Source organism: Polyodon spathula, chromosome 3 (genome assembly GCF_017654505.1).
Source record: "Polyodon spathula isolate WHYD16114869_AA chromosome 3, ASM1765450v1, whole genome shotgun sequence".
Classification (NCBI taxonomy): Eukaryota; Metazoa; Chordata; class Actinopteri; order Acipenseriformes; family Polyodontidae; genus Polyodon; species Polyodon spathula.
The window spans coordinates 21,077,816-21,149,904 of record NC_054536.1 but is presented as its reverse complement, the minus strand read 5'-3'; the positions used below and the strand labels follow the sequence as shown (position 1 = coordinate 21,149,904).

Genomic DNA, 72,089 nt, shown 5'->3' with positions numbered 1-72,089 from the left:
GGGAAGGAACAACGTTCTGAAATGAACTTTCCATTGTGTGACTGGAAATACAGTTTCAAACAATGTATGAGTAATTTCAGGTTACATTATATACTTAATTAGAGCTTAAAGTGAGACATGTATCACATTTCTTAGATCTTATTAGCACTAGCAATATCGCTGGTCACCTTTTGTCCTATTGAAGATCGTTAATGGTTCTTAATGGTTCTTTGTTTTATAGTTCAATGTGGAATATGCAAATATTTCAGAGAGAACGCTACCACCAACCATTACTCCTATAACAAAGGTGCCAGGGTACAGAAGTTTATCTATAGCATTGTATTTAGCATTTTGCATATCCTGAGTCAGTGTTAAGAAAAGGAAGACCAAAAGATTCTCATCAAAAAGGGGACAATAAATGGTTGTGATAAAGCTAATAAGATGCATTGGTTAGCACTTCTTTGATAGTGTTCATTGTAAAGCTGGGAATAGCTTGTAATGAACTCTCTCCAGTAGCTGACTGTGTTGAATAATATGAAGTTATGTAGCAATAGATACAATGACACTACAAGGATAAGAAATGATTTCATGCATGTCTTCCACAAAATGTGTGTACTTGATACAGGTCTTGCACATTTTTTGTGTTATCCTGGCATCATCTAAGCATAACCCTGACATTTTACTAGTATAGGAATTCTTCTCCTGAGGGTTGTCACATTCAGCAAGGGAACTTCAGCCATTCTGCAGCCAGGTGAGATTTGGATGTAACTTCTGAGAGTTTGGGAACCATTATCTGTTGGAAGAACTAATTTCCCATTTCTGTTAATACAAAATTGGTCTACAATCAACTGCATGATAGTATTCCAGCTAATTTCATTCAGAGTTGTATACATGTTTAATATTAGTACTATGCAGCTAACATGTAGTGATAATGATGATGAACTAGGAAAGCCTTTCTTTCAACAGGGGTCTGGGTTATGTGCAAACCTCTCTTTTCTATAGCTGTGAAGATGCCAAGGTGCTTAAAAACCCACAGAGCCCAGATCTCACCTGAAAGCTGAGAAACATGCAAATTCTAAGGAAAGAAAATGCATAGATCCCAAAACTACTTGTCCATTGTGTTCACTTTTTCTAACCGGATAGGTGAAAGTCTGCTGCCATTTCTCGTTAGCAAGTCGAATAATCATATTAGGTGCGACAGATACGATAAGGCCGGGGCAGACAATAAGCCAACTGTGAGTTTTGGTCCTCCGAAATTAAATTCTGGCGCCCCACGAGGGAAGGTTTCATAAACTGTCTGAACAGCTCCCCCACCTATAGACTGCCACAGTGACAATGCTGCTTTTCAGTGGACATGTCATGGGTTCATAATTGGCCTATTGTATGGGTCAGTTTTGGAAACAAAAATCCGCACTGGGGGAAGGGTCTGTACAGGGTAGAGGCAGTTGGTAATTATATAGTATAAACCAAGTCAGAAAAATTAGATTATGATCATCAAATTTAAGTTTACATAAGCCTGTCAAAAAAATGATCACCAATTTTAACGAAGTTCCCAGGAGTTCAATAGCTTTCTTTCTTTCTTTCTTTCTTTCTTTCTTTCTTTCTTTCTTTCTTTCTTTCTTTCTTTCTTTCTTTCTCACCCAAAACTTTACATGTGCAGCAGTTGTTTCACTGGGTTTGTGTTGATTCCATCACTTGGATGAAGTCATATTCTTTTAAACAGCTGATCTAAGACCCACCACACTGCTACATTTCATTCACAGGTGCCTGTAGCTGATAGCAGCAACAATAACAAATTAAAATGACAACATTCAAAATAGGCACTTCACGAAAATCAGCAAAACTGTAAACAGAGAAATTCAATAAGCAGTGATTCATTCTGAAACCATGTAATAGGAGCAGACTTATTAAATAATAATACAGTTGGTACTTCATGAACAATGGTAAAGATCTTGCTGTTTGTTTCAAGAATACATGGATAAATAATTGAAACTACATCTGCCAAGTTTTTTTAATGGCTGTGCATGCAATTAGATGGCAGGTTACAAAGAGAAAGAGAGAAGCTAACAGTGACTCTCCATTTTAATTGTTTAGTTGTACTGACACCAAAAAAATGTGTCTTTGTTGGGAGAATAAGTGGACTATTTGATTGATCTAAATAAATACATAATTTTAGGGTCTTTTGTCTACAAAAATCAGACATCATTGCAATCAGATATCTTATTCGTATTTTTGATAAAATGTGTCCAATTCTTAACATTTAAGTGATGGCAGAATGAGCTAAATGTATATTTTGATGTTGGTGACCTGGGGTCAGACTTTGCTGCACATGCATGTTGTTTAAATGTTGCAGCATTTCCTTTTGTATGGTCTTCTTTTGATGTCTTTTGAAATGTTCACTCCAGCTTAGCTCAGTAGTTCATATAAAGAGCCAGGAGAGTCTAGATTTGAATCCAAGCCCTCATATTGATGTAGGATTATCGGGTCCTTAGTGGATCATGAAAAGGTAAAAACAACAACAATCCCTGCTGGCAGACCTGTAATAAAACAGACAAAATGAGCTCTTCCCTAAACTGCAGACAGCACAGTGCAATCATAGCAGGCACACAGTGCTGAGCACAGGGTCAGCAGGGCAGTATGGGGAGCACCAGACTAATCCTGTCAACTGTGTAACTGCAGCGAACACCTCATTTATGTAATGTAAGCTAAAATTTAACTGTATTATATTTAATTTATTAAGATATTTAACTAAAGGCTCATGCTCATGCAGTTTATGATTACATTATCCACCAATCAAATCACTCTGTCTCTGTAGGATATGTCATGATACACTATTGCTTTTGATTTCTTCCATGAAACAGAACTAGTTTGGGGCAAATATTCCAGCAATAAGTTGTTGTTAGTTGCAGCAGTCAGGGGTAAACATCAAACATGCTGAAATAAATATTTTTTACACTCCACTTAAAAACAAGTTATCACTAAGTATATTGTAGTAGAATATACAATGTGAGGTACAATGTTTTTATTCAAAATGTTGTTTTTGTTATAATGATAAAATCATATAAAAATGATATGTTCTAAATTGTGTTAACAAAACTACCATCTGTAACTATCAAATACTCAATTGTGCTATATTTAAATAACTTAAAATAATAACTTGATACATTCAATGTCTTTCTCAATGTCAACACAACTACTACTACGACGACTACAACTACTAATAAGAACGATAATAATAATACCCAAGTTATTTAACCAGTATAAACTGAGGAAACCTCACTATTGTTTTTGTGTGCAAAGGGGTAGTGAGGAAAAAGACACAAACATGAAACAATTTCAAAATGACATGTACATTCGGGAATAAAATTCATGTCTTCAAATAGAATGAATTAACCATAACAGCTGACTAGTTTTTACATTTTATTACTGTCTGAAATATCTTAACAAAATCATATTTTCTTGACATTTAAAGTTTGAATATCAAAACATAAATCACATGTTAATAGGTATTTTAAGCAATGTTGTCATTAAGATGTTGTTGGCAGCAATACGTGTATTTCATACATATACTAAATGAACAAGCAACATTTGTATACTCCTTTACACCAATATAAAACTATCATGAAGGGCTATTGATTGCTAAGCAAGAAGAGACATTAGGTATCACACTATTGTAGATATGCCAGTCTACTGGAGATCATATTTCTCAACAAGTACAATATTTCGCAAGTAATTCAGTGGGAGGATGGGGGTGTGTGAGTCAGTGCTATCTCACACCAATGTTGAGGTGGCAGGTAGTGGTGGGAAGAATGTCACTGTAGTTTGAATAGGAATCTGATTTTATGACGTATATGATGTGTCTTAGCAATTAACATGAATTATATGAAATTGTCACTTTCTGTGGTCTGAGTATTGCTTTTTTACTGTAAAAAAATCAATAAATACTTAAAACACCTTGGAGGAATGGAGGAGAACGGGCAGGGCTGGAGCAATAAAAAGCAGTAAAATGCAATTACAGCCCTGTGAAGAAAGGGCCATCTTAGTAATTAGACTAGTAAAGCTGTGGAGGTTGCAGGATGGAGGAAGCCTGGAATTCCAAGCCTGTGGTGCGCTGTGGGAAAAGTAGTAGGAATGCTAAACCCATCCTTTGTGTTGTAATTACTGGAACAACCAGAGGCCAGCTTCATCCCTTGCTAATGATAGCACCCCCCCCCACACACACGCACCCATTAGTCACCTTGTCACTGATACCCAACACCCCCATCATATACACATAAACCCTTCTCTTTTCGCACCATCCTCTTCTCAACGTGTCATCTTATTAACCTATTCCCCCACCCAGCCACAGCCGTTCCCTTTACTACCAGCCACGTACACCTGCTGTTCCATTGACAAGCCTTTCAAACTTGGGTATTAACAAAAACCTTAAAGGGCTTTACTGAGCCAGTGTGGGGAAAATCTGACAAAGCGACTTTATATGTTTGTGTGTGCGTATGTGTATATCCATAGTGTTGCTTGTGTTTGTTTGGAATTATCAGTACTATGCTGACACCATGGTAAACAGAATGCTTGTGAACCACAATTAGAAAAGAAAGTGTAATGTGCTGCATGCTATCAACTGAATACTACAGCATGTAGGAACAAAATGAATGGGATTTGAGTAGTGGAGGAAGACTTTGATAAGGAGTTATAGAGCTCTCTACAGCAACAGTATCTCAGCAATGTGGAGAAGCAATTAAAAAGCTAACCAGAATGTTAGGTTACATCACTAAAAGTACTTCAGGAGAGTGCATTTTATACCATATTACTTCAATTTGGCGCTGCAGCCTTTATTTCAAACTGGTCAAAATGACTGCGGCCCTTAAACGAGGGTGGCGATTATACGAGGGCAGCCTCTATTAATAATACTATGCTTTACAAACACTGCAATATTTTATTACATGATTTAAGGCATTTTAGAAGCGGCACCGTGAGAGGCTCCAATCTGCAGCAATATACTGTTGTGTGTTTTTAGGGTCTGAATACAGTACACTTACTGAGTTAATGAGAGCCTATTAGGTGGGAGTTGGGAGGTCAGGGAGTACTGTACCAGCGAGTCACGACTGTGTATTGGTTGCTATGTGGCGGGACAAGAAGAGGAGAGAGAACACAAGTTGAGTGTGATGCAGAATAAAAAACAAAACAACTAAACCCATTTCGGATAGTTCCTCTGAGTTAAATTTTTCACCATCCATGTTTATTTACTGAGAGCAGTATTTATTTGAGGGAGGCGTCTATTAAAAAGCTGATATCTGAGTGAGGCGTTAATTCGATGGTGGCGTTAATTTGAATACAGTATTACAAGGAAATAAGGGCAGCTAGGCTAATCCCAGTGCACTCACTTCAAGTTTGAAAAAAGTTACCCACATGAACTATTTGAGATGAAAAGAGAGCCCAGGTGTTCATTGAATAAAAGTCAATTCACAACAGAAATAAGGAGGCACTTTCTTTTCAGGGACCTCATTCTAAATGTTGACCATTATATATTAATTGAGTCTGTCACATGGTTAAAACCATATCTGCCTTGAATTTTCATCATAGACTTCAAATCTCTTACATACCTTTCAGATTGCATTTGGGTAAAAGTTTGTGGAAAATGTAACTTAATGGTTACTAGCAGATTTTTCCTTAACTTACTGTTTCCTTTGAAAACAAAACTATTCCAGTTTCTTTCTTCATTGCAACCAACCATTATGAACTCTAGATTTCATATAGTTATGGTTGTCCCAACAGCCATCTGATGCTGCATTTGTTAGTTTTCATATGCTAATATTTTGTAGGCCTATATGAAGTATTACAAGAAAAGTGACTTACAGTGACAGGGTGAACTATGTATCAACAACTGATGCTGCAGAGTCAGTAAACCTCAGTTTTATGTCTCATCATAAAGGGCTTTGCTCACTGGATCCGTTCCATCATGCGTTTTTAACATGCGTAATTGTGATGCGTCCTTTAATGTAACAAGCATGTACATTCCCTCTTGCACCTTGCAGACTGAGTCCATAATTGTACGCACAATGGTGATGCCTCAAATGTTTTCATTGAAACAAGTTAACATGTGTTAAAAATGACTTTGACCAATGATAATCAGTTGGGAAGACGTATGGTTTCTTGCAGTTCCCTGAACATAATGGAAAGAATAATTGTGTGCATCGACAAACAAAAATTACTTTGTGATAAATCCAACAAAGATTACCAAGACTGATAAAAAAGAAAACATATGGAAAGACATTGCGGTGGACTTGGGCATGAATGATATGTATTATAAAACATGAAATTATGAACTGATAGCATACATAAACATGTGGATTTTGTGCAGTATAGGTTATTACAAACATATACTTTTTTATTTCAATTGTAGTCCTGGAAGTAAAGAATCTATGGCCTAACCTGGAGTCACATATCAGATAAAGAAACGTGACAGTGCTGGCAGGATGCAGACTGCTTATTTCTCTCCCTGTCTGCTCCATAGTTCTTGCAAACAAGATGACCTCAGGTACTCTTGATTTTCCTTCCATGCTGCTGACATTCTTCTCTCTGCCTATGTTGTCACGTGTTCCTCTCACAAATAAAGAGGCAGGGCTTGTACGCATCAGAAGGAGGGCTGCAGTTATTGAAAACGAAACTGATTGCGTAATTTATTTTACCATAAAGACTATGACTCAAGTTGAGTGGACACTTTTGAGCCTGGACTTGAGTTGAGTCGTCATTTGATGACAATGACTCGAGTCGTGTCACCGAAAATTACGACTTGAGTCTGATACGAGTCGAGTCACTGACACAAGTCATGACAGTATCATTTAGAACAAGTCTGTTGAGGTGCCAGAAGTTTGAAAACTACACTAGCTGTCCAGAAAAATCTGTTTTACCCACAATAGTGGGTGCTAACAAAGCCAAGTACCTGACTAATTATAACAAAAAATCCAGTAAAAGGACTAAATTAAATATTGATATTCAGAAAACAACCAAAAAAGAACCGTGCAGAACATGCCATTTATAGCCCACTGATCGGCAAAGGCTGGCAGGTCGCTAGTAGACTCTGTTCTAAAAGAACCCAAGAATGGACAAGGGCACTGAACATGGCTCCGCAGTCAATGAGACCCTCCCCGGCAATCTTTCACTTCCTGATCTTGTAAATGACTAAAGACAGTAATTTGAAAAAATGTGGAAATTCTAAGATGTGATTGCTATGAGAAATGGAGAAACAAGCTGAAATCCGTTTTTGTATGTGTATTCTATAAGTCCAAAAGAAACAAAACATAATGTAATTACAAATTTCATTTTAAGCCACTACAGTGAGCAAGCTTCTTTCTTTTTTAATATGTAAACAGTTTAGCTTCTCTGAAAGTGTTGTAAACACTAATTTGCGGTGCCTTATAGAAAACAAATTATTATTTATAATGTGAGACCCCGGGTGTCTGCTTGAAAGAACACAAATAGCAATTAATGTGTGCAATCTCACAGTTGCATCTTGTCTCTTGTAATCCCACAGTAAGTGTTGGATTTTTTATTAAATTTTTAAAAAAATACTGTACTGTAAAAAAGAACAACTCCAATGCCGATCAGTTTTCCAATGTTTTGAAGCCATCTCTCTGGCTGTTATACATGTCTGCAGTGACGGCAGCCAATGTGCACCGTGTTTATTGTTTCTCATTGGAGGGAATAACTGTCACGTTCTGCAATCTTTCACTTCCAGTCACTTTTGCACTGTTTTAGCTACACTCTATCCTGCCAGTCTGACACCCACTGTAACACCCGCCTTAAACGCATGTGCCTTTCCAAAGCTGATATTCCAGTGAAAGGGCTGATACTAGCAGCACAGTAACTTTCTTTTTTACTCTTTGTATTTAATGTACTATGGTCTGTATTTCACTGTATTTAATGTATTATGCATTGTTCCTCATTATCTTGTAAAGCGCTTTGTGATGGTGGTCCACCATGAAAGGCGCTATATAAAATAAATACTGATTGATATTGATTGATTAATAAAAGCCAGTCATCATCTGTACTGTGCAGTTGTCAGTGGTACTAGTGTGAGGTTTCTTGATATAACGTGTTTTGTATCCTATGGCTTATATTGCATGGTCTTTTTCACATGGGGATTACATCACAAAACTGATTGAAACAGAATTTGTTTCTTAAGCCACAATTCATGAGGGTAGAGCCGCTCTGGCTTCTCATAGGTGATACACTCTAACATACAAGTACGTTAACTACATGTAGTTACACCAGTTACAATTGACCATTTCTTAATGATTTTGTTGTTGTAAGTTAACGTATTAAATAACATAAATGTAATGATACGATTAGTATGGGACCTTTATGATACCTAACTGTTGCGAGAGTTATTTATATGAGAATGCACTGGGCTCAACATAAGAAAAGTGTATCAACATTGCAGTTAATGTACCTGTATTGTGAAGTGCTTCCACAGAGGAGTGTTTTACTTATATATTGTACATTTCCTTTCGAAACCTTATTTGATACCTAGGTGAATATTTCTAATACGGTACCGGAAGTCGCCTTTGGGTACCAAATTTAGTTTAGAGATGTATCCATGGGCCACTAACAGCATGGGATCCAACATATATAAGTACCATTCCTTTATATATTATTTACACTCATAAATATGACAATCATCAAAACTTAACAGACGTCACAATAGGTTTATTCATTTATGGTCACATTTATGAATGAGTCATTGTTTCAGCTTATTGTGTCACAGTAGCACGTCAGTCCTGAACGCACCCTGTCATGGGAACACACGTCAGTCCTGAATGCACACTGGGACTTTCTGAAGCAGACTATCGTTTGTGTTCAATTGTGTGCTGGTTTTGGGATTAATGTCAACCTTGGACTGAAATGAATGCACTTGTGACAGGAGCCAAATTCAAACACAGGCATGGAAAGGGGAGCAAAAACTATAAACCTTCTATAAATAACCTACTATACATTTTTTACTATACAAATAACATATACTTGTATCTGAACCGCTTTCAATGCATTCAACATAATACTGCTGTCAAGTTTTACAAAACCAAACAACTAAGAAATATAACCTAATCTCTGTTAAGCTGTTTGTTTCTGAATTTTGTAACATTATAATTTATTTACTATTGTGCATGTCGAAAGAAAATATGATATCACTTACATATATTTTTAAAACATGGCATCCGACAGAACACTAGATAAAATACATTTCTCAGTTTGCTGGCCTTAGCTTCCAGGAAATCTGTTACACTTCCCAGGTCATTTTACCACAGAAGTTTTAACTTCTGGAAGACTTAACTTTGGAAAACACTACAGTCATTAGAGGAAGCAGTTGGTTGGCTACTAACAGAGAATAAGTTCCTGAAAGGATGGGAATAATTTCATCAAGTGAACCGACCATGAAAGTGCAAGATTTTCCAAAGTAAGGCCTGCAAACTGCAGTTTCTTTAACCTAGTGTAGTACCAAATATCATGTTTTAAATGAAAACACGTGTCTCATAAAACATAGATTACTTTCAAAACTACACATCTGAGATCTAGTCAATGAATAGATGTGCACGGAGTAGAAGATGAATGGAATTATTTTGTTACTTTAAAGACTTTAAAGATCAGTGTGATCTGTGTAAAACGTTTCCAAGCACTAGCCAGGTTTCTCAGCTAAGAATACAATCGCTGTACTGCTGAAAATGTACACCTGTCACCTCTTGCTTTCGCATGCAGCAAAATAAAAAATAAAAAACCCTCCACTGCCAACTCCCACCCCCGAACAAATACAGCTTTTGTGTCTACGCTTGGTCAGTCACAAATAAAAACAAGAAGTCTCTAAACCTTAAATAACACAGACCTCAGCTTGGGAATGCAGGTGCCCTGCTCTGAACTCATAATCACGCAAGTATTGGTACCTCAAAGCGCTCCCACTGACTGCTTCAGCTGAAGAGATAAAAGATTTACAAGGACAATTTTCCTAAGTGTCCTTAAAAGGGGTTATATATGTGCTTTGTTTTTAAAGTTTTTGAAGGATATCTTTATGGGGGGTGGGGGGGGCCTCATTAGAATCAAATTAAGGCTCATTTAAAGAGCTATAACTTACGGGTGATTAGCACAAGCAACTGCACTCAACAAATCAATCTGAAGCTAGTTATTATAAGTAATAAGTGAACTGAGAGGTATAGTACTGTGACAGTCATAGAAATATACACATAGTTTGAATGTCTTCAATGCTTGCCTGTATTCTATAGTGTGTAACCCAGTTTACAGATTAACAGTTTTTCAAGAATGCCTGAATTTAAATCCATAATCTTGCCATTGTTTTGAGTGAAGCTCAATTGAGACTCAATGCTGAAATGATATTTGTTTTGAACATGCTGCTCTGCAAAGTTACACGGGGCATCAAGCTCACATATTTTAAAATACGTTTCGCATCTCGTAAACAGTACTTTAGTGTGAGTGAAATTTACTACTAGGCAGAGACAAATTTCCAATTGAAAGCTGTAAAAAAAAAAAAAAAAAAAATCTTACCTCCATTACAGTTGAGCTGTTTTTCTTTTAATTTTTTTTTGTCTTAATTTTCACTCATTTATCCTCCCACACTATAATGTACTTCCTGTGAACATAGACATGCACAAGTATGGGGGCCTGGAAGAAAAGAAGGAAGGAAGCTAGTTTCAGTCTCTAACCCCAATGTAGGGTCAAAGAAGGAAGAACAGAATCATATGGGATTTTGAAAGATACTGAAGTGAATAATTGTAATCGGTATAGTGCACTGGGATCGTTACTATGCTACAAACAGAAATTATTCCCAATGACTAACTAGTCCAACCACTGTACCTTCTGTACTTAGGTCATATTCTGCCTTTTGTCTAGTTTTGTCTCGATTTCCACAATTGCATGTACTGCTTCATGGGATCTTCTTTGTGCTCATTTTTAAGTGAAGGGAACATGTCTATTTGTCACTTGGGCTCACTTGTGATTAGGACACAAACTAACAATTACTCACATCTGGATGGGCCTTTGTTGTACTTTGAAGTCTCTCTGTGAAAATCATTTAATTTTGTTGTCCATTAGCTTCGGGAGTGTCAGTAGTTCTAAAATGAAAACAGAGAGAGAGAGGTCCTGGAAATTCCTGCCTAATAGGACAAGGTAAGGCTGCAGGGCAAAGGGGAGGTCCTTCTGGTGGTATAAGAAGAGCTGTTAAAATAAGTGTACATAATCCCCCCACAACACCCCACCTCCACCCCACATACAGGCACACACGCAACCATCACCTTCCCACACTATAATTGTCAGTGAATTACGTTTTCTGTTGTTGTTGTTGTTGCTGCTCCTGCTGTTGTCGTGTGTGATCTCTTAAGCTAAAAGACGGATGACAGAGATAATTTGCAAATGGGAAACCACAAGACAGACCTGAGCTGCAGATACTTCACTTAGGCCTTGCCCTGTCTACGCACACACACACATACACACACACACACACACACACACACACACACATACAAACACACACACACACACACACACACACACACACACACACACAAACACACACACACACACACACATACTCAAAACCAAACTTTCCTCCTCCCCACTGTTACAAATCTCCTTTTTACTTCAGAAGGCAAAAAGGCAACAAGCATCTTACACATACTTAAGTCTGGTTAACTGAGGTATCCTCTAAATGAAACAGGTTAAGAACAGTGATTAGGGAGGAAAGGCTCTCCCCTCCCCTTGCTTGCTCTGAAGAGATTAATGTGTGAGACTAAACTAAAACACAAGGATATAGTCTTTCAGAATTGCCTTTGAGCTATGAGACGGCAGCAACAGATATAATTGGTTTGGTTACAAATGATCTTATGTGTGCGGGTAGTCGGCAGGGGCAAGTCATTCTCTTTTTTTTTCTCTCTTGTTCAGAGCCTATGGTCACCGCCTGCTTGCTGTTTTATTGATGATGGACAGGTACAAATAGCTGACCTCAGGGATAAATGGTGTTGTAATGCAAACTTTCCAGGTTTCTAGTAGGGACAAGAAAGACCAAATCTGAGCCATTACTGGCTTAACATTTTACAAATAGAATCGTTCCTTACTACTTTAATCATTATCACATCTAACTTGGGAAGCTCAATCGCTCTAGGCTTCCACACTGTAAAAAAAAAAAAATTGCAGAATCTTGTTTTAACAAGATCTTCACTTACATGAATGACAAATTCACTACTTTAAAAAAATACAATGCACATAAGGAGGTATGGGCAAATATATCCAATTTAGTTCAGAAGTGAAATTAATTTAGTGGTCTCAGCTTAACACAACAAACCATACAGAGCTGGCAACATTTGCAAGCAGTTCTCAAGTGAATAGGCATTAGGACCCTCCCTTTTCTCCTATAAGGGTGGTCCCTCCAAGGGTAGGCTTGAGATAAGCTAGAAATGAAGCACATATTGGAGACACTGTCTGTGCTATCCTTGCTCTGTAGATAACGAGAGAGGTCCTCTCTGTTATGGGCAAAATGTGGCAGTACCTTTTTTTAAAAGTGTTACCAGGATCCGTTCAGAGATTATAGGAGACTTGACCACAATGGTTTTTTTTGTTTTAAATGTGTGCAGCAAAAGTGTCTCAGTGAAGTTTGATGCCATTGTTGGCAAGTAAAACACAGCCATTTAAGTGCCACATGATTTAACCTTATCCGTGATACTGACCACACCCGCTTTGAGATAGTATCTCCACATTTGGTAAGCTTACAGCTTGTTCAAAATACTGCAGCTAGAATTGTGACTAAAATCAGGAAAAGTGAACACATTGTCCGTGTTTTGGCTTACTTGCACTGGCTCCCTGTGAAGGATAGAATTACTGAATAGACCCAATTATTTGCAGAAGTTACTGACCCTGTATCTTCCAAACCGCACTCTGAGATCACAGAATGCGGTGCTACTGGTTTTTGTTAGGGTCAACAGAATCACTATGGGACAGAGGGCTTTTTCTTGTTATTTAAATGGTATGATTGTGGTAGATGAGTAGTATGTTTTACAAATATATTGTGGTTTGATTTTTTTTTTTTTACTATGTACTGTACAATGATTTGAGATATTTCTGTATAAAAAGCATTATATGTGTTACACTATATTTGTTAAATTTAAAAAATAGCTGAAAATGTGGCAGTGGACCTCCTTGACCTTGACTTCTGACCTAATATGACTTCCAAAACTGCAGTTACAGTATGCGATTATTTCCAGATGATAAACACCACATACTTTTAAATATTGCTTTCAGATTCACAGCTGGAGTCTATGATTCTCTCCGTAAAGCTGTAATTTGAAAATCATCCAGTATAATTGTTTATTTTGCAGAAAAATTAATTTGAATCTCTTCAATCATATACCTGTTTTATTTTACATTTTCAAACCATTCCATCAAAGATACATTGTGCCCTCAGATGTTTATGTTTTGTATATTTTAATTATATTAGAAGTATTGATATTTATTAGAAACCACAACCCATATTTGATTTGCCTGTATTTTCTATAAATATACACACAGAATTAGTTTGAGGACTTTTGTAACAAGGATCTCAGTAACATACATCTCCTGCCAAGGTTGCAAATTCAAATATAGAGATATCAGTATGCTGAGAAAGTTATTGACCATGACATATATCAACAATGGGTACAGAATAGTGTAGAATAAGAATAATCAATTAAATTCTTAATCACAATTTGATTAATGATACTCCAGATATATTTTATGCAAAAATTTCAGTAAAACTAAAACTAAGATGGCCCGAACTTGTTAGACAATTGTGGGTGTGTGTGGTGGGTGGTGTGTCGTGTACATTATTTTAGATACACACCACACATATTTTTTTTATATATAACCACACACACACATATATATATATATATATATATATATATTATATATAATATACCTATGCCCAGAATCATATTCCCAGAGTCAAAAACACATGATATAAAATGTTCATTCTGATAGGCAGTTCTTGAGATGTATGCAGAAATATATGTGTGACATACAGATGTATGGATATACAGACAGACTGACACCTACAGATTCTTATATTCTCAGTAACATATGCCAAGTAATGTTAATACCAAGTTTCATGACAATTGGATAAGCAGTAATCCAGCTACATGCAAATATGTAAGTGTGATATGCTGATGAACAGATGTACAAACAGATAGACACTCCCATATATCACCAGGATCTAATATTCTCAATAGCATATGCTAAATAATGTTATGAAAGGTTTCATGACAACTGGATAAGCAGTTCTCCATATATATATGGAGCAATTTGTGGAGTGATTTCATGCCAGTGGAGAGATAATAATGCATTGCCTAGGCACTGCTCGTATAGTCAGCTGAGAGTGGAGCACTCTCTAAACTAAATCTGTATTCAGTAGTATCTACATTTGAACTTTTCCAATCAAAGACACTTTCAGTAAGTCAACATCCCCGAACACTCAATGCTGGTAGAGTGTAACTAGGTTTAGCCCCTAGCTAGATTTGAACCTATGACCTGGCTGCTGAACAACCAGCATGAAGTAATAAATCCCCACCTTGATTGTACAAAACAATACAACTTTAATCTATGCAGTCCTTTTCACAACAAATACCCCAAAGTGCTTTATGCAATTTCTATTACTGACCAGTACCAAAAGAGTCAACTCCATTATCAATGCTAGTGCAGGGATGTATCATCAGGTGGGCTCAAATTATGACTATTGTCACAAAAACCACTGAGCAATTTACAGAAATATTTTTTTGCTGCTCTTATATTTCAGATCTCTTATCACACGTAAATTTTGGTCAGGGCTTTTTGGTTCCATCCAACCCTGGCCAAAAATGCTTAACACTATAGATTCCTGATTCTACCACTAATCCACATGGCAGCATTCATGGACGACACTGAGGGTCACCTTTAGGCTGACCTGGCCTATCAGGCGGGAAGCATTCCATTAATGTAAATGGATTTGTATGAGATTAAGGTAAGGTCAAAAGGTGTCTGATCTCTCGACCATGCCCCCCCCCCCCCCCCCCCCACTCACACATGTCCTGCTCACCTGGAAATGTCGACTGACGACCCACCCCCTACAGTTGTTTAAATAACGTACCTGTCATTTTTTGTTTCATTGTTAACAACCTGACAACTTTTTACACTTTAAAGTCTGTTTCAAAGCTCTGTTCAAAATGTGTAGCGCTATATTTTTCTGAACCCTGCTACTTACTCTTTAAAGATATGCTCCATATTTCTTCTAACTGCTCTATATTTGTCTAACATCCTATACATTGTGTTTTATATGATTTGCTTAGTTTGTTATTTCCTGAGTTGCTTCTGAAATTACTCCTCAAGGCTGATTGAGGGAAGGTGTGGTGGGGAAGCATAGTTTCAGAGCAAACCACCAACGCTAACACGTTTCCCCACAAATAGCATTGCGGACTATATAATAGCAGGAACATTTAGATATGAAATATTGTTTGAACCACGACAAACCCTTCTCATACAAACAAGGTAAGAGGCCAGGGAAGGAAAAAGAACAAAGGAAAATGAAAGAACTTCTCAGGAGATCAGAAAGCAGAGTCATTGCCTTCATTCCTGTAACTTTCCGGGGGCAACATTCTACAATGGCTGCTGCCTTTTACTTGTGTGGAGCTTGGTGTCAAAACTGCCCCTCGGACAATAAGGAGAGCTTTGTGCTCCTATTTAGGGCTGAGTTTGAATCCAGTTTTAACACACAGCAGCTTAGCACCGATGTGGGTGGGGATACAAGATCTCTGAACCCCTACAACTCTTTGACCTCTCACCTTATTACAGGGATTATAAGAGTTTCATTTACCAGCACTGGTATAATACAAGGCTAAACCAGAGTGGCATGCCTGTATGTAACAGCCTGGCTGAAGGGTCCTTTCAAAGTGAACTATGCATTTCTGTTATTTCTCGATCTTACGTATTGTCTTCTATTTCAAGTGCTCATACTGTATACATATGTAGTACCATGTAAGTGTTCTTATGCAGTAAAGGAGTGGCCAATACATTCCAGGTAAGCATGATAGATTTTGGAATCTAAAGCTGGTACTGCTAACAAGTCCTGTTTATTAAGACTAGTGAGCATATCCATGAAAATGTCATAAACATTAATAACTGAAAAAACACTAACATGCACTCATGTTTACCAAGTAGGTACTGTAATGAGATAAAAAAGAAAAAAAATAAAAAAACACCAACTTAAAGGGCAGCTTGATATGGGTATGAAATATTAACTGTTGTTTACTTTACATTGTTAGTGTTTTGTTTTTTTTGTTGTTTTATCAGTCCATCACAAACCCATCACATATCCATCACAAACTCTAAAAAACTCATGTGGCCTCAAAAGAGCACTCAGACATTTCTTCGCTCCAAGTTCAGTTTGTACAGCAGAGTGTAAACATCAGTAAGAAACAACATACAGAACAAATGTGGTATTTTACAGCCACTTGTGGTACAGTGTTACAGGGGTCAGGTTAACGGTTACACTGTAGTGTACCAGCTGTACAGAGAGAAGACATGTACTACTAAGACCAGTTAGAAAATGTTATTATTATTTTTATAATTAATTTAGTCAAGGGAAACCATTGAGCTGGCCTGTGTAAGATCACCAGCGAACTCAGTCAAAGCATGTTATGACTGACCTGAACAAAATACTGGTGCCAGTCAGACTTGGGCAGGGACTGCAAAGTGCCATACTTTAAATTAGCAATGTGTGCTAATATCTATTGTATATTTTCACTATTAAATTATTTTAACTTGTGATCAAGTCTGTAAACAAATCCAGCCTTTGAACGTAGAAAGGGTGACGCAATAACACACTTCTCAACCTAGACTTATTTTTTAAATTTTAATAGCAAAAATGTTGGCAGTGAATTGACAGAACTGTGGCACTAGACAGATTACAATGGCAATTAGAAATGAACGAGGAAACAAAAGACATAATTCTATTTTTAAACATATAATAACAGTATTATATGCAATACATTTTTTTTTTTTTTTTTTTTTTTTTTGATGTTGCCTGAGCAGCTTTCATGTCGGCAAGATAAAAAGAATATCTCTGTGCTGCTGTCATGGCCTCCTCACTTGCTCTATTACTCAAGTCATTGGCACTAGTGTGTTAGCTGTTGCCCCCAGGGGAAAGTACTGCCCCCTCACCCCCCTCCCACTCTTCCTGACTAATACACTCCAAAAGAAGTAAGATGTCAAAATTCCATTGTTCACCTGAACAATACAAACACAGACTTCAAAAAAGATCCCACTAAAACCCCTTTTTGTTTCATCCCCATCTTTCATAACTGGGATGCCTAGGTTTTTATTATCATCTAACCACTGTAGCGTGGCCTGGGGTTAACTTTTGTCACCTGAGTTTTACAACTTTCACTAAGCAGAAAGAAAGGAAAAAAGAAATATAGAAGTGTAGAACTTCAAATCAAAACACCTTGGACACATCAACATTTGCTGTCTCGTATCAGTTTATAAGGGTGACCTGAGCCCAGTCATTATAGGAAGAGTAACATGTAACATAAACATAGTAGGACTGGCAAGTTAATGCACTTGTCTTTTATGATTTTTTTAAAAAAATTATTGTTATAACTAGGGCTTCTAATTTTTGCTTTAATAGATAAAGAAAATGATAAAACACCCCTGATACCAAAAAATATCATAATCGGTGTATAGTCAATAAACACTGGAAAAATACTGAAAATGTTTACTCAATACATATCGACCTCACCCCTTTCCCATTTAAAAAAAAAAAAAAAAAAAAAAAACCTACTACGACAAAAAAAACAGGAACAAGTTTTCCAGTACAGCTGGGCAATGTCCCTCCTTCCAGACTTGTATCTATCATGAATTTGTTCTGAATTCAGCAAATTCTACATTTATACTGAAGAATCCGCTTGGGAGATTTAAAACAAGATTTCAGTTAGAAACTGAGGCTTGTTCGTGGGACTTAAAGCTATACTGTATTAAAGTTAGATAGGGAGGATTTGAAAAAGAACTGCAATAGCATTAAAACAAATTTAGACAAACAACTGGGTTTTTATTATGCTAAGTATAGGTGGTTAAAGAATTTATGGTGTGAGGTGTTCTGTGTGAAATATTTTCACAATTTCTTTTTAAGTGTATCAGTCAACAGCCCTTTCTTATCTGAAGATAACGGAAATTATTTATTTTGTAACATGCATTATTCTGCTAAACTCTTAGCCTTTCAAGATACATTTCTTTCTGCAATATTAAGCAAATTAAGCTGAGTTTATTGATTTTGAACTGCAGCATGTACGTACAAGTATGCAATGGTTTTAAAACTCGGATTTTGTCTCAATTTCATTACTTGAACTGCTTCCCTTTGTAGCTGCTATGTTTTAAGGCCTAGAAGCAAGATATCTATATCAAATATCAAATTAAATGCTGCAAAATGTCCTGTCATATGGCTGAAAAAAAACTATCAGAGAGTTTCACTGTTGAGAAAAAGTGAAAAACACTCAATAAATAAATGGTTAAAAGCATTATTTTGTTTTGTGGTATCCATTACTGTACATCAACTCAATTGTGCATAGGTAAAAGGGCCTCTGTATAGTCAATAACAAAATCTGCTCTTAAATAGGCTTAGGAATCGTGAATTCACTGAAATGGAGAGACAAAACACAAGGCAGAAACCCGTGGACCTTTAATGGTGAACATCAGCGGGGTAAGTAGTATGGCAACATTATTGTGCATCTCAATTTTGTATTTTTAATTTAAATTTTCTTTTCTTTTTACTTGTAGGCTGCTAATCTCCTGTAAAATGAATGTGATTAAATCAAACTGTCTCCAACTGTCAGAACTAATGACTCGAATTTACTCGAGCCAGATAGGTGACTCGACTCGACTGAAGCAAACTCTGTGAGCAAACTCTTGGGTCATTACCCCCCCCCCCCCCCCCCCACTCCGTGACTCAACTCGATTAATGTCACAATTTTTGTGACTCGAGTACAACACTGCTGTAAACCAAACAACTTATATTGTATAATTCAAGGGCCTATATTTTCCTCTGTGGCCAAATGACAGTGAAATTGTACCATCCACACTAAATGTATTAAATTATCAAACAATTTTAGAACAGTGGAAAATGAGGCCCAAGGTCCTGAATTATTACATTAGCATCTAACGTGGACACAACAACAAACCTTATGATTCAAAGACAAAAGTCCATCCAACTACAGAACAAGCTCCATTGTCGAGCATGTTTTATGCTGCTGTCAGTGTCAGAGATCCATTACAGTTTATTAAAAATAAAATAAAACTAAGCTTCTCGATACCGCATCTTCTTACGTTAACAGTCCACTTTAATGACTGGATTATTGATAATCATACATTTTCTATATATGGAACAACATTATTTGAAAGCTTTGATATCAAAGATATCAGCAATCAAAAAAGAAACATCAAAGTACAAGAACAAAGACTTGAGTTTCCCAATGACATGTACTTGTGTACTTCAATCACACAAAACTAGCTGGGCTGAGAGATCAAGCATAAGTTGAACTACAGGAATATTGCATCACACCACGTTTTTCTAATTACCCTCCCAAAGCAAAGGATGTTATTAGGTTTAAACCGAAAACTTCGATTTTTGTTTTATTGTGGTTCAAAAAGTTAAACATACTGCAAATGATAACATAGACAAATGGAGCCGCGAGGGATTTGCGGGTGATATTCTTGCTGAGAACATAGCTACTAAAGAAGATAAGCTTTCTGACCACATTTTCACACAGTTTGCACATCTAAATATAGATAATTAATGTTATCCTATGTTAGTAAGCCTTTGTAACATCAAAGAATATGTAACTATCTTTTCTAAATGTGAATGCATACACTGGCCAGGCTAACCATTTACAGATACCTATAACAAACTAACTACAAATCTTTACCAAAAGAATTTAGTCCCTGCAGTTTGAAGATGCATTTTTAATCATAGCCGCTGTGGTTAGTTTTGGACAAGGAAATGACAGTACATGAATGATAACCAAAGCTTTTAAATCAATTTTCTTACTTATTTTTAGCACAGGCAACATTGCTGCTCCTCCTGTTCACGATTACTTCCTGTGTCAAATTTATGTGATGCACTCAAAATTGACCTTTAATAAAGGCAGTGATATGCTACTGGGAATAAAGTAGTGTTCTGAAGTGGGGTTCTTGTAAAACTTGCATATCCCCAATCAATGTAATAAACAAGAGAAGAGAAGAGGATAAGATATTTAACACACAGCTTCAAATTATTATAATTTTTTTCCATAAAGGCATAATGCAGTCTTTATACTTTCACATAAAGCACATTTAAATGTATTGCACATGCCACAACACAACAGAAAGAATGACAGAACTCTGTGTGACTGCTGTAATGCCAAATGTATTTGTTAAAATAAGTAACATGGATTTTTTTTCTATGAAGTACCAGATTCTGCCGAGTCAACACCCCTGTTTGAACAACCACCCCTCCAATTTTTAGCTGAAAGTAAAATTGTCACTATTAATTTTTGTTTTTTAATAACTATGCACAAATAATACCTGAGAACAATGCCCTGGAAACACCGCGGCTCACGTCAATAGAAAAAACTGCCTAGAAGTAGTTGCTCTGTGCATTAATGCATCAGACAACTGCTTACATCATCAGTGATGAAGGTTCAGATGACAAAGATGTGGAGTTCGTGGTTCCAGATCAGATGATACAGACTCCGTAGTCTGATTGATTACATTTTCCTGTTGTTACATTGCAATCCATATATATATATATATATATATATATATATATATATATATATATATAGTACCTATAGAGAGTCTACACCCCCTTTCAAAATTTTCACCTTTTGTTGCCTTAAAGCCTGGAATTAAAATGCATTAAAAAAATTTTTTTTCATTTATCTACACATCCTAACCCACAACTTCCAAGTGAAAAAAATATTCCAGATAAATTTGTAGAAAATTAATTAAAAATAAAAACTGAAATAGCTTGGTTGGATAAGTGTCCACCTCCTTTGTAATAACAATCCTAAATTAACTCATGTGTAAACAATCGCCTTCAAAATCACACACCAAGTTAAGTGGCCTCCACCTGTGTTAAACTGTAGTGATTCACATGATTTCAGGATAAATTCAGCAGTTCCTGTAGGTTCCTTCTGCTGGGTGCTGCATTTCAAAGCAAAGACTCAACCATGAGCACCAAGGCGCTTTCAAAAGAACTCTGGGACAAAGTTGTTGAAAGGTACAGATCAGGGGATGGGTATAAAAAAATATCAAAGGCCTTGAATATCACTTGGAGCACAGTTAAGATGATTATTAAGAAGTGGAAGGTGTATAGCACCACCAAGACCCTGCCTAGATCAGGCCGTCCCTCCAAACTGGATGATCGAGCAAGAAGGAGATTGATCAGAGAGGATACCAAGAGGCCAAGACTGGTCAAAGTGTGCATGTGACAACAATATCCCAAGCACTCCACAAATCTGGCCTGTATGGTATGGTGGCAAGAAAGAAGCCATTACTCAAGAAAACCCAACACAGCACATGACCCAAAGAACACCATCCCTACTGTGAAGTATGTTGGTGGCAGCACCATGTTATGGGGATGTTTCTCATTGGCAGGGACTAGGGCACTTATCAGGATAGAAGGGAAAATTAATGGAGCAAAGTACAGACAAGTCCTTGAGGAAAACCTGCTGCCCTCTGCAAGGAAGCTGAAACTGGGATGGAAGTTCACCTTTCAGCATGACAATGACCCAAAGAACACAGCCAAAGCTACACTGGAGTGACTAAGGAAAAAAATGGTAAATATCCTTGAGTGGCCCAGTCAGAGCCCCAACCTAAATCCAATCAAAAAATTGTGGCATGACTTGAAGATTGCTGTCCATCAACGATCCCTAAGCAACTTGACAGAGCTTGGACAGTTTTGTAAAGAAGAATGGTCAAATATTGTCAAATCTAGGTGTACAAAGTTGGTAGAGACCTATCCCAACAGACTCACAACTGTAATTGCTGCCAAAGGTGCTTCCACCAAGTATAAAACCCCAAGGGGGTGGACACTTATCCAGTTATGATCTTTCAGTTTTATATTTTTAATATATAATATTTTTTTCAATAAAAAAAACTTTTTTCCCCTTAACAGTGTGGAGTATGGTGTGTAGATAAGTGGAAAAATGCAGGCATTAAATGCAGGCACTGACAAATGTGAAAAAAGTTCAAGGGGGTGTAGACTTTCTATAGGCACTGTATATATATATATCCATGGCTCACCACGCATCAGCGACCCTTGCGGCCAATAGGGTGCCTGTGGTTCTGCAGCAGAGCTGCCAGATCTGTGTTGTCCTCCGGTGCTTTAGGTCTGGTGGCCTCACTGTGGATCCTCAGTGTGTAAAATGATAGATTGGCAGGAGCACGTTTCAGAGGACCATGCTCCAGCCTTCATTCCCTGAGAAAGCAGGGGGGGTTGCGAGCAGTGAGCCAAGGGTACAGATAATAATTGGGCACACTAAATTGGGGAGAAAACTGGGGTAAAAAATTGGAGACGACTAAATTAATAAAAAATAAATAAATACGACTCTGTTTTTTTTTTTTATTCAACTCTTCCCTGGGCGTTGACTTGGCAGAATCCGATATTTACAATAATATTCTAGTGTATATGTTTTCAATATAAAATACAAAAAAAGCAAACAAGGCAACAACACAAAATTATAGTAGCCTCTACAGAACAATTCCACATTTTAAAAGCACTAAAGCATAAACCATATAAACCGTTTTAAAAAGGTACGTGAACATCAAAGGCAGCTGAAAAAGTGAAATGGCAGCCGTGTTTGTACTAAATAATTACTTTTTTAAACTATTTGTTCCTCTTGTTAACTAAGCTGTTGGCTGAGGAGACTAGAGACCTTACCATTCAAAAGCATCTAGGTTCTCTTCATAAGACACTTAGGCCACTTTCTTTTTTTTCCAAACGAAGGGCCTCAGCAGAGAATGCAAGGGACAAAGAAGGCAATAGGGATTGACTACAATTAGCCTATTGTTTCTCTTTTATATGGTTATTGGGTGTTGCCGAATGAGCTTCACAGTGTTAAAGTTCTCACACTTAAGACACCAGCTCCCCTTTTTCAAGCCCTCCAAGCCTCCTCTCTCAACAACCTGATAACAAGGTAGGTTTCACGCTGGTGACAGTAGTTAAATGCTCAAGTTTCAAATCAGATACAATTTCCTCGAGTTATAGACATGTCAATGGAGGGGTTCAGTTTCTCTCCATCCTGTGATTTTTTTTTTGGCAGTTAGAGGTGGGTGCAGGTGCTGCATTGGATCTGATTATACGGATAACCCAGCCCCATCCTCAATACACAAAACAGCATATGCACAAATTGTTATGTCTTAAGTTGGATCCTAAAGAAGAGGCATCACAGGGTTCATGTGTAGGGCATCCTGACCTAGCATTTTTTATTATTTAATTTTTTTTGGGAGGGGGAACAGTACAGTAGTCTTAATAGATTCACAGAAATGTTCCATAACTTAAGAAAAAGTAAAAGAAACTTTATAAGCCCTCTATGAAAAAAAAAAAAAAAAACATTTTACATTTTATTTAAATATAACTGAAGCTATTTGAAAGGGTTTTATTTGCTAGGGTAAATTATTAACACAGTCCCGGCTACCAGCATTCAGCTCTATTAACTAGGCTGTGTAAGAATAAAATGAAATATTTGCTGTAGAAGGAAGCACAATGGATAAAACAAGGAACCCCCTTTAAATGCAAGCAAAACAAAAAAGGTGAAGCTAATGAAATCCATCAAAATAGATGTTCTATTGCTCAGCATCTGCAGGGGGAAAATAGATAGTCTTGTTAAGCTCTGTTGAGGTCTTGCTAAACCACCCAGGAATCTGGACGAAATTATGTACGCACTTGTTGGCAATTTGTGTGTGGCTCAGTTAAGAGACGATATTTCCTAATATGAATGCTGACCGTAATAATAATAATAAAAAAGAAATAACATGAATGGAGACAGTATCAAAACATTTGTTTAGAAATTCCACACATAAGGGGGTGTATATCAATCTATTTTTGATAATAGTGTAATTTAGTGTTGAGGCCTGGCCTCTGGTGATATTGTGCTGGAATGAATGAGAAATGGGGACTGCAGGCTGAGCCATCGCACTAGGCCCTGCCCGGTTCTATTCAGTACAGACCTAATCGGCTTCAACTCAGCTCCATGCCAAGCTTCTCTCTCAGTAGAATTTTTTTTTTTCCTCTCAGTATTTTTTTTTTTTTGTTACTGTTTCTTAAAGAGCTCAGCTGGCCACTGGGGCTGAAAAGAATCAAATTATTAAAGATTTTGTGGAAAACCCAGTAAGAATGGAGCCAGGGTTAATAATGATAGCATTGTGCCTTTGGTGGACCATTCCCAGCTTCCAATAAGGGTGAAATTGTCAACTCTTTCTTTGTTTTCTTAACCCTTTCAATGGAAACAACATAATATTTAGCTTACCACAAAATACCACTTTTTTTAAATGATTTTAATCTCTGCCTCTTTTTAAAAACTTTTTCTCTCTCTTTTTTTTGCAAGTGTTCCTCCCTCTGGAGGGTTTGTATGCTCTTCGTAAATTTCTACAACCAGCAGGGGTGAACAATTTGGAATGGCATAATAATGACCTCCGTGCAAAAATAATATTATATCTTTTCAGGGGCACTCCATTTTTCCTGGCCTGTTTTGAGAGCTAATACAGATTACACCCTAATATTGTGCAGGCTTCTCCTAGGCTTCACTTCCCTTGTTATTTTTATTTATAACAGGTCTACAGGTGCATCTGCATTTAACCCTTACATAGGCAGACTTTCAAGTTACAGTTGCGCTAAAGCCATTTGAACCAAAAGAACAAATAAAGAAATAAATGTAAATAATAATAATAATAATAATAATAATAATAATAATAATAATAATAATAATAATAATAATAATAATAATAATTATTATTATTATTACTATTATTATTATTATTAAAGATCCCAAAAATATCTAAGTCTAAATCATGTATTATGTATCATGATCAGCACCATTTATTTACTTGTACTGGGTAATATACTTTCGGTCTTTCCCATTTACATTCAAATATGTATCTTTCAAACAAAACATGCAGAGATACCTTTACAAATGTTTCCATAGTAAAATCAAAGTGCAAAGTGTAATACAATATAGCGAGAGCATAGTAAAGTATAGATTACAACTGTAAATACCTGAGGGAGGTAGGGTAAAGTATATTATAAAACATGGCAAACCTTGGTGAACTATAGTAAGTTTATAATAACGTTATAACCATGGGTAAAGCATTGATGGAAAGCTCAACATAACATCAATAGGATTGTGAGACACAATATTAGTTTGCCCACTGAAGTTGCAGCAGGCATTCAGGCTGTTAGGAACAGACCTATTGAGTTTCCTTGTGGTTCATGCTTTCAAAATTGTATAACTATTATAGCCAAGAGAAGACCCAAGGGGGATCCAGAGCAAACCCTGAATCTCTTATTAAAAAATACCAGAAACACACTCATTTTCAGGAACCCCTAGTATTTACCTGGTTAAAATTTCTGCCTTGGTCAATTCACTTCTACTTATGCCATCCTATAAATAGTGGTCAAATAGCAACTGGCATAAGGAGTAGATTTGATCGATCGATATCATTTATTATCCTCCACTGAAAACATAAGGTTTTTTTTTTAACATGATAATGTAAGACACAGGCATTCCTGGATGATTGCCCAGTGCACTAAAATCTTAAAAAAGCAACACAACTGAACTAGATATAGATACAACACCAACGAACACACACAAACAAACAACACAAAAAACACCACACCCACAAAAACAAAAACGCACACACCACGGTGTGTGTGTGTGTGTGTGTGTGTGTGTGTGTGTGTGTGTGTGTGTGTGTGTGTGTGTTGTGTGCGTGTGTGTGTGTTGGGGATAGGGGAAGCTCAGTCAATCAAGCACAAAGAACAGTTTGAAATCAAGTTCTAAATTGAGTCCCACTGAATGTGATGAGCACAGAGGTGTGCGTGTGTGTGTGTGTGTGTGTGTGTGTGTGTGTGTGTGTGTGTGTTGTGTGCGTGTGTGTGCATGTGTGTGTGTGTGTGTTGGGGATAGGGGAAGCTCAGTCAGTCAAGCACAAAGAACAGTTTGAAATCAAGTTCTAAATTGAGTCCCACTGAATGTAATGAGCAGAGGTGTGTGTGTATTTCTTTTCTTTCTTTTCTCCAGCAGGATTCTCTTCTATTTGTATCTCTCTTATTGACTGAAGTTCCAGATCCCTTGTGTAACATAGCATGCTTTTATCACCTCTTGCGAACTGTGCTACGTCCGGTTCAGTAGGTTAATGAATTGTCAAAATTCTAGAGTAGCCAACCCGTGCATGGAACACAACAACTGAATTCTAAAGATTAACATTGACAAAACTTTTTAATGTTAATTTTTGTGATGTATAGTACTAGTATATGTCATAAGTGAACAAAATATTGTACAGTATATTTTGTGGTACAGTATATGTTTTAACAGAGTTATTGGTCATTCCAGAAACAGCTCTAACACTAAACGATTGCCATTAATTTGAGAGCAAAGATCATTGCAACTTTGAGAGTAGTAACTATTGGTTTAAGTAAAGAACCATTATTGTTTAGGCAGTGAAAAGGACAACCAATGATGGGACAGTGAGCTGAAAACAAGCCAAGCCAGACTTTTGTAAATTCAACATTTAGCCCAGTTTTAGTTTGGCTTGAACAGCATGCCCCAAGTTTAGCTTCAAAGAGAAACAATTTTTAAAACATCTTCTGAAACTAGCAAGAACCAACACAGAGCATTATTTCAACATCTCCAATATGTGCCTAAAGAATATCAGTTTCATAAACATATAAAGATGTTTATTGGATATTTTGCATTAAAACAGTTTGATCATATTAACACATGAGGGAAGCTCTTTTATTTCAGAAGTTTGTATGTTTCAAACACAACTTAAACTTCTAATGAAAAGTTTTGGACATTGGTCATGTTCATACTGGTTTAACAAAATGACTATCCTTTGAACTATTTGAAATGTGTAAATGGTTTCTCCCCATTTACTCTACCAATGATCATTTGAAAAACACAGTTATTACAAGCCCTGATAATTAGTACAGGTTTCAACAACTGGCTATGTTTTTTTTTTTTTTTGTTGCAAAAAACGAAATGGCCCTGCTTTATTTTAAGGGCTGCCTATTAACTGCTAACAACCAGCTAATAAACATGTTAATATACATTATGTCTTTTTTTCTGTTCATTATTAGTTGATATATAATAAGTAGGACCCTACCAAATTCACGGTACATTTTTGTAAATTTCACAGTTTCAACTATTTAAATCTTAAATTTCACAGTAGTGTAACAAAGTATGAACATGTATTTAAAAATGTCAAAATATAAACATGTAAAGCCCTGAAGTTAACAAAAGCATGTGACTAACAAAGTAGAAACGCTAAAAGAAAAATAAACTGAAATCCGGAGGATCGCTCTGATTGTTGCATTTCTGTTATTGTTATTATTTAAAAAAAAAAAAAAAAAAAAACTGTTCTGATTTTAAATGTCATTGCCTGCAACATTAACTAACAAACTATTCTGAAAAGCTGTTTGTCTTCATTCCCTCTCTCTGCGGTGTAAATACCTGTCCATATTTAGCTCTCTCCACCTCCACAGAGTTTGTTACTCACATATTTATTTATTTATTTTTTTATCATGTGGTGCTTTTAATGTATTTTCTGCTCATGCTAATACTTGGTATATATTTGGCTCCCGAATTACTTTACACGATCTGCTGCAATAATGAATATAGCACTTTTTAATTGATTTTGAACACAATTTAGGTCTAATTTGACTGCCTGACGGTACTACCAGTTGAGATCTGTAGCTCACACTTAACCCGTCCCGGATGCCCGTGTCTGCCAATCAGTGAATTGAGCCCAGTTATTGGCTGTTTTCAAGTGTCAATCAATACATCCTGTGAGCTTTTTTTTTTAATTGAAACAAGCTAACAATCACATCAGGAACCTATAATGGTCCATATAATATCATTGGATTTTAGTGCAGGGTAAAAGTACAGAAAACAGCTAAAACTGTAAACATCACAGCCGTATGGATTATCAATTCCCAGTTGACCATGTATTTGAAATTGGTTCAAATTGTTACTGTAGTAACGTTGAGCAAATTAAATCAGGTTCTTATTAGCAGGTGTCTTAACCACAATGCATTAGTGGTTACAAAGCTTTTAATCTCATCTCACCGACAGGGAACAGAATCTGTAACGGCAGTGCATCACATAACACTGCCTGTTACCCGCTAGTCCCAATAAAAAGAATGTCCCACACGAGGAACCTGTTACTCTATGCAAACCCTCTGTATACACTGTTTGGGATCAACTTTCTAGATGGCCGAGTTCCACCTAACCCTTGGAATGAATCATCAGACCATCCAGTCGGGGACACTCTGTTCCCTTTATGCAGCAGCCTCATAGGGAGGGAGGGAGATTTATAACCAAGATTCATTCTTTCTCTGTGACACCTTACCAAAGCTATTGGAATACACTTTTGTTTATACTGTAGTTATAGAGAAGTGAAGCTTTTTTCCTCTGGCTGCACTACCTAACAGGATAAATTGGCACTTAAACTGAGTTTGTGTACATGTTATAATTAATTTGGTATTTCATGGTATTCGTTAATAGAATTGCAGTTTGGTTTGCTTTGGCTTTGGTTAGTTTTTGAGTTTTGTTTACTTTTTAGGTTCAGTTTGTTTTTGTTGTTTGTTAATCTTTCTTTATCTTTTAAAAAGTTTACCTGATCGGCATTTGGTCAGAGGGGGGTTCCCAGCTGGGATACAGTCTAAATTCTTGGCTGTATTCAATGAGTATTAATACACTCTTGTTAGCTAGTAAAGAAGATTCTGTCTGACATTTTATACATGTTTGTTTGGTTTGTTAATAAAAAATGCTGCTTTTTTAACTGCACTACTGTTTCTGGTATATCCTTCATTTATTTGAGGGGGATCTGAAAGTTTCATTCTCTCTTTTCAGCCTCTTACCGAGGGTAAATTTCTTAGTTTTTTTTTTTTTTTTTGAAGTGTTTGTTGTTATGCTGCTAATTCCCACAATGACAGTCTCACATGCATTGCCAGTTATTAAATTACAATATCACATTCTTCACTGACTACAATGAAATGTGTTTTGATGGGATTTGGTTGATGTATCATAGCAACAATCTAAATGGTTTCCTTCAAGTTTGTACTTGTGGTGGAGCTTTCAACAATAAATATGATGTCAGCCATGCTGCTGAACTCTTGTTAAAGTGCAACTCCCAAGGAGCAAGCTCAGACTGCTTTCTGTGTTTTTATTGGTCTGATGCAGCAGGATGCGAAGCAGTTGGTGTTTACAATAAGAAGGCTCTTCAAGAAAATGTCTTTCTCTGAAAGGAGACTTATCCATTAACCTGCAATGCCATCTAGATTTTGATCTAAATATACTACTAATTTTTAAACCTGTTTGTGGCTGGGTTCATCAGGCCACCGGAACCCTGTCTCCACTTTGCAGCTGGCCTTGCTGGGAAGCAATTTTTCATTCATTCTTTTGTTCATCCATTCGTCATTTGGCAAATATTGAAGGGGCTACGATGAAAGTTTGAAAACACACTTCCTTATATCTCATTAGCATATCAACATTGTCAGAAGCCCCTTTTCATTTTAATGTGAAACACATATATGCTCCCACCACATTATAAATCAACTTCCTTTGTGGCAGGTACGAGGAGCAGGTTATCCATTTGTTAGCCAAAAAGGTTCCAGGAACATTTGCAACTCCAGGAGTATATACACAGAAACTTAACATCACTAACAGACCACTGTTTTGTTATTGTTGTAAGCTGCCGATAGCGGCATCCTGGGTTTCCATGAAATGTAGAATGGGGATTCATCCTTGTAGCAAAAAGGATTTAAAGATATTTTTGTTAGTTTGGTTAGGGTTTATTGGCCTTTAGATTAAAAAAGGAAGCTATTATATTACCAATTCATAAGATTAGGTAATGGAAATATTTCAGAAGTGTTGTGTATATTTGCTCATTTTATCTTTTGCCTAAAGGGAAAATACTCCAGGAGCATCCTGAGTAAAGTTTATACATAGCTGTGTTCAATTTGTATGTGGAGCTTCTAACCTGATATTATGAATCAACCTGAGCTTCTGAACCACGCATGTTGCTCAGCACAGCCAATGTGAACTTTCCTTTTGAGGAGCAGGACCATTTTGTTAACTGTCACTGAATGAACAATTGGAATACTTCTTCAAGGGTGCAAATTGCTTTGAAAATTGCCTACTGCCTTAAATGATCCAACTCCTGCCCTAATCAAGCCCCTCCCCCACTCTTCAATTCGTTTTAGAGTTACAGTTGAGTAAAAGTGCACTGGAAAGACATGTTTGTCACCACTTTCTGCAGTGAAACCTTCTCTCTTGTGTATGTGGGTCATGTGAGTAGTCCAGACCCAATGTGAAACTATCATCATCTATGCTTGCAAAAGAATAAAAAGAAAAAATGTAAAAACAAATTAAACATGTCTACTGGTGCCAGAATTTAATGTTACTGGTGCTATATGAGGTACCCTGGCGCAAGAATCTAGCACCATAGCATCCCTGTTCTTGTTGTCCTTATATTTATGGTAAAGGTAAGCTAAGCTAGCCACCTATTTATTGATCTTTAACTGCGGTTTACCTGCACTTGCTTTTCATATGACAGAACAGGGGGACCCAAAATAGGTGGTTAGGGATTTTTCAGCTTGTTTTCTAAATCTAAAAACTGGATACCAATTAAAAAAGGAGATATTAGGGAGGCCAGCTGTAGTTATACAAATATATAAAAAAAAAAAAAAAATACACAGATACTTCGCTGTTGTCAACAGCAATGCAATGCTGCCACTAGCATATATTTTGCAAATGTCATAATTATGAGTGCTTTTTAAGACCTGTGTGTGCAACTATGTCAGCAATTGTGTCAGGAAAGGCTGGCTAATATTGTTTTAGGAGGACCAGATAGCACAGTGAACTAATCTACTGGTATTTCAACAACAACACAAAATGTCCTGTACAACGTGAATGGCGTATATGAAACTAATGATTCTCTCTCTGAGCCCTGTCTTGAGTTGTATCACTACAGACTATAGATTGCTCATTCCATAAAAAAAAACACTATTGTGTGGCTGTGTGGTCCAGTGGTTAAAGAAACAGCCTTGTAACCAAGAGGTCTCTGGTTCACATCCCAGCTTAGCCACTGACTCAGTGTGTGACCCTTAGCAAGTCATTTAACCTCCTTGTGCTCTGTCTTTTGGGTGACTCTGCAGCTAACGTATAGTTCAAACACCCTAGCCTCGTATCTTGTGAAGTGTTTTGTGATGGTGGTCCATTATGAAAGGCATTATATAAAGATTATTATTATTAGTACAATTCTATTGAGCAATTATCAGTTTTCATCACTCATCCCTTTCTCTGGGGTAATGATTTTACACATTTTTTTTTTTTAGACATTTTCTAGAAAGTGTAAAAAAAAATTAAGGGGACATCATATTGTAGCGTGAGGGGTCTTTAGCGGTGGTCGATTTTCTCTTTTTTTTAATCACTGACACAGGCACATGCTTTATCCTTGCTTTCTCCCTACTCCTACCATTGCATGCTTTTCAATGGTAAACTTACATAAATCTTGTAGTATATGCAATTGAATCAACATTTTGAAGAAAAAAGAAAAAAAAAAGAATTGTATGGATATGTTCTGCAGTGCCTGGCACAAATAGTATTTAACTGGCGAGGGTTTGCCAAGCTCAGTCTTCCTAGAATGATCTTTACTGGTAAAGAAATATGTACAGTGGCAATGCAATGATTCTGTACTAAGAGGGAGTGGCAGCTCCTATTGTAAGGGTCTGGACTTGCTCTTGTACAAATCTTAACATACTCATACGCAGGCCTTTGAAAGCATCCAGTATGCCACAGCATTTCAGGAGTTCACTCTTGCCCTTGTCCTCATATACATGCTTCATACATGTTTTTAATATGCTTTAAAAGTTCCAAAACAAATCCATAGATTGCATAGTCTAGAACCTTTTGGATTTTTGCATCCTCAGAAGCTCCTAAAATTGTCAAAATGGTTCACTGGGCAACATTTTCATATTTTGACATACAGTATTAACGATAAGCACAAATACACAATGGCAATCAATTGTTTTATTAATGTACCATATAACTATCAATGTGCAATACTGGTTTCAAATCCATTGTGATGGTACCCTTATAACAAAGCAGTGAAAGCATGGCATATACATGTATAGAATGATTCTGTAAGTGTAAGTAACTTACAGCTGAACAAGCAGCCTGCACCCATGCAGCTATACCTACCTGAAGGTGCTGACATAAACTGGGTACTAACTACGTGCACTCTGCATTCAGATTCAATTTGTGTTGTGTTGTGTGTGGCTTGCAGTCTTCTTAGTGTACTGATTGCTTGCTTTTATTATAATGTTGCTTGTGTTTTAGCAATAACTGTATTATGTTTTGTTTAGTTTGGTTTGGTTTTCTAAAGTATCTTGAGACATGCACATGAAATGATCTATATTAATCAAATGTGCAACTATTATTATTATTATTATTATTATTATTATTATTATTATAAATAATAATAATAATAATAATAATAATAATTAAACTACAATGATGAAACCACAGAAGAAACAGTAAGTAATGATTTTATTATAAAAAAAGAGATGTTCTATAATGTTAAAGGGGGTTGATGGATCTGTAAGAGGCACACTCAAGAATAATTTAGAAGTTTACAGGTCTAACATTGCCTGTGGGTATGTGTGCAGTGTGGTTAGGGCTACCATGCTTTGAATGGGCAGAAAACATCCGAAAAGTAAAAGAATATAAAGAAACAACTAATATGAAATGTGAAGCTTCTGAAAAGTGTTAAAAATACAAATGTTATTATTTTGGATAAGAATCGTTGCTGAAAAAGGTTTATTTAAAAAACGTCACCACCTTATGCACTGAAATGACAATGAGAAGAGCTGGGAGTGATCCCAGAGAACAGGTGTCCCTTTAAATGATCAGATTATTCAAATAGGGGAGATGTAGGTGGAACTGGCAACCATGTGAACTTGTATACAGCAACCTTTACCAAAGGAGTCTTCAAACTTATTTACTGTATGGCACTGACATACTACCCTTAATTTAGACCTCATCTTCAGCATGGGTATTACATGTGTCATTGGAAAAATCAGTCACCTTATACATTTAAGAGAGGCACAAATACATCCAGTGAATGATTGCATAAGACAGGCAGTGTTTGTCAATGGTTGTGTGACAGGGTCTTCCACGGGTCACACGTGGGTAGCCGCTGTTCAAGCATACAGAGAGATAGAGGTTGGTGTTGAAACGCCGGCACAGGCGCGCAGGATTTATTAACAACAAACAAAGTGAAAGTAAAATAAAGGCGGTCATGTGACGTTACCAGCGATGGTAACGCACAGAGGACAGATACAGAAAACCGTACAAAAAGTGCAAAATAAAACACAATACCCCAAACTATAAATCAAAAGGTGCCGTGAAAACGGCAGGCCTTGCAGCAGCCCCGATCACAGCGATCAACATGCTTTTATACTGACGCTCCGCTGAGACACGCCCACCTGCCTGCTGGAACAGCTGATTGCTTTCAGCTGCTGCTCCACGCAGACGGGTAATCGTCCCCAGCGGAGCGCCACAGCAGCTAAACAATTAAATCAATATTAACAATTAACAAAAAGACATACAATAAACTACATATCCATTGTGCAAGGCTTACGCTTTGCCACAGGTTGTAAAGACTGTTATCAAAAAAAATAAATAAATGCTACTGCTAAGATTGCAGGGCCTCTTGTAACACACATTCTAAGTAAGAGTAATTACGTCTTTAACAAGTCCGGCAGATAGCCAGGGACATTTACTTTAACACAAATCTAACTGCTGGCACAGTTTTATGGTCAAAAGTTGATGTAATAAAACTTTTCCTTTAAAAACATTTGCGGTGCCTGTCGTTTGATTCACCACTGGAGTGTACAGTTTTAAAATCATTACTCTTTCTTTCTTGTGTTGAAAAGAAAAAAATTGGCAGCACCTAATGTGCGTGCACTGTCTGTCACTGGAACCAATCAAAAGCCACTTTTTATTCAGAAAAAACAAACAGTGAGGGCTGCCGTAATGTATTTAGAATTCCCTTGGCCTTTTGTTCTGCTATAAAGATGCGGATTAGCGAGGTATTATTTAACTGTACATCTGTCACATTAACCTCTGTTCGCTGACATAATTGTCACAAATCTTTCCTTAAGAGTTGTTAAAGTCATTCAGCAAGTAAGAGCGCGCGGCAGCAGCTAAGGCTGTGCACAGAGCCAGCTCTCACTCAACTGCCTGTTGGGAACCAAGCCTGAAAAAACAATGTGTCGGCAAGGGCTTGGTGATAGGAGAACAGTATTTGTCACTGCCTTACCTCTGAGACCGCATGGGGTATACAATACTATGCAAAACCAGTCTTGGCAGTCACCAAAAAAACTAAAAAAACCAACAAATTAAAATAAAGCACAAATATCTTACCTAGTTGTTCTGCATTGGTTAGTAAATACTCATGACATTTGTGGGATGTCTGGCTTTTTAAACTATGTTTTCTGTTTTGATGAGTTATTATATATTAATTATATTCAGGGAGTGATACATATGTAGGTGTGAAGAACATAAAACAAACACCAGACATTTTTAGTACAATACAGATTTCTTATTAGTACAGATCACTTATCTGACCATGATCTGGTCCCAACTTGGTCGAATTAACGAGTGTCCAGTAGATATAACTGAAGAGTGGACAGTTAGCTGCTCATTAGTGAACATACATAGGGTAAAAAAGACAACACATTCTCCATCCTCTAGCACCACACACCAGCACAGATTTGTATTTGTTTTGGTAGGCCAGGGTACTTTTTAAGGAAGAGGTATCCAAAATGAATGTCATACAGATAGTTAATTCTTTAGCTGTGACCTGAAGGATATGGGTCTCACGACTCTTTGATTAGCACTGCCGGTGTAATGCCCTGACTCAGAACCACCTTGGATAAGGACTAGATATTTGCAAGGACTGGAATGTATTGGAGCAGCTACAATTGCATTTACAAAGCTTCCATGGATCTTCCAGACAAAGGGCAAACCTCACAATCAGTAATCCACCCACTCCCATCCCAAAAAGAAGGTTGGTCTACCACTACCAAATGATATTCAAAGGCAATGCCATCTATACGTGGTATGAACCACTGGGAGAATCAGTACAGACTGGTTCCAGTGTGCTGCATCAATACCAGTGTGCTACTTTATCAGGATCACTGTGAAATATGTGTCAGTGCAGTGGATTGTTAATGGATGCACTGTACTAAGATTTTTATTTATTTATTTATGTATTTTTTTAAGATGGAAGTGGTTACAGCTAATGAAATAATTCTAGAAATGTTACCTGTCATGCACTTCAATTTTTATTTTGTTAATTACTGGAATGTCTTACTTTCATTTGTGATGGTTTCGCTTCATATGTCATTTATTTGGCTGCAAAGGACATCATTTTCACTCTGCAGTGGAAAAAAAAATCAAAAGAAATGTATGAGTGACTGAAAATAAAGCATGATAACAGAGTTACTGTATATAAACAGATATGAGTGGAAAATTTCAATTTTAAATAAAAAAACATTTTTGCTATTTATTACATATACAAAAAATAAATAAATAAATAAAAACGCACATACGAAGAAATGCAGGAAATTAACACCCAGGTAAACAGCATTTACCAGGGTTGACCTTAAACATTAAAAAGCAAGAATAAAGCAAGGATTATGCATAAAGATTTTTTTAATTGTTATTCCAAAGTTAACATCTATCAGCCTATTACAGACAGTTGCTGACACACATTATATCTAATGTGATGTCAGTGAAAAACAAACATTGAGGTAACAGTTACAGTGGTAAAGTAACAACACTGTCCCGACAAGTTATTTTATTCTGCAAATATATACTCTTACTTACTAATATATACATTTTTCATAAAATAAATAATCATAAAAAAACCGATCAGACTTTAGAAATGTAAAAAAAGGAAGTCACAAACTAGTTTGTACAAAACTTTGGATTTTAGGCAGTAAAATATATGCACAGTTTTGTAAAGAGGAGAAAACAAGTATTAAAAAAGAGACTACAAACATTAATGTAGTAATTTTAATTAAAAGTGTTGCTTTACGGTCAGATATATCTAATCTATAACTTATGCTTATAGAAACTAATGATGCAAATTGGAAAAAAATAAAAAATAAACAATACGATTCCTTGCTAGTTAAAATGCCAGGTGCTTGTGAAATCATTTGCTACATATAAAAAAAAAAAGAAATGTATTTTAACATACAGGTTGCATTAAATTTCATTAAGCTTAAAACAGACCAGCTTTTATAAATAGAATTCTAAGTACAATTCCAGTGTTTAGGTATAATGTAGCTTCAAACACCTTAATCTCACAAACAGGCAACATGTTTACATTGTTAACATATACATATTATATATGAAAAGTGAATTAGTACAAAACTTCACATATTTTTTCCAAACTATTTCTACATGATTTCTTTCATAGAAAGAAAATATATATTTATATATTTTATAATGACAGCTAGGGTTGGATAGCAGCATTCAAAGAGGGAGGGGGTCAAATTTTTGACAGGCCAATTGCCTCTGGAGGCACTCGAAGGTGCCCCACTGTTTTTCTAGCAGGCATGGTTGTGAACCTTTGTGAAAAAGGTGGGTATGGGTGGCATTACATTAAAATGGGATTTCTTCTTCTGATATGTTTTTGGTGATTGTTTTGTTAAATGACTATCATTCCATTATTGCATTGCTGATTGTGGTCTAGTACACTGCTCTACAAAATCAAACGGCCAACATCCCCTATCCAGTGCTATGATATAAGTAAAAGGAGACTTGGATGAGCATGTCTGCTTAGAACCCTTTAATCCCTAACTGTAACATTTGATGCAGTCCCATCCCTTTTTATAATCTGATCAAACTGTGGTGCTTATTTCAGATTCTATTTCTGTTTTTACAAAGTAACAGCCTTCCAAAACATCATCTGGTGGAACTGTGTTGTATAATCATTATACACTATAGCATATACTTGTGTTGCAATACTTGTTAAAGTTTAGTAGTTCTTTACCCATATTTTAGGCATGATTCCAGCTCGATTTGTGGTTGAACATCTCAGATATACAACAGGAAAGTGCTAAATACAGGCTCACTTGTAATTACATAGATATGTTAATCATATTTCTATTACAATACTTAAGCTGTACTGTATATCCATTATGTTTACAATCTCCTTACCATAAGTGGATGCTGTAATTAGCATAACAATTTAAAATGGCAAAAGGCTGAGGTGAGCGTATAGTACATGTTCTTATGCGTTCGTTTACCATTGTAATTCTGACATGCTCAAGCACAAGTGCATCACTACTAATACTGTTTCACAAGGAAATAAAACTTGATTTAATCTGTGGAAAGGCATAAAGAGAGACAACAACTTCATTAGATCAGCCAAACATTTATACAAAATTATTCTTTCAAACAGTATATTCTCTCATGCAAAAGTGCAACCTCATCCTCGTGCGCAATTGGTTAACGTTATGCTTTATATCAAAAGAGCTTTGTAAAATCAACTTTATGAATCTGCTTGAGAAAATTGCCAAAATTGCAATATAAAAAACATTTGGAATCATTTCAATCAATCTTCTGACCCCACCACTCCGCTCTATTACCAAATGAATGAACTTACACAGGATTAATACAAAAAGCCTCTCTCCATGATTGGCTATGATTACATAGACTGCTACAGCTACATGCCAAAAGATAGCATGAGTCCATTGCAGACTTTTCAAGAGTACTGTGTCTGGAACAATGTGTTTGTTGCCTTCTTGAATAAAACAAGAATTGTATCCACTATGTTTACAGTATGTCCTGCAGCGCTAAGGGTCTTATATATTTTTATTTTTCTAGGAGATCCCTGGAGCATTATGCTGCTCTCTCATAAACAGTCCGACCAAAATTGTCAAGTTAGAATCACTAGGTTCCTGATAGAAAAACAGTCAGCATGGTCTTGAATACCCCTTGTGTTGAAGGTGTATGTCCATCTACCTTGCAAGTGTGATAACAACTGGGCTTTAATTAAGAGCCTTTGAGGATTAATACCAATTCATGAATGAAACTTCCAAAACCTTTGACGAATAGCCATCATCTTTGCTTAAAGCTTCCTTGGATTGACATCACACACATATATCCTTTTTGCATGCACTGGCTTGCATTGAAGAAATAAAGCTTCTTCCCATGATCTCAGGACTTCTTTTTGACCAAAAGTTTACCCAGTTTTCACACAGGCATCTGTAAACACCCCAGTTTCAGACTTCCATCTTTGTCTTATTTTTGGGAAGGAAAGGGTAGGGGTAGAAACTGTTCTTGTGTACCCTATTTGCAGGTATGGACATCATAAACACGTACACACTCTTGACAGCTCACGTAACAGCACCAGTGGAAGATGCAGTGGCACTTCTCTTTTCGTTTCTCAGTCCTCGTGTTGTGCCCGCGACCGCAACACAGAAGGTCACATCCATCGATTCCGTGGGAGGTTACATTACAGATCCGGTCCCTGGTGCCGAAAGACCCCGTCTCCGGGTTAGGTTCACAGAAGTTTGGGGAGCTCTCATAGTAAACCAGATCCCGCTCCATTGGGGGCTTGAAGAAGGCAAACTTGGGCCTGAGGGTCTCCACCCAGCCCCTGGATTCCCGATGCTTTTCCACCACCATCTCCGAGGAGCTGTCATACTTGTCTTTCAGGTAGTCCCCAATGACTCGGAAGTCCGGCTGCGACCACCAGCATGTCTTCACCTCACAGCTACCCGACAAGCCGTGACACTTACACTTCAGGTGCATATGGTCGATAATTGACTGTAAAAAAACAAAAAAACAAAAAAACAAATGTCAGTTGTAACACTTAAACAAGTTGAAAATTATACAAATTATTATGAAATAAGGCTTCATCCAAATAACACAGAACGTAACAACTTATAACAGTGCCAATTAAACGAGGAAGATTGAGCATACTCACACTAAGTTAAAGTAGATTCCTTACCGTGCGTCCAGCCTCGTTGTTGTGTCGATTCATGGCGGAGCGGGCGTCAGGCCTGTTCTCCCTTGCATCGGCAAACTCCCGGGAAACCATGCTCCCAAACTCAGCATCTTCACTGCAGCCACCCCATTTCCATCCCTCGCCTGGGGGGCCCTTGTGTCGGGTGTCACAACCGCAGATGGTGGCGGATCCCTCTGCACATGACCTTGTCACCGCGAAAGCCACTCCTGCTGAAGCGATGGCATGGACAAAGGATGACTCTCTGGTGGCTAAAATGAAGAAAGAGACATTTGAATAATTTTATTTTACTAAACATGAATCAGTTATTACATTTTATTTTCTTGCTAAACCTATCAACAAAATGAAGCAACCCAATACTAATAGTACTATGCAGTACGTGCTACATAACTAATATTAACCCCAGTAATGCTCCCTTGTCATCATAAAGTATTCTTGGAGTTAATTAAATTAAGCTCAGAGAGGATTTTATGGTAGGGTTTAGTGAAACTGTTATATAGATCACACGCTAAACAATGGGATTGTACAAGCACATCCTTTTGCATTGCTTTATACATAATGTTTCTATCTTACTAAATAAGGACAAATGGAAGGTTAGCATACGTCATTCTAGAATGAATCACCAAATGTTTGTAACATCAGCAGCTGTGATTTTAAAAACATTACTCACAGACCTATAATTAAAGTGTTAAATTAAGCCTTTTAAAGGTTGAGCAAACTGGGAGTGAGGATTTTACAGAAGAAAAAAAAATTATATTGAAACCCTGGATGTAACACTTTAATATTTTTTTGATAAGGGCATATTAGAGATGATGAACAACAACTCTTGACAATACATGTCAGCAATTCAAATGCAGTTGGTTTCCTGTTGACATAAGATTCAATTCACATGAAGTAAAAATCTATTCATCGCACAGTACACAACTGTACAAAATTCCTTAACAAAGCACATTGTTTTCAAGTGAAACCATGATGGTGTCATGGGAATGTTAAATTAGATAGTAATATCAATCTTAAAAGTTTATTAAAACTTGACATCATTGATTAGGTGGGATGAGGTGAGTAGGTTGAGAGAACAATTGTAATTTTGTATCGTTTTAGGACACTGTGGGGTCTACTGAATTGATTTAAATGTTGGAGTATATAAACGCAGCTGTCACTTTAATCAAAGAGGGGAAAATAAATATCTGTGTGTGTGAGTCTCTGAGGTGTGTTAATTTTTTTAGAAGTTAGTAAAATTCCAGGGTTGGTAATTTAAATATTTAAACAGTGGAAGCATTCAGAACCCCTACTCTTTAGAACAATTCTCAATTGTCATTTCCTCTTATTTTGTCATTTCTAATTTAATATTAACTTGTCTAAGCTCTGGAGAGGGAAATAAGTGGATACTGAATAAATTGCAATAAGTGGATACAAGTGGACACTGCTTTTTTCTTTCCTTAAGTCAAGGATTTTTTTTCCATAAATTTTTGGCTTTATATTCCTCAGATCGTGGTTTTTGTTTTTGTTAGAACTGTAGACAGACAACATTTTTAATTCAAATGAAGTGTTACAGTCGTCAATATTGTATTAACAAGAATGGTTTGATTGGTTTATTTCTCTGGTTGGGTGGTGTGGTGGGTTAGGACATTTGAGGGTTAGGCATTTTGTCTTCCTTGACCGTACGAAAACATCAAGGATATTGCTATTTCTTCAAATAAAAAACAGGGTGAAAAACAAGCCTTTGGGTTGGGGAGAAAGTGCCCAGACAAAAAGGGATAGCCTTGGGTCTACCTGAGAATGGAATGCAGAGATCTGCAGAAGTGGCCAGATTGCATCTGACAGGCTCCCCCCTCTCCACTCTGCCTGGTTGGTATGGCAAATCATCCTTATTACCTGCTGTGGGCATGAATCCCCCTTTGTGCTGCCACTGTCACGCCGCATTAGACTGACAATGGCCCCTGATATTTTATATGAAATTCACCCTTGCCAATGATTAGCGGGGACCAAGTTAAGTCATAGCAACAGAGAACTATGCATTGGCCGGGTCCTGATTGTCGTCGGAATGGGAAATCCCTATTCAAATGGTTTAATAAAACAATCTAAAGGGCGTGTGAATTGTGAAAAGCGCTTTCTCTTCAGCTTAATCTCATGGTTGCAGGGATATTGTGTTCCGAACAGGCACCAGCAGGGTGTGGGCTAAGGTCCCCCATCAACTCCATTTACTTCAACCCTTCTTTCTTTCTTACAGTGAGTTAATGATATACCGGTGTGCTTGCCTCCACGCAGCAAGGAGAAACATGCATTTTATGAAAAGGAGGGACCTCCTATCACATCCTAAATGGTAACATTTTCTCATTGAAAGGTCAGAGGCCATAACTTGTATTCTCTGACCTCTCATAGCCTGGTTAAGTTGAGCATAACCACTGAGAAACATGTTCAGTACTTTTTAGTGTTTGATATTTCAAATGATTATTTATTGCACCATAATTGCAGCAGAGTTAATTAAAAAATGTTGAAAAACAATGTTTTGTGTTTTGATTAGGTGATATATTAATCTTATATATATATCTATATATATGAAATATATATATATATATATATATATATATATATATATATATATATATATATATATATATATATATATATATACAGCCACTTCTTGATTTACATGGTAGATGCGTTCTTGAAAATGGCGCGTAATTCAAAAACACGTAAATCAAACTTAATTTCCCCATAAGAAATAAACAAAATGGTAGGGGTTTGGGGAAACACTGCCTCAAAACACATTTGTACGTCTATTTCCTTCACTGTGTTTTATTTTAAACTGTGCTTATTTGTTACTGACAATAACAAAGACATTAAAAAGCCTATCTAAAATAAGAAAATTATTTTTAAATGAAAAGTTTTGCTGCTGTACTTATGTTGAACGCTTGCTGGGATGGCGTGCTGGTGGTGGTGGTGTAGGAGGGGTGGGGGTTACTGGGTTACAGACTAAGTGGCGTGTAAACCGCGTAATTCCAAACAAACGTACGCGCATATTAAAAAATTGTATAAATACAACGCCCGCGTTATTCCAAAAACTCGTAAATAAAATGTGTGTAAATCGCGACGTGGCTGTATATAACTGCGATATATATATGCACACACATATACACACTGATGCACAATGAAAATGCAACAGTCTAAGTTTTACATCAATAGCATTTTGGGCACATACATAATGTTGTTTACATTTTAAATAGTTAGCAGATTGGTTTGTTGACTGTTTGAGTAGTATTGCTTCTTGGTATAAAAGAAAATACTGAACTCAAGTCATGTGATTTCATAAAAATGCCAGGTGCACAGTGTTTGGTATTTGAGTTGAGTTAAAATTGCCAAAATAAGTTGACTAAGAATCTGTATAAATAGCCATTCAAAATGACATGAATTTAATTAACGAAAGAACAGCGAAAGATATGACCATGCCCTACTTGAGTAATGAAGATCGCCTGGTTGCTATAGACATGATTAAAGGCGGGCTGTCTGTGAGAGAAGTTGCTCAGAGAATGAGATGTTCTGTTTCAACAATCAGCAGACTAGTCCAGATAAACCAGGAAACCAGCTCTGTGAGAGACAGGCCACGTCCTGGAAGGCAGAGGGTCACTGAGCTGGCTCAGGATCATTATGCTGACTGTTGTGTTGTTCAAGCCAACCGGTGGAAGTGTGATGATGTGGGGAGAAATCTCCTTTAACAAAATAACGTCTTTGGTGCAGATTGAGGGCAAACTTACTGTTCAGCGATACAGTCCTTGAGACAACAGTTTTTCCATATCTGCAAGCCAATCTGGTGTCGAGCAGAACAATGCAAGACTACACAGTGCTAGGATTACAATTGCATGACTTCAAGAAAACAATGTTGAGGTCTTGCCATGGCCAGCTTTTTCTCCAGTCCAATAGAACATCTGTGGGACCAAATCGTCAGTGCCTTCCAGAGGAGACAACTGCGACCAGCCAACCTTTGCCAGCTGGCTGCAGCTGCACAGAAAGAGTGGAACATCCCACAGCAGTCTAAGCAGATGCTGATCAGGTCTATGCATTGTGCTGCCAGGATAGTTTTAATGCTCAGGGAGGTCATACCTGATGCTAACTTTGTAATTTTGACAGTATAAACCATGATATATGAAATATATTTAATAAAATGGGTGGAATGTTTTTGTGGCAGTGGTTTTATAGCTAATAAATTGACGGTTTTATAATCTTGTGCATATTAATTTATATAGAGTGAAGCAGCTCATTAATATGCAATCCGTGCATATACACTGTGATGATGTTTAACCATTCAGAGGTTGTTATTTTTCCAAGCTCTGTTATATATATATATATATATATATATATATATATATATATATATATATATATATATATATATATATATATATATATATAGTGCCTTGCAAAAGTATTCAGACCCCTGACCAATTCTCTCATATTACTGAATTACAAATGGTACATTGAAATTTCGTTCTCTTCGATATTTTATTTTAAAACACTTAAACTCAAAATCAATTATTGTAAGGTGACATTGGTTTTATGTTGGGAAATATTTTTAAGAAAAATAAAAAACTGAAATATCTTGCTTGCATAAGTATTCAACCCCCACACATTAATATTTGGTAGAGCCACCTTTCGCTGCAATAACAGCTTTAAGTCTTCTGGGGTAAGTATGTACCAGCTTTGCACACAGTGTAGGAGTGATTTTGGCCCATTCTTCTTGGCAGATTTGCTCCAGGTTGTTCAGGTTGGTTGGACGACGCTTGTGGACCACAATTTTCAAATAGTGCCACAGATTCTCAATGGGATTGAGATCAGGACTTTGACTGGGCCACTGTAGGACATTCACCTTTTTGTTCTTGAGCAACTCCAATGTTGCTTTGGCCTTGTGCTTGGGATCATTGTCCTGCTGAAAAGGTAATTTCCTCCAAAGCTTCAGTTTTTTAGTGGACTGAAGCACATTCTCTTGCAGTATTTTCCTGTATTTTGCTCCATCCATTCTTCCTTCAATTGTAACAAGATGCCCAGTCGCTGCTGATGAGAAGCATCCCCACAGCATGATGCTGCCACCACCATACTTCACTGTAGGGATGGTGTGTCTTGAGGCATGGGCAGTGTTAGGTTTGCGCCACACATAGCGCTTTGAGTTTTGGCCAAAAAGCTCTATCTTGGTCTTATCTGACCACAAAACCTTTTCCCACATTGCAGCTGGGTCACTCTCATGCTTTCTGGCAAACTCCAGACGTGCTTTCAGATGGTACTTTTTGAGTAACGGCTTCTTTCTTGCCACCCTCCCATACAGGCCAGTGTTATGCAGAGCTCTTGATATGGTTGACTGGTGCACCATTACTCCACTCCCAGCCACTGAACTCTGTAGCTCCTTCAAAGTGATTGTTGGCCTCTCTGTGGCTTCTCTCACAAGTCTCCTTCTTGTTTGAGTGCTGAGTTTTGAGGGATGGCCTTTTCTTGGCAGTGCCTGGGTGGTGTGATGCAGCTTCCACTTCCTGATTATTGATCCAACTGTGCTCACTGGGATATCCAAACACTTGGATATTATTTTGTTCCCTTTCCCTAATCTATGCATTTGTATTACTTTATCTCTAACTTCTGTAGAATGCTCTTTGGTCTTCATTTTCTTTCAGATTCACAGCCTTACCAATGATCCTTCAACAGTGGGGTTTTTATCCAGAAAATGTGACAGCAACTTTAATGGTTCACAGGTGGAGGCCAATGGTAAGGTAACTGTGTCCTCGTTAGGGCAATTTCTTTCATCAGTGCAAACTGGGAGCTTCCACAGCACAGGGGTTGAATACTTATGCAAGCAAGATATTTTTTTAGTTTTTTAATTTTTCTTAAAAATATTTCCCAACATAAAACCAATGTCACCTTACAATAATTGATTCTGAGTTTCAGTGTTTAAAAATAAAATATCGAACAGAACGAAATTTCAATGTACCATTTGTAATTCGGTAATATGAGAGAATTGGTCAGGGGTCTGAATACTTTTGCAAGGCACTGTGTGTATATATATATATATATATATATATATATATATATATATATATATATATCAGTGGTTGGAAATTCTGGACTTTGATTGGTTAAAATCTCATGATATGTGCAAAATAGATGGAACTATTGCCCTAATATCCTTACACCACCGGGCAATAGTCTCCCTCTGTCATGTGATTGATTAACATCACTGTCAGTCCTGCCCCTTTTCAAAGGAACGCCACCCTTCTCCCCTGCAATCCTCACAAGAAGAGAAAATGGCTGAATGTGAAAAAAAGCTACTGAATAGAGATTCTATGACTTAACAGAAAAATGATTGCAAAACATGCTACAAAAAAGATGCTTCAAACACTAAAATGGTGATTAAAATGTCACTGCCCCTGCTTTCAGACTATGTAAACAAATAGGCGGCTGTCCACATTAAACGAGAGGCATTTGAGACAACCTTAGTCAATGTTCAAACATAATTTAAAATACGACTCAGCTGTTTTTTTTATTCCTAAACTAAAAAAGGCCAAGCACCTGTGATGTTGACACGCCAACTTTCTTTGCAACAGCAGCCTGAGAAACCACAGGAGACTCTTCCTTCTTCAAGAGTTCAACGTGATTTTTCAAATATTGATACATGAAATGTACACAGTGCTACATGAATCTGCCTTGATCTGAAAAGTGATTTCTGTTCATCATTTGAAAATACTGTATCCCAATTAAACTAAGTGACGACCCAAATAAACGACATGCATAGCATCGGGAAGAATCGTCTGCTAAAGTTGTATCCCATTTAAGCAGAAATCCCGATTATAAGTATTCAGATTTGACGGAGGTGACTGTATTTAAACAAAATATATAAAGTCTTATTTACTATCCAACCTTGACTCACTTATTTCCTTGACTGATTCATATATTAAATATGTACTGCAGAATCCACTCATAGTGGAAATTTAAATGCCATTCAGGAAAGCTTATTATTACTTCCAGCCTGCGGCTTTGGGCATTCTAGCCCCTTGTCGGTAACAATAGTCTTCCCTCGGGCCAATAATTTTCCACTATAGCCTTCCTCTCCATTATATATCCTAATGAACTTTATTAAGAATCGGAGACTATTATTTTACATTTTCCCTTAAATTCACACAGAATTAAATTATTCAGATTTTATAGATGTTATTCCAATAATATTCTATTTGAATTTATCTACATTATAGCCTTTTATTTTAAGTAACAGGAGTTACATTTACCTTTAGCAGACAGCAGACAGGCTTTATAGGTTGTAACAAATGGCCCTGTTTTCCCACCCTAGAGCTTAAAACAATATTTACACCTCACTGACATTAAGTTTATAGTTTATGAAATTAAGGGAGAATTGTCCAATCTTGTTTTGGAGGTATAGGTATACATACAATAGTATGCAGTTCCGACTGTCCTCACATCCCCATGCTGTATATCCCATGTCCAACTGTCCTCACATCCCCATGCTGTATATACATGCAAGATGCTGTATATCCCATGTTTAAGCATGAGATAAAGTGGAACCAAAATGCTCCAAGAATATTTTGCACCTTTTGCAGAAAGAGAATCTGCATTGCAAAAAAAGCATAAGGCAAGATTCTCTGCTAACTGTAACATTACAGCTGCTTAATGTACCCCCCACCACATAAAAAAAAAAAAAAAAAAAAAAAACATTTTAAACCAATGTAATCATTTGGGAGTATTTTAAAATAACAACAAATGGTAAAAATATCTGTAAGTTAAACCTGGGGTTACACAAAGGTTTGCCACAATCTATTTCTATTGGAAATACTACTTTGTTGTTGTTAATTTGTAATTACATTCTACTAGCAGGTGATCATCTGAGTAAAAAACAATTAGATTGTCAGTGTACTGCCACTGGATTGACATCAAGAGCATTCATTAACAGAGGGCAGGTTCACAACTGCAAGACAATAGACACTTGTCTGTATAAATTAAGTAAAGAAAAAATAACACAGCGTTACACCAAAAAAACAACCTAAAAAAATTCTCAGGAATTCAAAAATGTCTTGTGTCTAGCCTGAGGCCCCTCCAGTGAAATGAATAATACAGGCGTGCCTGTTTGTGTGTGTATTAGTGTGTGTCTCGTTTTTAGCGGCGGTGTTAACTTTCCAGCCTGATCGTTTATTACCAGAATGTAACCATAATTCATGAAAATGTGTGCATATTTTAATGATGCTTACTTTCCATCTTAATCTTTTTTTTTTTAATCTCTATCTTGCTAGTGACATAGACAACTAAACCTGCAGCATCATGTAGTTATACAGACATTTAGTTAACCATTCTCCCTCCTGTATGGAAGTTCTGCTTGAAGGCATATATAATAAATACTGGAATAAGCTTTATTTGTATTGAAACACACTACTATGTCACCTCTTAGCTGTGTTGGTCTGTTGTACAGGTATGTAAGATTAACAATCCATACATGTCCCCAGGTTTGTGTACTTTAGCGCAGTGCAACTCTCCATGTAAAAACAGACGATATGCACATACATGACAAACAGACGTGCGCTAACAATGCATGACCAAAGGCACATATGAGCATCAATCAAATTCAATGAATTGAAAGCAGCTACTACTAAACCCCATCAAAGGGGTATTGGTTGGCATTATCTGCAGCCACAAAACACTTAATCTGGCTACTTTGACCTTTAACACTATTAAGGGTCATGGTGACCTTAATCCAATCAAACTGATTAACTAAAGTTGAGACCCTAAAAGTTGACCCCCCCAACCCCATCCCTTCTACTCAAGCCCTTACTATTTAGAAACAGCTGAGCAGTGGGGGATATGTGGTATATTTACACTACAATGGGTCAGCACTGTGAACCAATACCATTACAGGGCTTCTTGAGCTCAAGCTTGCTCCATCAGTGTAACAACCCATCAAGAGTTCATTAAATTTAACCACCTCCCCATCTGCAGTAAACGTTAGTCTTTTCTCAGGCCTGCTGACAGATTTAAAGCCCCCCCTTTTGGTAAGTTTTTGAGGTAACTAGGTGTCAGTGGTATTTATGACAGTCTGTGTATTGTTTGGTGCCAGCCTCACTTACACTGTCAAAAAAAGGACCAGTTCAAGGCTTGAAAAAGATAATGTGGTGTAACCTCCAGGCCAGCAGGGGGTGCAATGGACACAACTGAACCCGGGCTCAGTCTTTGGGAGGGCCCAGCCTTGAGTCTTTTTTTTTTTTTTTTTTTTTTTGAGCCCATTTTAATGACTAACCTTAAAACATATAATTTGACAAATAAACTGCAGCAAGGTAGTATTGCCAGGCTGTCAATCAAAACACAAATCCGCAAATCAGCCAACAGATTGTCTATCTGTTAAGGTCATGTGATTGCTCTGCTGACAGATGTAACCAACAGATGGTAAATATTTAGTATAGTATTTAAAAAATGTACATGGTTTTGGGATATTAATTTGTTAAGTGAGCTTATGAGTTGTGTTGAATGCATTTGTAGTGGGTTTTTATTATAGAAATGTTTTCTTACTCACTTTTCTACTTGACAACATAAATTTAAAAATCCAATTGATGATTGATTTTATGACTAATTTGAAAAAACAAAACACGTTTTTGACCAATTCAGATTTTACAGCTGATATATTTATTTTCAAAAGGTTTTCTTTAGGTTGTGCTGGAGCTGAGCGGCACGTTTTTTTCTTTTTTTTTTTTTTGGCTGGGGGTGGGGGGGGGGGGGGGGGGGGGGAGGCTCCTTCACAGTGTCACTTGCACCAGGGCGCAGTAAATCCTGGAGCCGGCACTGGTAATCTCCCTACTAGAGTTTTGCATGCATACCTAAAAAACACATATATTTTGGGGATATATACAGCTTGCTTTCTCTGCAAGGCCTAACTGGCCACCACTAGTGTAATATTTATTTATTTTTTTTCTGCAGCAAAGTATTAAAAAAAGTTTATTTCTTTTTTTATATCAAAACATAAAGCATTTTGTAAAGCACTTCTAACCCCCCCACCCCCCGGAGTATAACAGGTAGTATCAATGACCAATGGTTTACAATGCTGTCTGGTTTAGACTACCATTTGCTCAGGACCTTTAAAAATGTGAATTGAATTATAAAAGGGCTGCTGACATTTCCCAAAACCACAAAGTAATGCAAGTTATGTGGCTGGACCTTTCTCTATATCTATTAGTGAAAGACACAACACCTTCTGCTTTATTGGAGTGTGGTCAGACTAAAAAACCACAAGCGGTATGCTAGAGTTTAAGATACCTTTTTAATCTGACCACACTGGTGACACATCCTACTATTGACTAATGTAGGTATCCTAAACACGCACTACTGTGTGCATGTATGGGAGACTGCTGCTTGCTCATCTAGAGAAGCAGCTCCTTTTGCTAGACTGACACAAAAGGGTATGTTTGAAAGTGTACTCTATATGAATCCTACAATTTTAGGTGATGAAAAAATGTTTGGCCATAGCTGTACAGTACCAGTTTCAGAAACATTGCAATTTAACTATTGTAGTTTTTTATTTGTATTTTTTTACAGCTAAGGCCAAAAGTTTTGCATCACATAGAATTTTAGGACCAAGACATAATTTTAATAAAAAATAAATAAATAAATAAAACTATATGAACATAATTTAGATATTTTATTTAACATCATGTAATCAAAGAAACTACAACATTATATTGCCATAATAGTAGTACAATATTTCATGTTGGATTTTGAAATGTCACATTTCTCAACTTTTATCAGTCTTTCATTAAGTATATGGGATAACTACAAAGTGGTATGTAATTCAATATGTTAACGTAACATTATTCAGTATCATTTGACTTTATGAAGCAAAATGAGTTAATCACACAAGCTTTCTTTATAAAGAATACAATGATCAAAGTATTGTATTATCCATTAATAATAATCCAGTGTTGGTAACTAAGAGATTTACCACACATGAATTGCAGGTTCCCTTTAATTGGAATGATTGTTCTCTTTTTTTTTCAGATAAATGTAATGACGTGGAAATCTAAAAAGAGAGTCTTTGTTTATATTACGTGGTGTACCACGCTGAAGCTTGGCACTGGGACACTGGTATCATTAATATTTATGTGCTTGCATGTTTCTGTGTGCGCGTGTGTGTGTGCATGTGTGCATGTGTGCGTGTGTGTATGTGTGTGTGCTTTAATGCATGGTTTCACTCCAATACCTTCAAAGGACAACTTTTCCTTCTATCTCATTCTTAACCAATGTTTACTTAATCCTGTGAAAAATAGGGTTTTATACAACAACTAAAAATAAAGTAATTGTGGGGGAATCACCACTGATGTAATTTTTAATTCACGGTATTCCCTGTAGTTAAAAAGTCTATATGCTTCCATGAAATTGTTATTATTATTATTATTATTTTTTTTTTTTAATTAATTATAATTTTTCATTATGTTTTATAACATTTTCAGAAATGTAATGGGCTGAGAAACTCTAGTTCTACAGGGATTTTAAATAGCAAAGAATATTTAACCTGTATTAGAAGCTAGTCTGGAAAAACCGAGGGAAAACACTGCACCAGTCTTCCTCAAAATAGTTCCAGGAGATATCTTTAATTTCCACAGAGCAGACAGGCCTTGGATTCATGCTTCATTCAAAGGCCAGGATCTGCAACAGCACATGAGGCTGTTCACCCTACTGCACCAACAGTGGCCACTGCAACGCCTAGTTTACATGGGAGGTCCCAGAATGCCTGTCCAGCTGCTGAGATCAAAGTGGATCAGAATACAAGATGGTACAAGGTGGCATGACTGCATGGTTCAGTTAATCAATTAAGGAATTGAGGAACTAGACTGGTCTTAAATGGAAGTGTTTGTTTTGTGAGTGTAATCTATACATTATTAAACATACACTGTACACAGACTTAGAATATTCATGCTATAACAGCATTATTGGTGATCTGACAGGAAAATTGAAATTAAAGTCAGAAAGTTACATAGAAAAGTAAGAGGGACCAACCCATTTCACCTGTGTGCCTTTCAACACTTTCCTGTATCTAAATCACAGATCACCTATAATGTTGCCAAATACTCCTGGCACCTGTGCAAACTGCTAAGTGATTCTTTATACGTCTGTACTTCTTGAACATAAAACACACAAACTAACAAAATTCATAAATAGATTGTTCCTCTCTCTATATATAATATGTATATTTCAAACAGCTCACGGTGCTATACAAAAACATTCTGAAGCATGCAGTGTTTTCGTGTTCCATGCTGTATTTACTTCCGTGTTTGTGTTTGTTTGCGTTTCCGTGATTTTTTTTTTTTTTTTTTTAGACCTTTTGTTTTGGCCCTTGTGCCTTTTGTTTTGTTAAATGTGTTTTGTTTAAAGTTTCTGTCCATGCTATTTTTGTTTATTTGTTGTTATTAATAAAGTTCGCATTTGCACTTGAAACTGCAACTTCTTTGTCTGAGTCTCCCTTCCTGGTCAAAACACCATTGTCAGTGATGCTGTCAGCCCAAAAAAACTTTCCATTCACAAACATTTTTTATAGATTATACCTTTTTTTTTTTTTTTAATGTACAGGAAATGTGATTTGAAACAAAGTGCATAACCTTTTGAGAATATAGTATTAATCTTGTGAGCTAAAGCATAGACACCAGAGGAGGTCAAGGTTCTGAGCACAGTAAGAGGCTTCACCAAACCAAGTGATTGTAGAAAGGCCAATGTATGCATTAAGTCTTTACCTACCTTTATCAAGCACCGGTCCAAAGATAGCCAGATCGTTAATCGTTGTGCAGTTCCATCTCCTGCCCCGAAACTGGTGCTGGCACTCCTGTATCCCAATTTTAACCCCTTCTGCCACACTGGGCATGATCTCCACATAGTTCCGGCAGAAGCGTAGCTGCTTGGGCACCAGACCAGGGATGCTGCCACACAGGATGGGCTGGGTCCCCAGGGAAGTGTACTGATGGCCTACAGCTAGTGACCTGAGACACACAGAACCAAAGCAGTTTAGACGAGAGGGACTTTTACACTAATATTAAACAGATGTGTATACAGGAGGTGTTGGAAATAAATTATTCCTGATGGGGGAGGTTTACATAAGCCATTGGAAACAAACAACAAACCTGCTGCCACTGTCTTTTATTGTAAGAAAATATTAGTTATATATATATATATATATATATATATTATATATAATATATATATATATATATATATAATATATATATATATATATCCTTGTGCACTTCTGTGTAATTAGTTGCTTGTGTTTTATTTAGCTCATGCAATAGCAAGTAGATTCAAATCTCTTATGTGGTATTAGTGGGCTCTGCAGACAGCATGCCATAAGCCATATAGAAGTATTTCACTTTGTGCCAGAAGTGGTAAAGAGTAAATTGCTCGAAGTCTAAGGGATATAAATCGCCAGTCCTTAATTTGAGCAGCAAGTTGCTTGGCTAAGCCTGCTATTTTTCTCGTTGAACCAAGATTAACCCACAATTCCCAGCTTCAAATGAAAGGTTTAAAAATGCATGGTGAGACATTCTTGGGGATGAGGAGTAAGAAGGTTGCATCTTTTTATTAAGATCCTGCTTTTTAACAGGACCTCGCTGGCTGGCCCCGCAGATTAACATTCTCCACCTTAAAACACAGCTTTTGTTACTCTCAATTTAAAAATTATAAGTTTGGCAAACTTTAATAGCCTGTAGTTAAAATCAGCCCAGGCCATTTATGGAAACAACATCATTTAGTCTCACTGTGTTCCTCCTAAGATTTGTACATAAATACATAAACCTCCAAAGAGGACATGGTATATTGGCTTCATCTGCCTTAAACAGGCACTCTTGAAAAGGCTTGAGTCTTCTGGAAGATGAATTCTATCTGAGCAATTGTTCACTTTTTCTTAGCAACTGTTCACTGTTTCCTTAGGAACTAATCTGAGGCCATCAAAACTCATTTCACTCAGGCCACTAAACAACCTTAAATAGGTTCCACACTTGAACAGTGACTTATTTTAGAGTAAATACTATGTTACACTAAAATATCCAGATGTTATTAACCAGGGTAGTCCTTACAATACATCAAATTCATTACAGTGGAGCAGCCTGGATTTCTTTATTTCTAGTGCTCTATTCCTATCAAACAGCTGCACTAACCGACATTGTTGTGGTGAAAGAAGAGATCTTGCAGCTGCAATCATTCCCTGTGTGTGCTGCAAGCTAACAAGTACATTTTGTAGCATTGTAAACAGAACTGTTCAGTCTCTAGTGCACCTTTCATTATTTTGAATCACAGAATAAATAACATTGAATAGACATCAACGACTGTGACTGGACTCAATGATTAATCAAATATTGCACATCAGCTTGTTAAGCAAACGCTCTGCCAACTGCCCAGACATACAGACAGGTTATGCAATGAGGTAATGAATCAGAGTTAAACAGGTTTAGTCCTGATAGCCCTTTAGTTTGCCAGTTTCCATTCTAGGAAGTGCATGGGCCAATTACCTCCAGCATGCTTTCATATTATATTAATGTTAAAACAAAAGCAGTCTACTAAAATTATAATTTACTGACACTGAAACTTCTTGAATTATTTACTAAACTTTTCTACCATTAAAAACACACATCTTGCACTGAAGCAGAGCTTAAATAAATTTTGCACTCAGAGTTTATGCGAATCTTTTCATAAAGCAGTCTAAAAATAGGATGTGACTGAAAATCACTTGCACTTTTTTTTTATTCCTGCACAAATTATGTTGAAAATGTCCATGGGAAAATACATGAATAGGGGAAAACACATGCAAATAAATAAAGTCAAACCCTTGAGGTAGACACAATGCAAAGTGAACAAATGATGTCAATATTGACGTGACTGCTTGTTTTCTTCAAGGTATGTAGCTTGATCAAGCTGTTTTATAAGCATTTGTTCTCCTGTTTTTCCTGTATTCTTTGTCACCAGTAGCTGATGATGTTACAGCAGAGTCAATCAGCATGTGCATGATCTTTGACCGGAAATGTCATATAAACAGCACGAAGCTTGTTGGTGCAGAACGGGCTACATGTACTGTACATGTCACTGGTAGTAATTAGGTGACATGATTCAAAGTGTACATTCATTCATAGTTAAGCTGTTATGTAACATACAGAATAATAAACACCCAACTCTGTATAATAAGGGTACAATTTTATTGAAAGGGTTTCCGGTGACAAATTACGAGAGTGCTGTCACCGGATTCCAAGATAGAATTACAGCCTATATGTACAGTTTTGGTGTATATTATTTGTTATAAAAAATGGTGACATAACAGACAGAAATTGTAGAACTATCACTGTTTATTTTTAACAATCGAACAAGTGTTGAGAAAACCATTTGAAAACATAATCTAAAATAAATGATACAAGAAGTTTATTTTTTAACAATTAACTTTAAACTTCAGTTGGAGGGGGCATGGGAAAATAATAATAATAATAATAATAATAATAATAATAATAATAATAATAATAATAGCATGTTTCTAATAGCATGTAATGGCGTTTTCATATTCCTCCAAGCTATCTGACTTGTGCACAGCATCATAAACTTTACAATTTTACCATGTCTCCCAAACAAGGAATTGCATAACTAACCTCAAGCCGTTTGCTATACAGTGAAAAATTAGCTGTACTTCTCTAAATCTCTTTAAACAAATTGCCACTTTCCTGTAGTTTTGAGAAGAAGCATTTGATTATATAGCTATTGCCCTGCTTTCTCTGTCGATAAGTATCTAATGTCTGACCTGATCCACAGCTAAAAGTAAGTCAGAATGTGTGTAACAAATGTTTCTGAGTGTGCAAAATAGAGAAACAAAATGGATACTCATTAATAACCTGATTCAGGTCTAACCTGCTTATTTTTTCTTTTGATTTCAAGTGTATCCTGCCCATATTTAATGCATATTTTAGCAAGTCCCTACAGAGGACTGCAGAATGTTCACTTCACTCTATGGCCCGGGGCCATAGAGTTGACTTTGACATAAAAAAAAAAAAGCAAGTTTCGAAGAAGGAATGTGCAAGCCTTCACCTCCAGGTATTTATCTAGTACATTGGGGTATTTTTTAAGAAGAAAAGCAAAACACACACTGGTCAAGTAAACCCCCTTAACACAGTCCCATGTCGTAGCTGTTAACCCTACCTGAGTGCTAACTGGCACAATATAATTAAAAGTGCCTCATTGAGAACTAATATTTCATTACCTGGAAAGGACATTCCTATCATACTTGAATAATGTTTCTGACTCAGAGAGTCAAACACTCTTTTCAGCACCTCTAATTTATTACCCAGTGTTTTGCCATATTAAGTTTTCTCAATTGATTCTTGTTCAGACATCCATTAATCTTTTCAGATGAATCAGATGGCTCCTTATGTTTACAGATAATAATGGATCATAAAGCAACATTCTTTTTTTTTGAACACAGAAAAAGAAGACTATTTGTTAACTATGTTTTTTGCTTGTAGGGTCACTTTCTTTGATGACATTTCAGAGGCTAAATAAAAAGGATCCCATACCATATCATCCTACTCTGCCATTCCAAGCCTGGTAATTCAAGGAATATTTTTGCATTATCAAGCTGTTTGTGTAAAGATACCAGGGGCCGATGTTTGTTCACTGTATTCCCTTGTCTTTCCAGGAGGAGGGATAAGTAGATTCAAATCAAGAAAACTCAACACCCTTATGGAACTGATGTGAAGAAAATCATAATAAGAGCCAGGGGAACAACAGTGATGTTGCTGTTTATGACAGGCGCAAAACAAAAATAGGTTTCTAAAAAAACACAAAAGTAAATAATTGCATACTACAATATGCAAATATCAACTGTTTTCCAAAGAGGGACAGTTGCAATGTTGAATAGAACAATTAATCAAATATGAATCATTTTTTTTGTATTTGCAGTATTTTGGATGTTGGGAAGGGAGGGTTGTATCAGTAGAGAAAATGGGTCGAAATAAGCAAGTGCACAGTCCAGCTACAATTTAATGACCCGTTTTCACTGCCTGGCACTAGCAACAAAGCAGGGTGTTTCTGCTGCCCAGGCGCCTAAGTGAGGCTATCTGGTCAGGTTTTGTATCTCATAGTTGGCATAGCCAAACTGCTTACAAAGGAAGTGCAACATCACGTAGCCAGGACGTGCGTGTAGAGAAGAAACTGACAGGGAAATCGTTACCATTGTGGCTGATTTTCTTTCATATAGGTAAAAGATGCATATTACATTTTCTTTATTGCTTTTCTTTAAGCTTTATCGTATTCACTGAAAGCAGAGAACTTTGTTAAATGGAACCATGCTTTTTTGTTTTATTCATGATAAACACAATCACAAAACCTGACTGTTTGGTTCTGTTCTCCTTCTTTACTAGATTCCTTTTTATTTGTGATGAGCCAGTGGTTACAATACCTTAAAACAAATACAATCCCACAATCCTCTAGTGACCTTTAACGCATGGCAAGAATTTTTGAGGATGGCTAGCTGTGGGCAGCCGAAGCCCGTAGCACCAGGCAGTGGAAACGAGGCATAGGAAGTTAAACTATGTGGTAGTTTCTGCCAATCAAATTCAGATTTCAGTTATCATTATCCCACTGGTAGATGATTGTACTGCTTTGCAAACAAACACACTATCAATATTACCAGCGATATAATTTTTTATTGTTATTATTGGTGGGGGATCAGGACCAGAAATTGTTCTTGACCTTATATTGTTGCAAGCAGAGATTCCATTCACAAAAGCCTTCTGAACTTTCACTTTTCTTAGCCTGTTCATTGAAGGTCCTCAGCAAACCTTCAGATTCAGCGGGATGTGCCTGTGCTAATTACAGACACAGCACTTTAGTTCCCAGATTAGTTGGTCTGTTGATAGAATGCAAAACACGGCTCTAAAACCAAGTGGTCAACTTTCTAAGCGTATCAGCTCTGCATTGTATTATACTGATCTGCAACCGGTGGCTCAAACTTAACAGACCACAACAGATTCCATTTGTTTAAAGGCGAGTTTAAAAAGGTAATAGAAGAATTTAACATCCTTTTTGTAGCTCTTCAATTAAACTATGTCTCTCTCTGCACCTACATTTCAAGCTATATACCGTATCAAAGTTTGCTTTGCACCAAATCTGTGGTTTATTACTGTATAGACCACCCGTCACTGTTCTTAACTTGAAGCAGAGCAGTAGGAAAGAATCCATTAAGAAATAGTTAAGTGAATACAACTTAAAGACCCCCTTCCCCCATAGTGCCACTGAACACAGGGTTGATTGAAGTTTAGCTTGTGAATATAGCCCCAGGAACTTAAACTGCTATAGCTGGATTTCAGCAGCAAGAAACATTTAGGAAGTATATATATATATATATATATATATATATATATATATATATATATATATATATATATATATATATGGACATTACTTAACATAATCTTTCTTGTGATTTGTGACACTGAAACTAGGGGTGGGGGTTGGAGCCCCCGCTTGCTAAATGAAAAGGAGCAAAATGTTGATTAGCACGATTCACTCCCAAAATACAAAATTTTCCAAACTGGATTATTGTATTTTTTTATTTTCAGCATACATTTAGGGGCCAAAACTTCACACACTGATTTATTTATTGTTTCAAATTTCAACTGCCATAGAATGAAATCAGTCTCCAACAGACTATCAACAAAAGTTTAATCCTACAGCAGGGTATTCTTAATTTGTAAGTGGAACTGACCATTATCTCAATTGGGAACTAAAACTGGAGAATGATTAGGGTTAGGGTAAGGGATTTTACATAAGCAACACAGCAAGTAAATATTGGTACTAAAACCTGTTAATTATACAAAACTAAAATCAAACAACTAAATAATATAATCCAGCATACAGTGGCTCTCAGAAGTATTCAACCCCCCTTGGACTTTTCCATATTTTATTGTGTTACAACATGGAATCAAAATTGATTTAATTAGAAGTTTTTGCCACTGATCAACACAAAAAAAGTCCATAATGTCAAAGTGAAAAATAAAACCTACAAGTTGTTCTAAATTAATTCTAAATATAAAAATAATTGATTGCATAAGTATTCACCCCCTTTGCTATGACACACCTAAATAAGCTCTGGTGCAACCAAATGTCTTTATAATCCACATAATTAGTTGAATGGAGTCCACGTGTGTGCAATTAAGGTGTTTCACATGATATCAGGTTAAATACACCTGTCTCTGGGAGGACCCACAGTTGGTTAGTACATTTCCTAACAAAAACTACATCATGAAGATGAAGGAACATTCAAAGCGAAGGTTCTTCAAAAGCCCAATAAGGGGTAGGACATAAAAACATTTCCAAGGCATTAAATATCCCTCGGAGCACAGTAAAGTCCATTATAAGAAATGGAGAGAATATGGCACAACTGTGAATCTGTCTAGAACAGGCTGTCCTCAAAAACTGAGTATCCGGGCGAGAAGGGCACTAGTCAGGGAGGCCACCAAGAGGCCTATGGTAACTCTAAAGGAGTTACAGTCTTCCACGGCTGAGCTGGAAGACACTGTGCATATGGCAACAGTAGCCTGGATGCTTCACAAAACTGGCCTTTATGGGAGAGTGGCAAAAAGAAAGCCATTGTTGAAAAAAACTCACATCAGATCTCGGCTAGAAGGTATGTGGGAGACTCTGAGACCAAGTGGAAGAAGAGTCTATGGTCTGATGAGACCAAAATAGAGCTTTTTGGCCTCAACGCTAAGCTCTATGTTTGGTGCAAGCAACACCGCACATCGTCCTGAGAACACCATCCCTACCGAGAAGCATGGTGGTGGCAGCATCATGTTATGGGGATGCTTCTCTGCGTGAGGGCCTGCAAAGCTTGTGAAGATAGAGCGCAAAATGGATGCAGCAATGTACAGAGAAATCCTGGATGAAAACCTGTTGAAGTCTGCAAGAGACCTGGGACTTGGGAGAAGATTCATCTTCCAGCAGGACAATGACCCCAAACATACAGCCAAAGCCACACTGGAGTGTCTTAAAAACAAAATGGTCAGTGTCCCGGAGTGGCCATTGGAATATGTGGAAAGAGTTGAAAATTGCTGTTCACCAAAGGTCCCCATCCAACTTGACAGAGCTTGAGCAATTTTGCAAAGAAGAATGGGCAAAAATTGCAGTGTCCAGATGTGCAAAGCTGGTAGAGACTTATCCAAATAGACTTATGGCTGTAATTGCTACCAAAGGTGCCTCTACCAAATATTGACTAAAGGAGGTGAATACTTATGCAATCAATTATTTTCTGTTTTGTATTTGTAATTAATTTAGAACAATTTGTAGATTTTATTTTTCACTTTGACATGATGGGGTTTTTTTTGTGTTGATCAGTGGCAAAAACTCCTAATTAAATCCATTTTGTTTCCATGTTGTAACACAATAAAATGTGGAAAAGTCCAAGGGGGTGAATACTTTTGAGAGCCACTGTATGTTTAAGTATTGAGCAGAGGCTGTTGGTTGTTCTGAGCAAAGTATATTAAACAGCAACAAATTCAGTTAGTCCATTTCTCTATTGTCAAACCTGCCGTCTACAGCATCATCACTTCTGCCACACTCATTTAGAACAGGGCATAGAGATGGCAGCAAGAATGCCACAGAGACTAGAACACAATCCTATAGGCAGCAATAAACTACATAAAACACACAGCACTGTTATTTTTTTGCATTTTTTTTTTTTTTGCTAATGACACACATACATAACAAAGTAGAGCATGAGTGCAGTGTTGCCTGTGCCGCATAGACTCAAACCAACAGCTTGGCTAAATTGCATTAGAAAACATGATGATGCCTGGAGTATTTAAAGATAATCCAGGGGATCTTTATTGTTGATGCCCACAAGTTGCTTGTTTCAAGCCACTTTGTTGCCAAAAAGCGGTGTTAATCTGCAAATTTTTGTCTACCCAGTTAAGCAAACAGCTATAGCTATATGCTTATCCATGGTTGTGCATTGTTGGGTATGATGACCTGGGTTATTGGTTGGTCACTGAATACCAGGTGAAGTTCTTCAATGCAATGTAACTACACAATCCAAGTAAGTCTTGTGTTGTGTCTTTCATGCTAGGATCTAAAACACTTTACAAGGCCTAAGTTAAAAAAAAAACACCCCCTCAAAGAGAAAGGTCAACATAGAATTTAAAGACTTTAAGAAGAATAAGTGAAGTCAATTGTAAGGAACTGAGTGGATAATACATACATGGATGCCACCTTAAATAGTATGGAATGTTTTTAATTTTTTTAATTTTTTATTTTATGATGCTAAATATTTAACTTAAATGAATAATCTAATAGGTATTCAATAATGAATAAAGCTATGCACAGTATATCATTCTTGGAAATATTCTTACCATAACCACATGCTTTGTGTTTCATATACTTATCATATCACAACCATATTGATTTTTACTCTCAATTTGGATAAACATTAGAAAATACCTACAATCATTAGACACTTCAGCTAGGTCTGCTTGAGCTTCGTCACAATGCATCACATTTTCTAGATAATTTCAATACAGTAGAGCAGGGGGTATGCAGGACAACTCAAAAATGCAAAAATAAAAATGAAAGTTAAAGAAAATAATGATCTTGAATTAATTTCTTTAACTGTATTATATATTATCGGTAAATCACTCTGCATGCATATTTCATTTTCGTTTAGTAGCTCAAAGGTTACAGTCTTACTATAGTTTGAAAATTATCATCCACCTGTACGCTTGCTTGATTTCTAATTAGACAGTTTCCACTCTGATATTAGGGTAGGTGCAGGCGTCTGGCGATTCTGCCCATGGAGAGTTCTGCCCAGAATGCTCTGTGCTGCTCGTGAACTTTTCAGTTTTCAACTCGTCTTATAATTGAATACTAATCAGTGAAGTGCAATCTTTCTGCATTTTTTAGAAGCTTAAATGCTCTGGTAAACATAAATAATAATCAAAATACTCATACTTTGGAAACTTATACAGGGTCCGGTTGAATCATTTTTACGTTGGCTTCAGTAATAAAACTTTATAATTGATAGTTATTAAAGTTTTATCTGAAGGTTAATGTTTTTGATGTTGTAAATGGCACACATAGTTATGCTGAGATGGTAACGTGATAAACATTTACAGTTCTAATTATTTATAATATCTTTGCCAAATAGAAAGCGAGTATGTATGTTTCTGAAGAGATTCCCAAATGCTGTCTTTTTATTATATAATATTTTATTACATCCCAAAGACTTGTAATTAAAAGTTTTGAGAATTACTGTTTGGTATTCTGTCCTAAACTAGCAGTCCCAAACTGTTGTGACATAAATGATATAATAAATAAATAAACGTGGGGGAAAATCAGTTTGTTAATCAATTTGTTAATCAGATTATTTTGCCTTTTATTACAACTGCGTTACCATTCAGCAGAGAAACAACTGTAAAGAGGTTCTTGAGCTGAGACCTGCAGGCAGAAGGTTTACAGTTTTTAAAAAAGGCTGACAACCACTGCAATAGAGTACACCCATGAATGGTGGGTAGCACTAAAAGCTGAAAGCTACTAATCACAATTCCTACAAATATAAAAATACAATCAGGCTGCTGCTGATGTATAATTTATACCCAATGCAAGATCTACTCTGATTCAAAAATCGAAACCTTGAGTTAATAGCTTGTTATGACCACAGCTAACAGTCCAAGAGGGAGCAGTTCTTTGTTTTATACTGATACACAAACATAGAAAAACAAACACACCACCTGTATAATCAGCAGCCTAAAACAATAGATGCAGGGAATGCAATTGTGCAAATATTTTGCAAATAAATATTGCTGGTTGTAAGACACTAGCAGTTCTAAAAAATAACTGCAACAAATTAAATCATGATCTGTTGTTTTCCATAAATTATCTTAGGCTCCACTGAACTACTTCTACTTATAATTTAACACATTACAAAACACTGTGAAGTTTGCAATACTGTGTGCTGTTGTTTTGCTTGAAAAAAAAAAAAAAAAAACCTTGTTTAGAGATGTGTTCCATTTCACAAAGCCCTCTTCTTTTAAAGATTTAAATGACGGTGGTATTTAAACCACCACTGTTTAGATCAGTTGTACTGAGCCCAATGTCTTTCATGTTTGGATGGTTTTACTCATACAGCACGGCTTCATAAAGGAGAAAACCACAAGCATTTGAATGATGAGATTAACTCGATGCCATTTTAAAATTCACAGTAAATACATCACTACATTTTGTCCCATGGCCTCGTCTAGTGGCTGGTGCCATCTTTTAAAACTGACCAAATGATGAATGACCATTAATGATTAACGAATGAACACTATCAGGCAGGACAGGTGGTCACTCCACCCACCCCCTAACAAGACCAGCTGTGAGGTAGGGGAGGCAGAAGGCCATTTTACGTAAAGAAAAACAGGAATGATAATTAAGGGTGCATTTATATCAAAATCTAGATGACAGAGTTGATTAAGAGCCACAAAGAGATTTGATCTCTCTGTAGAAGCTAAAAGTACACTGGTCAAAACATGATAGTAACAAACACACAAGGGTCTGTAAACACCAGAAGAAAAAAAATCTTGGTTCTGAATCCTTCCTTCCTACTGACAGACACCCCTGACAGAAGATCAGCTCTGTTATCTTTCTTTTAAAGTTTCTGACGGCTGTTTACATCCTTGAAACCAACACACCTGGTAGCCCTAGGGGCTAGAAGTATTCCAGCATGCATATCTAATTGTAAAGGTTAAATCCTAGCCTTTTTTCTCCTCATTCCAACAACTCTTTTATATATGTATGTATGTATGTACTGTATATGCAGTATCAATGTCTTTGACAGAACAAGTAGGAAAAAAAACACCACAGGACATAATCTTTTAGTTTACATTATAACTACTTTTGATTTATTGTCAGTTCATGTATGTGGATACCCTGAAGATCAAGAAGCAGCTAGCAGGTTGCAGTGAACATGTTAAACACTACAGCTCTGCTGTAACACTGAGTAAAATCTGTGCCCAAGGCAGAGTGCTGTGCCCTAGGCAGAGTTGTCATACTGGATTTCATGCTTTGCACAATTGTTATACAGAGGTTAACCTATTAATATAACCTCCCTAGCCCCAGTTTTAATGCATCCCAAATTCCAAAGACATTCTAAACCCATTGTTACTACAGGTGGAAAGGTGATGGGCATTTCAAACATTTAGCTTTATATACAAGACAACAGATAGCAGCTCCCACATTTGAGTCCTGCCAGCTACACATCAGTACAATATATTGTAGGATGCAGATAGTGTTCTCTAGTTGGTATAATTCTGTATTCAAATTATGAAGCTTACTGTATAAAAGCACTTCATGACGGTGGTCCACTATGAAAGGCGCTATATAAAAATAAAGATATTCTTCTTCTTCTTCTTCTTCTTCTTCTTCTTCTTCTTCTTCTTATTATTATTATTATTTAAAAAGCTTTAATGCAAACTAGCTCTAAAATTAGCCAAGTGATTGTTACACTTGTTTTAGAATCATCCCCAAATCAGAGATGAAAATCTCTGAATTTCAAGCAAATAGCTGTATACACTGCATGTAATTAGATGTTTTTCAGTTATGTTGTTCTATTCACGTGTTATCCCTATATTTGAAGCAATATTTTATTTTGTTTTGGTTTAATGCAAGATTTAATATCAAAACCCAACTCATTCCTTTGAAATTTTGTTTAGTAATTGCAATATCTAGGGCACACTTTAATTATACCGTGTAACAATTTTTTGTTTTGTGTTTGTTCCTGGTTAGTAAGTGTTATTTCCTAATTGCTTATGCCTCAAAAGTATAGAAAATGGCTATTATTCCCCACAAACTTTGCTTTTGTGACCAGGACAGTGATATTTAAAAATATCACTATTTCCAATGGGAGAACGGGCAAATGTGTATCTTTTCGTTCACATAAAGACACATATTTGCTCTTTCTCCCATTGGAAATAGTGATATTATGAAATATCACTGTCCTGGTCACAAAAGCAAAGTTTGTGGGGAATAATAGCCATTTTCTATACTTTTGAGCCATAAGCAATTAGGAAATAATGCTTATTACCCAGGAACAAAAATTGTGTTACACAGTGATCAAGTCATTATTATGCTGCTTTAAATTACAATAGGTTGCTAAGGGATTTCTACTGTATATTTCCAACTCCCACCACTTTAATTACACTTCTAAATCTTTCTTTACTGACTTTTTTAGGCTATTTAATGCAGAAGTCAACACTAGACTTATAGACTTACCTGCACTTGAAACACAAATTTGTTGCAGTTGTGCAATCTGTTTACCATTATATTATTGCTGCATCATTTAGTGTTGTGTAACTAACCCCCTATAATACCTTGAGGGAGTACATGCCTTGGTCCAATTAATTATTTCAAAGCATAACACTTACAAATATATTGAATTGAATTAATGTATATATATATATATATATATATATATATATATATATATATATATATTTATATATATATAGGTGTCCTCCACAGGATGAAGCACAAGAAGGTTAACTGACTTGTTCAAGGGTCACACAGTTTGGCAGAGGTAGGATTTGAGACTAAACTGGTTACTGGAAGACCAATGCCGGGGTCTGAACTACACTGGTAACTTGATGTGACGGAGGAGTTAACCATTAATATTTATTGCAATTATTATTATTGATAATAATAACAATAACAATAATAATAATAATAATAATAATAATAATAATAATAATGAGTTGTGTGTGCTATTGTCATGATACAAAACTTATTATTGTGGATCCTCTCTATAAAAGTATATGGTCCTCCTGGGGTACATTTTCTTGGATATTTATTTATATACACAACATATAAAAAATGATGTTTATTGTGTTCAATATTAAAGCAATATGGAAGGTATGATATGATTAATTAGATTAACACAGTCGGCTGTATAAATGTATACGTAGGGCAATAATGGTTGGTGTGGACAAGATTCTGCAAAAAGAAGCGTTGTTATGTCTGAAATATTATGTGCAACTTTAGTTTTGCCTACAGAAAATCATATAACTATAGGTTCAGAATGATTACATAAAGACCCCCACCAAAGAAAAAGAAAGAAAGAAAGAAAGAAAGAAAGAAGAAAGAAAGAAAGAAAGAAAGGAAAATAATTAAATAAACCCATAATTTGAGAATATTTTTAGCTGCCAAATTAGCGCTGTGTGATTTTTTGCAGCTTTGGCAAATAATTAATGATCACATTCTACTGGTTCACTAGCACAGTTTTGCTGTGACAGGCACTTCTTTTTGTTGTACAAACATTTTGACAGTGATCTGGGCCATTATCTATCATGAAAGGGGATACGATTATAACTAACTTGGCTGCAGATATTATTACTTAAAGAAATCTCACTTTACACTGCATTGTTCGATATCATTTGTTGCCTGCAGCAGGCTAACATGAGGCACTAGGGTTCTGAAAATTCAAATTAGCACAAAAAATAAATTAAATATCAATACATTAATCTAGCATGAAGCATTCTCAAAGGCAAGATTAAATAAATATATATCTTGGGACAGGTGCAATACAATGGAAACCATGAAAAAATGTCTTGGAGGTCAAGATGAAACTGTTCTGTGTTTCTGATACCAAGACAATAATAATTGTTCGTATGAACTCTGCTGTAACACAGTAGGAAACATCCTTCAATTAACCTTATTATAGACAACCTCTTAGCCACCTTGCTCCTACATGCAGATAAGCGGTACATTTTCCAACAACAAAATACATTCATTGAACCATACCTTTCACTCACCCGAGTGACTAACCAAAATGTGCATGTTCATAAAAATATATTTTTAGCTAATTTTACACCATGGATTTTTGTCAGCTCCACTGAATGCGTTTGTGAGTTGAATATCTGTTGTGTCTATTTAAAATAAAAAGAAAAAAGTGCTTGTTTGTGAACTCTGGTGATAGCAACAGTATAAAACATGTGTAATTAAAACGAATCACAAAGATTGTCCAACTAAAACAACCACTTCAATTTGTACAAAGATCATCCGTCTGAAACAACCTAAAGCTCACCAATTGGTTAATGTCACCTGAACATGAAAGCAATTAAAAACTGTTTTTAAGGTATATGTTAACCAAACCTGTTTCTAAAGGAGTGGTTGTGGCTGCATTCAAATTGTGTAAAGAAACGCTTCCAGTGTGTACAAGCGACTGTGGATAGAGCTACTGGCTTAAACGTAATTGAAATGCAGCACTCAGTTCTTTTCAAGCGGTGATAGGTAGTGTGTTTGACTGTCTGAGTTATTTAAATAAATATAACTTGACAGCCATTAAAAAGAATAACTTAAAGTTAGAAAACATGCCAGGACCGTCAGTGGAAATTTTAGAAACGACTTTAGTTAAACCCCCTGCTTGCTGAAAACTCACGTGCTGTTGTGGCTCCTTGTTGCTGTTTTTTTTTTTCCTAATTAATTATTTATTTATTTATTATGTCACAAAACAGAATATCAATTATTATCAAAAATTGATTTGAAACTAGACATAGTATAATTTGAACACATTAAGATGAATTAAGCTGTGGAGAATTTAATTCGATACTGTTATGTTAAAAACCTTATATAAAAACGTATATTATATATATATCAGATATAGATATAATATTATATATATATATATATATATATATTATATATTAAAGAAAATTAAGGTACAGTAAAACTCATTTCTAATTCCAGGATGAAGTTAAATAGATGAGCTTAGAATTTAAACTATTGTGGTAAATTTGTTCTAACACTGTTTAAACAAGACAAAACGTTATTTCTTTATCAAATAAAGAATGAAACAACTTTTTAATATAATTATACGACTATCCTGACTGCGATGATGATACGACTAATATTAATAGATTCGTAATCATAAAAATGGGCAAAACTGGTTATTATGTACTTTAAATGTGCTGTACTGGTTAACCTGATTCGACGATCGCTATCTGGGGACATCTGGCTAAAACTGAATATCGGCATATGAGAAATGTTATTATCTTAGCTCAGTGCTTTAATTATGATAATGAGAGAAATGATTTAATTCCTAGATAAGGCATGCGGGAGGAATTTCTAATGATGAGGTGAGGTGGAGCTGCCTCCTTTTTATTGTCCTTAACCAGGTACTGCCTGAGCCTTAATACAAACGTTTTACCTTTCCTACAGCTCAGCTGAGAACAGAATCGAATTTCTCCATTCTTTTTTTCGTTTTTTTTAACTTAAATTCATACAAAAATACCTTATCTGCTATTTCAATTTGTATTTTCGTTTTTATAATAAACAAAATAAACTCGTATATTGTGATCATGTATGTTAGATGTAAATAAATGTATTATGGTATTGTATGCAACGTTCGCAATTATCATCTTTTTTAATTAATAGTATTATTTGATTTCTTTCTGTTACTCCATTAACCAAATAAATAATTAAATAAGGTACTTTATTATTAAGGTATATTAATAATAATATTAACTTATTATATAATATAATATTATAATATATAAATAATATAATAATAATAATAATAATAATAATAATATAATAATATTTTGTACAATATAATAAAAACATTAGCTATTCAGTTTCCATGCGCCCCCCCTCCCTCTCCCTCTCTCTTTCTCTCTCGGTTAAATTTTTTTTTTTAAGTTTCAGAATTTGTATTTATAAAAACAAATAACACAAATCTGTAAACACAGACAACATATGCATTAATTTATTTAAAATAGAAAGTGATGGGCGTTGTGTGTCATGCCACAAATCCAAGTTTAACTGCATAATGTTTACCAAAAGTGAAGTTTACATGTAAACGACTAATAAAACACAAAAGTAGAATTAGTATTAACTTGATCTCTCCAGACTGCGATCTAATAATAATATGTAGTCATAATTATATAACATTCACGTGGATTTCTAGGAGGCGCTCAAGATAACATTTTCCAGTGAGGGATGCTGTCTTCACAATAATCTAAACTTAGCAATTATATCTGTATATACATGCCTTTTCAAGCTCAATTTACTTAATGTGCGCTTGTGGTGGGCGTCATAATTATATATCTATCTCTTAAAGGTATACTGCTTCTCAGGGTCGCAGCCACGAATACTAGGGCCCGGGACAAATCCTTTGAAAAGGGCCCCCATCTTATTCAGCGAGCGCGCATTGACAGGATTTGCCCTGTAAACACACTTCTTGTTTTTTTTTTCCCCCATTTAAGAAAACCATAGTTGAATGTCCCATTATATACTGCTATGGCCAAAAGTTTTGCATAATTAGAATTTTAGGATTGAGACATAATTAAAGCGATATTTAAAAAAAAGATATTGTGTTTAACTTTTATTAGACTTTATGAAGCAAAATGTGTTAAAAATATAAAGTGATGCAACACCTTTGGCATTAGATATAGGCCTAATAGCCTGCGTAAAATAGGCTGATGTCAGTGAAATATTCTGCATTGTTTATTCATTTTAGCAGGTATATTCACCGTGAGTTTGTACGTGAGTTTCAGAAAACAACCCGATAACTGGATAAAGTTTTTGCTAAGAATACGATGCTGCCTTTACGGTTCGCTGGGTTAAAGTTTATTTATTGATTTATTTATTTAAGGCCCTACTAGGTGACGGTGACAGTCTCTTCTTCCTATGGCCACACCGTTTGAGTAACACAAATAACTTGTAACGTTTTGAAGATGGACTGTCCAGTCCATATTGTTCAGTCTTGCCTTATTTTCCCCGCGGTGAGTGACTGTCAAATTCCAACGAAGCTAAAGCTGAGTCTTTGTCCAGGCTGTTAGACCTGCTGTTAAATTCTCCTTGTGAAACATTTTTGGCTTGATTTAGAAAAAAACTTAAGAAGCTGCTTGTTTCTCAGTTCTCTCTCTCTCTCTCTCTCTCTCTCTCTCTCTCTCTCTCTCTCTATTTATGGTGATACATTTTAGAAAAGCAAGCTAAACTCCAATAATACCTGACCTTGTGTGCGTGCACTGCATACGTGATGACCCGTACGTGATGTCTGTCGCGCGCACACTGCAAACCTGTTCTAGGCATTATTATTATTATTATTATTATTATTATTATTATTATTATTATTATTATTATCACCGTTCAACCAAAACGAAAAAAAAAGAAAAAGGTTTTGAAGTTTAGGGTATGATTTTAAAATAGACAAAATTATAAATTAGTTAACAAATATTGCCAGAACAAAGGACAAATATTTTGACAATATTACTGTAGGCTAAATAAGAGCTTAAAACTATAAAGCCCTATTTAATCGAATATGTTAACATAACATTATTCAACAGGTTTCATTCGACTTTATGAAGCAAACTGAGTGAATGATATTTGTGATCCAAAACCTGTAGAAGCTGTCATACGTTGTTTGCAACAAGCAGGAAACAAAATTCTACTATGAGAACATACTTTGACACCGGGCAATCATTTTGGCAATGATAACATCTGTGAGATGTATTTATTTATTGTAAATAAATAAAATGTTATACAATAAAATAAGTAGCTACTCAAACTGCAGCGATCAACCTAAGAAAATATTTTCAAAAGAAAGGGAAATCTGTTTGAAGCCTTTTAGGATCAAATCGTCTCTTTTATCTGATCCGATTTTAGACCCTTTTCGCCCTTGATATAATCCGTTCCAAGCTCTGACCAACCACACAAACTTTAAAGTTCTGGTTGAAACGTGTCTTTTGAAACAAGCCTAACATTGTAAACTGTTTTCTGAGAGCGCGTTTCTTATCTGCAAAATCCTACGTTATTATATCCACAATCACAGTAGTCTTTTTTCTTCAAAGCACGCATCGCTAATTGGTTTCGGACAAACTCTTTCTCGCCTTTGCATAACCATTACAAATTGTTCAGTCTTGTCTTCCTAGTTTCTTATGCACCTTTAAGTTTTTTTTTTCATCTCCACTCATTCTGTTTTCCTTCTTCAAACCTTCCACCTGTAGCTGAGAAATCATCTTGAAGTGCTCATGTCAGCTTGTATGTTTATCTATTTAATTCAATGAGTGTTTTTTCAATGGGATCAAAGCGCAGTTCCGCTTTAAGATGGTATCTGATACCTGTCTACAGTAAGATGGACAGTATGTCATCACCTGTCTACAGTAGTTCCGGGTTCGTATATATTATATATATATATATATATATATATATATATATATATATATATATATAATTTAAAGTGCACGAATTTTATGTAAATTTATTGGTGTACTTGTTAAAAAAAAAAAAACAAGTTACGGGTGCTATAGATTTTCATGTTTATTGCGTATCTTAAAAAAACAAACAAAAAAAAAAGCTTACCACCAAATCGGATAACTTGCCATGACTTGCGTCAGCCCACAAAGTAACAAGAAACATCCAAAGTAGATCATCCTCAAAAAAAGTTTTTGATCTTTTTTTTTTTTTTTTTTTTTTTTTTTTACACACACACGCCAAAAAAAAGTGTGCAATAAAAAAGACCAAGTTTTTTCTTGCGTCTGAAACAGGTTGAGAGGGACGACTCTACAACCAGCCAAGACAGTACACAGGAGTCAAATATTAAAAGTTGTAAGCGGCTCACTTTGGGGACCCAATCAGCACGTATTGCCAACGGGGGAATTCTGATGATGCTCTCTCTCTCTCTCTCTCTCTCTCTCTCTCTCTCTCTCTCTCTCTCTCTCTCTCTCTCTCTCTCTCTCTCTCTCTCTCTCTCTGTCAGTCAGGCTAAGGGGGAAAAAACTCTGGAATGAGCTAATTGCAAGATAGTGTTTTAGTAGTCATTAGGGCCTGTTGGCCTCTACAAGCCTTGTGTGATATATATATAATGTAGTTTACAGGGAGAAGGGAGGTTTAGGGGGGTTTAAATAGACACAGGAACCCCTGTGGATTAGGTAGCTATAACAACCTGTCCGGATTTCACTCCCTGGTTTGAAGCTGCTAAAATGCAAAAATATAAACGTGTGAAACCCTTTTCTTTTCTGACCCTTTCTTTGATTTAATTTATTATTTTATAATTTCGCCTTTTATGCATTCTATGATATTTATCTTTGCAAGTGTGTGTGTGTGTGTGTGTGTGTGTGTGTGTGTGTGTGTGTGTGTTATAAATAACTTAATTCCAAAATGTATTATTTTCCCACAAGAAAGCAAAGAAAAAGGCAACTAATTAGTCTTACTCAATTTGTTGCTTCATTTTATATGATTTGGATATGCATTGCCTTCAGTTCAACATAGCTTTGAATACTGGTATACCTTTCGTAGAACATTTATGTGTTATACCGCAACATATTCCAAACTAAAATATGTAATATATATATATATATATATATATATATATATATATATATATATATATATATATATATATATATGCATGCATGCATGCATATACAGAAAACGACACAGTTTACAGACATTAATAAAGACTGTTAATTTTTGACAATTCGATGTAAATAAGTAAATTAAACAGCTAGCATATAATAATAATAATAATAATAATAATAATAATAATAATAATAATAATAATAATCGTATAACAAACCAAACAATATGTGTATTGTATAATAGAGTATCTACATAAAACAATAAATCACACTTAAATTGATAAGTTTTAGGTTTACCTTTTTATTTCACATAGTGACGAGCTTGTCACCCGCTATTTTCAAATATCACAGGTTTACGACTTCCCAATGAATGGCAACAAG

At 36.2% G+C, this 72,089-nt stretch overlaps 1 protein-coding gene across 1 annotated transcript; it reads right to left on the bottom strand.

The window, feature by feature from the left end:
• Nucleotides 1–36,029: 36,029 nt before the first annotated feature.
• On the bottom strand, nt 36,030–70,917 carry wnt3a (wingless-type MMTV integration site family, member 3A). The gene is made up of 4 exons (XM_041244659.1): nt 70,711–70,917; nt 52,096–52,334; nt 39,322–39,587; nt 36,030–39,137 (listed from the first exon to the last, which is right to left on the bottom strand). Exons 1-4 carry the CDS (start codon nt 70,779–70,781, stop codon nt 38,658–38,660), a joined length of 1,056 nt encoding a protein of 351 aa, XP_041100593.1. The 5' UTR covers nt 70,782–70,917; the 3' UTR covers nt 36,030–38,657.
• Nucleotides 70,918–72,089: the final 1,172 nt, after the last annotated feature.

Coding starts and splice junctions, on each gene's coding strand:
- wnt3a (XM_041244659.1), bottom strand. CDS start 70,781: ATGATCTACTTTGGATGTTTCTTGTTACTTTGTGGGCTGACGCAAGTC. Junction 52,335..70,710: donor GCAAGTTATCCGATTTGGTG/GTAAGCTTTTTT, acceptor TGTGTGTCTCAG/GTCACTAGCTGTAGGCCATC. Junction 39,588..52,095: donor TGGACCGGTGCTTGATAAAG/GTAGGTAAAGAC, acceptor TCTTCATTTTAG/CCACCAGAGAGTCATCCTTT.